This window comes from Silene latifolia, chromosome 7 (assembly GCF_048544455.1).
Source record: "Silene latifolia isolate original U9 population chromosome 7, ASM4854445v1, whole genome shotgun sequence".
Taxonomy (NCBI): domain Eukaryota; kingdom Viridiplantae; phylum Streptophyta; class Magnoliopsida; order Caryophyllales; family Caryophyllaceae; genus Silene; species Silene latifolia.
In genome coordinates, this window is record NC_133532.1 from 106,307,732 (window position 1) to 106,368,679 (window position 60,948).

General features: G+C 38.2%; 1 protein-coding gene across 1 annotated transcript; it reads left to right on the forward strand.

Moving 5' to 3' along the window:
- The first annotated feature begins 32,925 nt into the window (after positions 1-32,925).
- Positions 32,926-43,222, forward strand: LOC141592475 (lipoyl synthase, chloroplastic-like). Its single transcript, XM_074413160.1, has 7 exons — positions 32,926-33,448; positions 33,537-33,700; positions 40,541-40,631; positions 40,778-40,935; positions 41,561-41,732; positions 42,350-42,460; positions 42,977-43,222. The coding sequence occupies exons 1-7, from the start codon at positions 33,092-33,094 to the stop codon at positions 43,073-43,075; spliced, it is 1,152 nt and encodes a 383-aa protein (XP_074269261.1). The 5' UTR covers positions 32,926-33,091; the 3' UTR covers positions 43,076-43,222.
- Positions 43,223-60,948: the final 17,726 nt, after the last annotated feature.

A 60,948-nucleotide genomic window follows, 5' to 3' on the forward strand; every position in this document is an offset into this window, starting at 1 on the left:
TTCTTGAGCTTTTTGAAGATAGGTTCACAGATCATGGTGAGTTTCGATATAAATCGACTTATGTATTTCACTTTTCCCAGGAATCCTCTGACTTCTTTTTCCGTTTGAGGTTGTGGCATTTCGATCAAGGCTTTGATCTTGGAAGGGTCTATTTATATACCTCATTGGCTAACAACGTATCCCAGGAGTTTGCCAGATGTTACTCCGAATGCGCATTTCTGAGGATTGAGCCTCATGTTGTACTTTCGTAGCCTTAAGAAGAATTTGCGAAGGTTCGCAATATGCCCCTCTCTATCCTTGGACTTGACAATCATGTCATCTACGTATACCTCAACTTCTTTGTGCATCATGTCATGTAGGATTGTAGTTGCGGTGCGTTGATATGTAGCTCCGGCGTTGATTAACCCAAACGGCATGACCGTATAGCAATAGGTTCCCCATTGAGTGACAAAGGCGGTCTTATGCATGTCTTCCATGGCCATCTTGATTTGGTTGTAACCCGCGTACCCATCCATGAAGGATAGTAACGCGTGATCTGCGGTATTGTCCACCAATATGTCGATATGTGGTAGAGGAAAGTCATCTTTAGGACATGCTTTGTTTAAGTCTCTAAAATCAACACAAACACGGATTCTCCCATCCTTTTTGGGTACGGGTAGTATGTTGGCTACCCAGTCAGAGTACTCGGAAACTTTGATGAACCCGGCTTTGAATTGTTTATCAACTTCTTCCTTAATCTTGAGAGCCCATTCTGTCCTCATTCGACGAAGCTTCTGTTTGACGGGTTTGAAACCTGGCTTAATTGGAATTCTATGTTCGGCGATATCTCTGTCGATCCCTGGCATGTCTTTGTAGGACCAAGCGAAAACGTCTTTGAACTCGTTTAGGAGGTCTATGAAGTCGGCCCTTTCGGTGGGGCTCAGGGTTGTCCCTATCCTAAGTTCTTGAGGTTCCAGTTCGGTTCCTACATTGATGGGTTCGGTGTTCTCTATTACTGGTCCCCCTTCCCCCTCTTGTAGTATTTTCTTGGCTACGTATGAAGGTATCTCAATTGAGTCCGGATCTGGGTCATCCTCAGTATCATCGTAAACAGAATTGCATTTAAGATAATACAAAGAGTAAGATGAACCTGATTTATTCATATTAAAGCTTGAGAAAAGTTGAAACAAAGAAGCCATCTGATCTGTGGTCAGTGGCGGTAAAGGGACAGTTGTTGTGACATTTCCCGAACTACTGTTACTATTTGAGGCTAAGCTAGGAGAAACAAAGGGAATGGGGACGACGATAGGAGGAGACTCCCTAGTAACTTCTCTAGACTCTGACTCTGACTCTGACTCTGACTCTGACTCTGACTCTGACTCTGACTCGAATTCATCGTCTTCTGGTTCTCCTTTGAACATCTCTCCTTCTCCAGTGGTGAGCTTGAAGAGTCTTCCTTGATTGTTGGTCCACTTGATTAATTTTCTCCATCCTTTCTGCTGGTTCGCGTTTGTTTCTGTGATTAACGCGGTAGGGTTGAAGTGGTTGTCTTGAAGTATCATGGTAATGATCTCATCTTGCGCGGCTCTAACAAATCGATCTTCTCCAAATAGTAGGCTAACAGCTTGTTCGTCTAAGCAAGGTACTTGACGAGCTTTGACGGTAGGAACCGTTTCTAGAGGAATAAAGTAGCAATCGTGAAAGATCTCGATTCTGGCTAGCTTCCTTCCGAGGTAGTGCCAAGGTTCGGGAAATCCGTGAAAGAGTTCTTGATCTCCTTCCCTAACGAAGTATCCATTTAGGGTAGGGAGATATGGTCGCATTTGGACTCCTACGTGCTTACGGCTTTGAACTTGAGCGAGCATCTCGAGAACTTCCTCTTTAGTGGCTTTGTATCCTAGGCCAAGTGGTATTCTTTTTTAGTTGCCTTCCTTGTAGGGTGCGAAGGTGTTTCTTCGGACAGGGTTCAAAGGCATTCCTGGGAAATATCCCTGGGATTTAAGTATGTGGTTGACCACCAAGTTGGAGTAGGGATCGTAGTATAGGGGTGCCAACTCACTTTCTATGACACTTATGCTTTGAAAGCCCCCAAGTTCATATACTGGATCCGCAAGGATTTGATTATTTGACTTCTTTTCGATTATTGCTTTGATGGATGACGAAGTGATCGTCACTACTTTGCCATTTAGTGGAATTTTGATCTTTTGGTAGAGGGTGGGTATTACTGCTTTGGAAGCGTTAATCCAGGGTCTTCCCAGAAGTATGTTGAAGGAAGCTTCAATGTCCACTATTTGGAAGTTAACCTTTCGCTCAATTGGCCTTGTGGCTATGGTTAGGTTAATGAATCCTACTACCTTTCGTCGTGTACCATCATATGCGCGAACACCTTGATTGGTAGGGGTCCAATCCGACTCTTTCATGCCTAGTTTGTATGCCGTTTTCAAGGGTATGACATTGACCGCGGAGCCATCATCTACCAAGGTCATTGGCACATTCTTCTTTAAGCAAACGACAGTGATGTAGAGAGCCAAGTTGTGACTAGCGCCAAAGGGTGGCAGATCTTCATCTGAGAAAGTAATAGGATTACTTAGCTTCGATGATTCTTGGAAGACCAAGTTGACTACATCGTCGGGTGTGGAGTTATGCGCTACATTTAGTTTGGCCAAAGCTTGCAGTAAAGCTTGACGATGTGGGAATGAGCTTGCTACTAGTTGCCAGACTGAAAGATCAGCCTTTGTTTTCTGTAATTGCTTGAGCAAATGGTCAGTAGAGTCATCTTCGTTATCATTTGGTGTGATAACGTTGGTTGGACCATGTTGAGTAGTACTTTGATATGGACGCCCCGAACGAGTTAGGTGGTCCACATCTTGGTTTTCACCATTTTGGACTATTTCCTTGACTAGGGAGTGTTCAATGACATACTCGTCTTCATCATCATCTGCCCATACTCCATTGACTGTAGCTAGTTCCCTCATTCTCATGATCTCGTCCTCTAATTGTGTAATTTGGTCGATTAGTTTATCAACCATGGCGACTACTTCTTGCATAGTAGCATTTTAGGAAAAGATTAGTGGTGCATGTTCTTTAGGTGTTGCATTTGGGTCATGTAAAGTTGTCACTACATTTTCCAATTCCGAAACTTGCCTATCCACACTTCTTGCCCATGTGATGAAGTCGGTAATGGTAGGGGAAATGATAGAGTATAACCCTTCATTCTCGATCGCGTGGATCTCATCTTCGACTGGAGAAATGAGGTGTGAACAATCTAAGGTAGATTCTTCACTTGTGATCACTAGAATTCCAAGAGGATTCTGAGTATTGTTGGGCTTACCTCCCGGCGGTATTGGTAGTCGACCATCCTCAATCATGTCTTGAAGCACATTCTTCAATTTGTAGCATTTTTCTGTGTCGTGTCCCTTACCCCTATGATATTCGCAGTATGAGTTCTCGTCCAAGAACTTGGATTTCTTTTCAGGTTCGGGTGTAGGACCTATGGGTTGGAGTTTGCCTTGTTTCATTAACCTTTTTAGAGCATTGGAGTAAGTGTCCCCAAGATTTGTAAATTTCCTTGGTGGGGTGCTTTTCTTAGCTGGCTCGAGGAGGTTAACTTCATCGGTCTTGCTAGTGGAGCCGTAAGAATGACCTGTTGAGCCTTGATATCCTCGACCTACCGTTTTGGACAAGAGCCCTTTACGGATGTCATCTTCGATCCTTGTTCCTAGTATGGTTAAGTCTTTGAAAGTTTTGATGTTTTGGTATCTCAAATGATTTGCATAGATGGGTTTTAGGTTGTCCACGAATTTCTCCACAAGGGTGGCCTCATCCGGGCGTTCAACTAGTTAGGTACTAGTCTTCCTCCACCTACTTAGGAAGTCGGTGAAACCTTCTTTGTCATTTTGGGTAAGAACCTCTAAAGTGCGCATGTTGACTTGGATCTCAGCATTATCCGCATATTGCTTAGCAAACTCGATCGCGGCGTCTTCCCAAGTAGCGATTTTCTTGTGTTCTAGAGAGTAGAACCATTGCTTTGGGATGGTATCAAGTGATGAAGGAAAGATCCTTAAGAACATCTCGGGTTTGATGCCTTTGATAGACATGTAGTCCTTGAAAGCACGGATGTGGTTAAAAGGGTTTTCGTGCCCCTTGAACTTAGGGATATCCGTCATGTTGAAGTTGGTTGGAAACTTGGAACTCACGGCCTCATACTTGCGATTATTTTCCCTATAAATGTCATCCCCTTTAAGATACATCAATTGCTCCTCTAATTATTGGAGTCGTTTTTCAGCTGCAGACACACCCATGGGAGGGTTTTCTTCCCTGAAGTCATTCATGAAGTCATCAATGACTTCACTTTCTCGAGGAGGAATCCTTGTTTCATCGGTATAGATCTGGCCCTCGATGGTGTCAAGGTGATCATACACTTGGTCTTGAGTAACTTAGAGTTGAGCTAGCGCGGTTAGGATTCGATCATTACTATATTGGAGTTGATTGAAGTTCACGTTGCTTGTTTCAGGCATCTTGGAAACTGGATAAGAGATCGACGATGGATCAAAACACGATCGACCACTCTAGCACACTTACTAAGAAAGAAATGTTTTGACTCGTGAAGTGGGTGTGTGCCACTTGTGTCAGTGAGCTTTTGAAGAAATGACAAGATTTAAAAAATGTTGGTCCTAGTCAACTTTAGTGTAGTTGTAGGAGTGGACTCGAAGTGAGGTTTTGAAATGGGCTTGGGCCCAAATTTTGACTCGACAAATGGACAGAGTTTTGACTCGGTTTTGCGCTAATTGTTGGCCTTTTCGAAATTTACACTTTAAAAGGATTTTGATTTTACAAAAATCGTCATGGTTTCGTTTAGAAATGGTGATCACGTAAGATACAAACATTCATACAAGCATTATAACGGGATGCTGAGTGCATTTAAGAGGTTTTGGTTTAAAGGGTGGGTTGCCATACCGAACGATCAAACCCGAAGTCTGTGGAGAGGCTCGTACCAAACAAGAGTAAGGCCGATTCCTAGTCCATTTCCTCAAGTAGTAAAAGTCCTTGATACAAACAAGAGTAAGCATCATGGTATGGATGACGTCAATCGCTATCCATCCTTAAGCCCAAATAAGAATTAGGACCGTCTGGACGGGACGATTGGTCAAATGGGTTGGGTTGGGCCTAGGAAGGCCGAATGAAACGATCTAGGAAGACCGAGTTATGAAAACCGACAATTGTCTTGTACAAACTATTCCCTAACCTTGTTCAAATTTCACCCTTGGCTACACGTAAGTGTATTTTCCCCAGTGGAGTCGCCAAATTGTGGACAATGGGCCCACGGGGGCGCTTGGGAGGAGAACAAGCGTTTGCATTTGTGGAGTCGCCACCAATTTATTGTGGAAAATTAGAAACCGTTCGAATACCTCGTGTCATGTCAAGACACAAAGTAGTGACATGAACATTAAGCAATCGTTACCCTTAGCATTCTATGTCTATAATGACTCTCGTGGATGCCAATGAACACGGATGTTCACAAAGATCTGGAGTAAGAGGTGAGGGTACGTATTGGGAAGCTCTTTTGATCGAACACCTAATCCCGCCAGCCTCGATAGCGGCCTCTACTAATGATTAGGGAAGTTATTCGTACTTGATATATTGTCGATAATATGCATGTATTGCAACATCCATTAGATTAATCCTAGCATGTGAGAATTAATACTAAGTCGGTTAACACGTAATTTAGCATACAATTGATGTCGAAGTAGGAGTTAAAATTGATTGTATGTGAGAGCATGTAAATAAATCATACAAATGCGATAAATAATACAATAATAGAAAATTACAATAATTACATTGGATTAGGTCGATTTATGTCGAAAATACCTTTAAAACGGATAATTTGAGAAAGAATAAACAAACGAATTACGAACAGGAATTAAAGGTGATAATACGATTAGTAGTTAATGAAATACGTAAACTAATAAACTAAGTCAAGGCAACAACGGAAGTTCAGAGACAGACGTCAACCTGGAACAGGCGCAGCTCTGCTGCGCCCTTTGGAAGAGGCGCAGCAGTTGCTGCGTCTGTTCCAAGGGTGAGTTCTGGCTGTGAAGCCGGAACTGCAAATGGTTAATATTTGTTGGTGATTTTAATGATTTATTAATGATATTTACTCGGATGGAAGTGATTAATAGGTTATTTACATATGATTGGCGGTCATAAAAGCGATAAACATGGATGAAACTAACTAGAACGAATTAATACAAGATTAATGAGGATTAATTAGCAAATTGATGAACTAAACAAATTACTTAGGTTAAATAGATGAATTAATGATGAACCAATGATGAATATGATAATAAACAGGTGGAAATATACCAAAGATCGAATTCCAGAGACTCAATATGAATGAATCGAACCTCTACAATCCGGATTGACTTTAATGACGAAAACCTGCAAACATTGGTTACTTGGGATTTAAGTCGGGAATTAATGATGAATTACATGTATTAATGATGATGAACAATGTACATGTGAAATTATTATGCTATTATATCAAGAAATTGAAGAACAAACGAAAACAAACAAAAAACAATGAATTGACAGAGGACGAAGGAAGAAGAAAGGAAGCAGGAACTGTGGCAGCCTCACGAAGAGGCGCAGTAGGCACTGCGCTCCTTCGAAGAGGCGCAGCAGTTGCTGCGTCCTTTCTCGACGTCTGTCTTCTGATAATCCGTAAAAAAGAATTTAAACAAAGGGTTTTAGAAATCGGTTTTAAGAAGTACATTCGACATAAATCTTACATGATGATTACAAAAGGTAAATAACAATAATAAAAGAGAGATTTACACCCTCAGACTTACATGTTTGACAAAATGAGATGAACTAAGTTTATGTTTTAGTGATGCTCGACGCGAATGTAACGAAAGTGCCCTCGTAAGAGGAAAACGATTAAGATTAATTAAGTTGATTGTTATAGAGTTGGTCAAATTGGTCGGTCATGCAAACGAGGCTGGTACTCAGAAGGATCCGAGCTTACGTGGTCGAAAGTTCAAGCACGTAGACGCCAAAAAGTAAGAACGTGGTCTAGAATGCAAAGGGAGAAGAGAAGGGCGGACACTCGCGTGAGAAATATGAGGAGTGAAGGCTCCTATTTATACTAATCACACGGATGAATTAGGGTTTTCGGAGAACTTTGGAAGTGAATCTCGAAAAGATATGAAAAGATACGAAAAATACGCAAAAAAGGACCTGGGAAGAGGCGCAGCAGACACTGCGTCCCTTGGAAGAGGCGCAAAGACCGCTTTGCGTCTGTTCCCTGTGTGGTTTCCTCTGCGGAAGAAAGATTTCCGTGTTTGGTTTATGGAATAACGGATTAATCTTATTTTCCTTAATATTTTGTGTGAATATTACGGGAAATCCTTTACCAAAGATTAAAAGATTGTGAAATATGGAATAGAAATATCCGGAACATTCCAGAACATTCTGACTCGGGATTTAGCGGTTATCAGAAAATGGAGACGGTTTTAGGCCCGGACTCCAAATGTACTCTAATTAATGTCAAAACGACCGTATCGGCGCGTAGATGACAATTAAGAGGTAGACATAAATGTTTGAGCAATCACTAGACAATAAACTTACGAACTGTCACAAATTGTTCCGCGTACCAAACATGCGGCCCAATCATCACCGGGTGGTTTGCGGGAGGTGCAGAAATGAGGTGTCTACATGAAGAAGCTCAGTGTCCTACTATTGGTGAGGTCAGATTTCCTTCCTTGTTCTTGTTCTTATTGTGGTTGTAATGTTTGGCTAGTGTAGCCGCTTTGGTAAAGTTACGAGGGGTGTTACTCTTGATCTTGGTTAGTATTCTGTTAGCACCGTATTTGCCCCTATGACTCCCTTCAAGCCAAAAAAGAGCATTTGATTAGTGTAGTTGTCATTTAGCTTAGGGGGTACATTAAAAGGAGCGGTATTCTTGACCTAGGTTCGGAACCTGTTAACATCGAATTTGCCCTTATTGTTCTCTTTAAGCCAAAGAAAAGTACATTTGATTAGTGCAGTTCTCTTCTAGCTTAGCGGGTAAGTTAGAAGGGGTGGTACTCATGACATGGGTTTGAGTCCCGTCAGCATCATATTTCCCCCTACTATTCCGTTTACACCAAAAAGAAAAAAACATAAGAATGGTTTGTTTTTTTTATTTTAGAGAGTGTGATTTGCTAGAATTATGTATATGATTTTGTAATTAGTGGTAGAATTTGTCCCCTTTCGTCTGGACATGATTTCAGCTTGGTGAATTTTAGTACAAAAGAGTAGGGCCATTGAGATGGCAAATTTGCGGTAGTAATCATGCTAGCTTAATGTAATTGTATTATCATAGTACTTTCAAACAAATCCTTATCTAGTTAGAGGGTGTTGTTGCCTACATTTGGATCTCTTTCCACCTTGTAGTCAGATCTTTTTTTTTTTTTTTTTTTTTTTTAACTCCAATGACATAACCAGAATATGAAGTTGAGCCTAAAGTAGTAAAATATCCATTTTCGCATTGTCTAGGGGCGGCTACTCTTGTTAGTACCGCTCACTCTGCCACTGCTTTTTGATATTTTTGTGTGTGGAATATGCCTTTTTGGTTTGTCAATGAGAAATCGAGAATAAGCCTTTTTTTACTACTATTATCATTTTGTTTGCGTAGTTTATGTGTCTAACATCAAAATGAATATGGGTTATAGTAATGAAGCATACATTGGCATAATTTCAGTGTTGGAATGGAGGCGGGGATGTAATAGCAACTGCCACAATCATGGTGCTTGTTGATACTTGCACCCGTGGTTGCAGATTCTGTGCCGTTAAAACAAGTAGGAATCCTGGGCCGCCTGACCCAATGGAACCCGAAAACACTGCCAAAGCTGTTGTCAGTTGAGGGTGCGTATCACTAACCTTTCAACTCTTTCTTCCTCTTTCTTCTTATTTACTACCGACTACTACGTATTTCTTTCTCATTTACTAAAGTATATTGATTTTCATATGAAACGAGGGCATGTTTGGTGCCAAACTGGCAATGTTTTGCATTAAACCATGTCTATCTTCTCTAGAGTTAGATTATCATGTAGTTTTTAATGCCGTCTGTTTGCAGTATATACCTTCATCATAACTACATCTTTGGTCCTACCTAAACCTTGAGATATAATGCTAAGGGATGTGGTCATTGTACCAGAACACATCATATTATGATCTTCACGAATACCAATTACACCAAGAGAGCACTTCATATCACAATTGTTATAAATCTTTGATATTAAGGATGTTGGTTGTAAATAGAAAAAATAATTTCCATGAACATACAAAAAACAACATAGTTTGGTACCTGGGAGGCGAGAGATGTGATCAAATTAGGGGCAAGGAAGAGGATTGGAGACGGAATGGACACACGAGTATGGACTGACCCTTGGTTACCTAGTACGGTGTCGAAGCAAGTATTAACAGCTCGGGGAAATTCTAATATGGAGATAAGGGTTGCGAAACTCATAATGCCTGGTACTACTTGTTGGAATACTGCATTGGTTCGATCGACTTTTCTTTCATTTGAAGCTGATAATATTATGAATATTCGCTTGAGTGCAAGCCTCGCTAAGGATGTGTGGTGTTGGGAGTTGAAAAGAGATGGCAATTACTCGGTGAAGACGGCTTATGGGGCATTGTCGAAGGAGGGAGGTATGCAGGAGGAACAATCTGATTATTCAAATGAAAAATGGTTATGTAACAAATTATGGAAAATCCCGGTTTTACCCCGTATCAAAGTCTTCTTTTCGCAACTCTGTAACAAAGCTATTGCTACGAGAGTTAATATAGCTCGAAGAATTAATGGGGTTGGAGTTGATTGTCCCATCTGCGCGTGTAATGTGGAGACTAGTCTTTACATTGTACGGGATTGTAATTGGGTACGAGGGATATGGGATGGCATGGGGTTGGAGGTGATGTTGGGCATTGGTTTTGGTCGGGTGAGGGGTGAGGGAATGGGTTGAGGCCATGATGAGGGATTCGGGGATGAAGGAATGTGTGGAACTAATGACGGGTTGTTGGGCGATATGGGAAATGCGAAACAAGGTTATTTTTGAAGGGGGGCGGTAGAGTATGGAGGATGTATTGCGTAGGGTGAGGAAGCTTATTGATGAGATGAAAGGGTCGGTGGTAGGAGAGGATGTGGTACGTGAGGAGGAAACTCAAAGATGGCAAAAACCAAAGACAAGGTAGGTTAAGATCAATGTCGACGGGGGAAGAACGGAGGGTGTGGGGTTGGGATTGGGTGATGTATGCCGTGATGACGAAAGGAGAGTGATGTGGGGTGTCACGGTTCAGAAGGAGGAGGTTCGGGAACTGTCAATGCTCGAGGCTGAAGCAATTCTCATGGGTCTTCACGAGGCAAAGAATATGGAACTGATGAAAGTGGAGATCGAAAGCGATTGTTTAACCGTGATAGAAGATTTGCGCAAGCGAAAACATGGCCGAAGTGATTTGTGCCTTATTTACGATGATATTTATTCGTTGTGTTCTTATTTTAACACTGTTGAATTTCTCTATGTTAGGCGTGTTAGAAATCTATATCTCATTACTTGACATATTCATATATGTGTTGATTTAATTTAGTCATAAAATTAAATGTTGATCTTATGCATGCAAACAATAACAGAAATAAAGAAGAAATCATCATCTTACATTGAAGATTTCAGATTTTATGGGCACAAGTGAGTTCTCCTACTCACTTGTTCTTGAACTTCCTTAAGTGGATGAACAAGGATTCAAGTAGAGAATCTCTCCCAAGGATTAATACCCAAAGTAACAACTTAATAAAATTAATATTATTATTACTAGAACAATATTAATTTTGTATAAAATTGACCAAAATATTATTTTGCTCTCTCAATATTTCGGTTAAGAGAAAGGGAGAATAAAGAAGAATTTATCTCTCTAAAAACTCTTATTTTAGATGAATAGAATGAATAATACACTAAATGTTTTTGGTAGTGTATATTAGGTAAAAATTAAGGAGAAAAACCCATGGTTTTTGATGCCTGTCGTTGTGTGCACCAAAAATAATATTTATAAAACCTATTAAAACTAACAGAAGCTAGTGGTAACAGGGTCGATCCACAGGGAGGTAGGGAGATTATAGTTGCTTTTATTTCAGTCTAACTGTAACAGTGAGGGGGGTTTTGGTATGAATTATAACTAAGTCTAAAAACATAAAATAAATAAACAAATAAAAGTAAATAAAAACGGTAAACAATGATAAAAGAAATGCTAAGACGGTCGGTTCACTATAGCTACGATGGCACATAATCCTAGGTAAGTCTGAAATACAGTCGTGTAGGATGGGTAAAATAAGTCCTCTCGGTCCAAGTTAACTAGTAGCTCCTTTCGGCCTATGCTACTAGTCCCTAAGTCTCACTAATGCTAGCTCTCGCCCTGAAAAGTGATTCCTAAAGCCTAAATTACATTATCTCTCGATCTCAGCAATTTAGTCGTCTCAACTCGTTAATTAATGCCCTTCCCTATCTTTCGATCTATGGGTTGGTCAAAACTAAGCATCTAACAAGTCTCCTCTCGGTCTCATTGTTAAATATTGCACTTAACGAATTACACGGTGCTAATCAGACACGAAGTCAGTCGATCGACCAGCCGGCTCAGTCGGTCGACTAGTTAAGCCAGTCGATCGACCAAGCCCTAATGCGGGTTCACCTATTCTAATGCCATCTACGCCATAGATCCCCTACATCTTAGCACGGGGTGTTTAGCTAGACATATTGATGATAACAACAATAGTATTAACAACTAAAGCTATTGAATTCATAATTAAATTAACCAAGTAAATAACTAACATGAAATTATAATTCGGCTTTGGGATTCTATCTAGCAAGAACTGAAACTAGAGAAACGAATAAAACAATGCTGTAATTAAAGGACTAGAATTACCGAAATGAAGAGCAAGCGATGAATCCGGAAGCAAAGTACGAACTTTATTGAAGGAAATTATTCTAAGCTAATGAACCCTAAAATTTTATGATGAAAACTGAATGATTATATGAAAATATCAGGTTACGTTATATTCCAACACTTATTCCTAAACCTAATACACAATGGGCTTCTTAATCCTCGATCCTTTAATTTGCGCATCAGCTCGCGTGGTGGTCGATCGACCACTGAGGCCGGTCGATCGACCAAAGGTGCTGTACAGAATTGCATTCTGACGATTCCTGCAGCGCGCACCGATCTTAAAACAGCTGCCATTTCTTCGTTACTTGGTCAAATAAGGCGTTCTACGCGGCGTTGGAAAGATAAGAGTATAAGCTTTCACCTCCAATTGGAATAACTCGATTATCAGCTCTAGAACTTGAGATATGGCCATATGAAGCAGGCTGCAATATCATGAAGTGCTTCTTTGCTTGTTAAACTCGTACGCACCCATGCTTTTGCTATCTTTAGGCCTTGAAACGCGCACCAAACTCATTCCTCGAGTCAATACTTCATGTCAAATCCTATGCTAAACACTCCGGGGCAGATTTGGTCCATTTTCCGCCATATTCTTCACATTCCTACAAAATCACACGAAAAGGAAGAAATACACGAAACAAGGGAAATAGTAGCATAAACTACTTAATTGAGCTCTGAAATGCTTGTGAAATGAGGTGCAAAACATCATAAATTAGACACGCATCAGTTTTCTCCTCTTAAAACCGGGTGGAAGGGGGAGGTAGTGATGCCCAATGCATGATCAAAGTGCTCTTCACAATAACCACTAGGTATGCATGGCTAGGTATTAGGCAAATGATTATGTTTACCACTCACATAATTAACATAATATTTTCCTAATCCTCCCCATTATTTTGGTTATTATAGATAAAATGGACTCCATTTTATCTTTGCCAATTTGTCAATTTGTCACATGTCACATGTCATGTAAAATTGTTATGTATTTTTAACATATTAAAAATCAACGCATTAATAAAAATACGTCATATACAAAATCGACTTAGCAATTCATAATTACTTGTACCAAAATAATTTACCAATTATAGATAACAACATCTTGTATTTATAATAATTTATTCATTCAAATGTAATTGTTTCCTTAAACAATAATTTCATCTAAGCAATAAAACAATTCGATTACTTAGACCGTATCTTATTTAATCAAATTACAATGAGACACGTAAATATTACTTCCAAAATCGTCCGTCAATTTTAAGTAATTTAATTAACCCGTATCGTCATACGATCAATTAAATAATCAATTAAGAGTGTTACCCTTTAGGTATGACCTAAGGGGATCAACTGATCACCACCGTCTCACGACAGTAATGTCAAACTCTAGTCAGCCAATCATTACCGATATGTGTGGACCAGTTGACAGTAAAATATTACTTCCCAATTGTATTCTTTAAAATGAGACTTAAACATGTGATCATCATGATCAACAGTTGTGATCGCATTATTGTCGGAGGACACATATTCCAACAATCTACACTTGTCCTCGACAAGTGTGCGTCACCAATTCTCTTGTCCTATTACTATCTCTCACTCAATGCAAGGTGTCTTTCAGGTCGTACTTGCAAGTAATCACATCGAGAGTGGTTTCCTCGATCTGGAGAATAACTGATTGACCGGATTTGTCTACCATAGATATCATCCGAGCGTGGCCACGCATTTCCAGTTCATTACTCCTCGAGTGGCCCTGAGATATTGTTATAACCCTGACTAGGGGTGGACAATTCCTATCGCACTCATTCCCTTCGACTAGCCACAGCCATCATAACCCAAAATATGCCCATTTGACCCCATTTACGAAGGTCGTAGTAACACAAATCAAAGTTAATCTGAAACTGTGCCATCTTAGGTGAACAGTCTTTAGTCAAAAGAATCGACTCATTAGAATACTATAGTAGCTCTCGCCACGACCAGGCTATATAAATTTGCCAGAACTCTATAAGCGGTCATAAGGCCCGACAAGGTGTTCCTAACAGTCTGCCTATGTGATCGACTAGTCATTCTCATATGACTCCATGGCACTTGAACTTGCCATTAATCGCATCACATTCTAGTCACTTCGAGACGTCACCTCATATAAGTAACTATGGGCGAATACAATGCTAATCCGTGTTCACTTTAACGGGGTTCAATTGTCTCTACAACCCGTTTGGATGTAACAAAGTATAAGGTGAGTTAATAATAACTCAAACGAAAAATGTCGACATCACATTCGGGTAGTCAATGCCGTATTACAACCTTGTGATGCATATCGTAAGTGTGTAAACACTAGTTGATTGCAATAGAAGTTTAACATACCATGTGTCCATGTGTTCAAACTTCTTAATCGTATTTTCCTTTACATTCATGTTATCTCTCATAGCATGAACCTTACCGAGTACACATATAGGTTCCCAACCTCGGTTTGGGTTCTTTATCTTGAAAGAATCTTCCTTGTCAATTATCACATAACCAATGAATTTTGTGGTGAATGATATAACTTGCACTGATCAAGTACTCCACCCACACACAATGCACTAGGTAAATGTTTTGTAGAGTCTTGCAATAATTGTCAAGATGATTAGCCTAGCACTTCTCACAAGTCCTAGCATATTATAAAATATTAGTTTTGAGTAACTTCTTACTTCAACTAAGTACTTTTCCAAACTTATTATTTCTCCTTTTAGCTTGAAAAGCTTAGAATTTTCATAAATCCTTACATGTGTTCGAACTTTAATATGTGCAACCTCTTGACACATAACAGAGTATTTTGTTCAATCACTGAAATCGTTCATCGGATTCTCCTCGAGAATTCATGACGATTCTTCTATGGCTTGACAATTATTCATCATGCTCTTATGCATATGATTCATTATTGGACATGTGCATGATTATTCTAATGGCGGAAACATTAGTTACTAATAATCATGTGATCAACGATTCTTAGGTTCAATGAATGACCATGACTTCTAATGGCAATTCCATTTTCATTGACATGAACAACCTACGTTTCTCGTTGATTCAATGTGTATGTCTCAATACCTATTCAACATCTCATGATGTGATTGGATTCATCATAGTCCATTTTCATCCAGAATTGCAAACTCAAATACTTCTTTGCGAAAGTAAGTATTAGCTCGTCATTCTCAATGAGTAATGAGTTATAAACTTTTACAAGATGATTGCTCCCACTAAATTCCATGTCTTCACATGATAATTTCCAACTCCCACTTAATTCCACATGTTTCGTAATTGACTACTCAATTGAAACATTTCAAGAATTGAAATATATTTTGCTTTGCTAAGTTATTAAGATAAAACCATATATGTTCCCATCATATCCTTTCAAAATACCTATTTTGAAGAGGTCTCATCTTAACCTTATGGAAAGAGATTTTAATCTCTAACTCATTCATTTTATAATGATGCGTAGCAATGTCATTATTTAAATATGAATAATATCTAATACACGTCCTTCAAAATACCCTTTTCGGAAGGAGGTTTAACCATTTCATTTTCATAATGAGGTTAAGTAATGACATTAGCGTGGTTAATACTTAACTTAGTTATTGTGGATATCGGTATATCAATCCTTGCAACTTCTAGTCATAAATCTCATTTATTTTCTAGGATGTAACTTTGATTCATTTGGACTCTTAAGTAAATATCAATTATTTGAAACTATTGGTCAAATATTGTTCATAAACTAGTCAAAACTCTTGTTAAGACTTTATATTAGTCATTCTTATTCCAAAACTTTCTTTTGGTCTCCTTGTGTAGTTATCTTGAGAACATATTCTTTTGATTACTTCACTTGGTCTCTTTTCTCATGTAGATCTATTCGAGACCATAGATCTCATCTATTCGTGCATACTATATAAATAGATATACCTTTATTCAAATCATTCTTCCTTGCGTAGATCTCATTTACACAAGTACACAAATTTATCTTGGTGTTCTTTGTGTCTTCATTTTTCTCCCACTCTATCTTTAGAATGAATACACTAGAGATTCAAAGATAGCTTATGAGACACAAATAATGATTTTGAAGTATAAGGAGGACTATCTCATAGGTTGACTAATTGTTTTAAATTTAATACGTGTACTTGGTGATTGACATTCCTTTAGGAGAGTTCTTCAACTCAATCATCACTTTATAATTGATCATAAACAAGCCTTAAGCTTGTGGACATATAATGAATCTCATCATTATAGTTGTCAATTAGATCATTTTAAGTGAATGATCATATGTTTCTATGAGCAAGCGGATAAAGACGAATTTTAGAACAAGGATAAAATACGATAAAACGGGTGACTTGGGTTGCAAACCAAGCCACCATTATCCAAAATACAACCATTATCCAAAATACATTTCCATGTCGAACACGGAAATCAAAAGGTTCTAAAATCCGAAACATAAATTAAAATAAGACAATAAAAAGCTAAGCTTCATGGAAGCTACTCCTAGCTTCTCGATGGTTTCTCAAGCTTGCTTTTCTTTTCCCTTGTCCTTGCTTGGTGGAGGCCCTATTTACAATAAAAGGGGATACATTATCACAACTTTGTATCACAATACCATAGTTGAATTAGAAACATAAAAGAAAGGATAGTCATTTACCTACTGGAGTGATCTTTCCAGCCTTAATGTCACCAAGGTATTTGGAACAATTTCTTTTCCAATGTCCAACACCATTACAATAATGGAATTTATCAAGAGGACCCTTCTTGATCTTGGAGGTGCTAGCTTCATAAGTCTTAGCTTTGGTGAAAGTGGGAGCTTGCTTCTTACCCTTCTTTCCATTCTTCTTGAACTTCTCCTTGCTTTTGGTGCTTATGTTAAGCACATCCTTAGGTGGGTTAACATTTAACCCCATGTCTCTTTCGGCTTGCACAAGTAACTTGTGCAACTCTTCAAGAGACATGTCCTTGTATTGCATGTTAAAATTCACCCGGAATTGAACATACACTTTGACTTTGGATAAGAAGTGTAGAATCCTATCTACAATGAGTTCTTTGGGGATTTCAACCTTTTGAATCTTCAAGATCTCGACTAGCTTCATCAATTTGAGCACGTGAGGGCTAACCTTTTGGCCCTCTTTGAAGTCGAGATCAAAGAATGCCGCGGCCGCCTCATATTGGACGATCCGCGGAGTTTGTGAAAACATTGTCACAAGCTTGGAATAGATTTCATTAGCGGTGTCCATCTTAAAGGCTCTCCTTTGGAGATCCGCCTCCATCGCAAAGATCAACACATTTTTCATTAGGGCGGACTCCTTATGGTAAGCCTCATATGCTTCCCTAGTATCGGCGGTCGACCTAGTATTAGGTTCGGGTGGAGAAGCCTCGGTGAGGTAACGAAGCTTGTCATCACCTTGGGCGGCTAATTTGAGTTGGGCATCCCAATCGGAGAAATTTGACCCATTCTTTTCAAGTTTACATCGATCCATGAAGGATCGGTGCCATGAAGTATTAGTGAGAGGCGTGGCGTTGGTGTTTGGATTGGCCATTTGTTATGAGAAATAAAAGCGGTCTACAAAACAAAATAGAAGGAATAAAACATATGTCGTTTTCAAAATAATACTCGTAAAAATTAATTTAAACAAGTTTTATTACATTTATCTAGTGACCTCTACCCAACTTAGATAAATGATTCCAAGACCCAAATTCATATCAACTTAGGCACGGGATAGTCGATGAAACCCTTATTAATATAACTCGGTGGATTAACTTTTAATCGATTCTACTTTTAGAACTCTTGGTCGATAAAATTACTCTAATGTTTATCTATAGCCCGGAACACATGCGACTACGGTCACGAATACTTCCGTTGAGGTCAATCCAAATTTCGAATAAATGTGTCCATGATCCAAATTCACATTAACTTGGGCACGGGATGGCCGATGAAACCCTCATCAACACGAATTCGGTGGATAGACATTTATCACCCACTTCCCCTACGTAACAAGGTTTGTACCCCGGGATGGCCGAGTGCACTCCCTCGCGAAATAGGTTTTCATGGTTTCTACTTTTGGTAAGGCTATGTCTCAATTGTTTATTTTTAGTGAGAGGTCATGTCAATTTATTATCTATCACGTTTTAAGTGAACTAAAGCGGTGAACTACGATAATTCTAATTGACACGGTCGATAAACTCGATTAAAAGATGATGCATGTTTTAGTTATGGCGATTTAGCGATGCATGCGACATATAAATAAAATGCAAAGCATAAAATAAATCCTAGTATGGCCTTCTAAAATAGAAAATCTAATTAACTATTACATATTCGGAAACCAACTCCATTGGTCCCTTGAACTTCGGTTATGACACGCATCTCGAGGTAACACCGTCTTTATCTATCGCCTTCTTGAGTGACACTGTCTTCAAGGAACTCCGGAATAATAAATTACATAACAAATTACATAATTTCCTATTATACATTTGTAATTAAAATAAAATAAATCTATTAAATTACAAAACGGTGATACGAGATCACAATAAATTACAACCGAATCGATATTCCCATACATTTCGGGTAATACCAATTAAAAACTAAGGCCATACTAAGTAAAAATTACATAATTCAAAAATTACATAAAATAAAATTATGACAATCATAAATAAAATGCAGCATTATAATATGTATGAACATGCCCAAATTTATTCTAAATCGCTTTAAGGAGCCAATATCGTATATTAAACGGTTTTTACGGATTTGCGTGATTCAACGTTTTATAATCACAATAATTACATAAATTCATATTTATGCACAAGTTAATTACCCTAACCTCTTAGGACTCAAAATTAGTCTCCACTAACTATTTGACTATAATTAACTTATATTACTTAAAATTGTTCATTAATGGACTCAAAATTATAATAAAAGCTATAAACTTCAAATAAATCACAAAACTTTCAAATAAATTCAAAATTTGAAATTTAAACTCATGAACATTCTGGAAAATACCATGACACTCATAATATTCAAAATCTTAGGTTAAAATTTTGAAATATTTATCGGAAAAACTATGTTGCGGTTTATCGGATTTATCAATTATAATCATAAAAACATTAGAAAAATTATATTCATCAACTTTTCAATTTTAGATCTGAAAAAGATAATAAAATACAACATGTGACGTTTTTCCTTAGTCATGAAGTATGTTTTAGCAATTATTCACTAATTAAGTCACTATTTATGCTATTTTTCATCAAAAATTCATAAGTCATGCATGAAGACTTCATTATAGCCTATTATTTTACACACATCTTGTAAAATTGCATGTGATAACATACTAAATTTATATGACCAGATTCAAAATTTATCTCATATTAACCCATTTTTTATTTAAAATCGATTTTTATCATGAAAAATCCATATTTCAAGCATAAGAACTTCAAAAATTATGAAAATTTACAGGTCATCTAAAAATAATATATGTAAAAACATATCCAAAAACCACTGTAAAATTCAAAGTTTATCTAATTTAGTTCGAAAATGACATTTTAATCATAAAATCACATTTTTAATGCCATTATTATATAAGATGAACAATAAAAATCCATAAATTAACCAAAATATCCTAAATACATTTTAGGATCAGAAACTTTAACATGCATAAATTATTTCGTGATATATCATAATAACACAAATTTACAAGTTTTATATGTTAATCGCATAACTCGGAAAAACTATAAGCGATTTGCATGCAAACAACCAAGGCTCTTGATACCGCTTGTTAGAAATCTATATCTCATTACTTGACATATTCATATATGTGTTGATTTAATTTAGTCATAAAATTAAATGTTGATCTTATGCGTGCAAACAATAACAAAAATAAAGAAGAAATCATCATCTTACATTGAAGATTTCGGATTTTATGGGCACAAGTGAGTTCTCCTACTCACTTGTTCTTGAACTTCCTTAAGTGGATGAACAAGGATTCAAGTAGAGAATCCCTCCAAAGGATTAATACCCAAAGTAACAACTTAATAAAATTAATATTATTATTACTAGAACAATATTAATTTTGTATAAAATTGACCAAAATATTATTTTGCTCTCTCAATATTTCGGTTAAGAGAAAGGGGGAATAAGGAAGAATTTATCTCTCTAAAAACTCTTATTTTAGATGAATAGAATGAATAATACACTAAATGTTTTGGGTAGTGTATATTAGGTAAAAATTAAGGAGAAAAACCCATGGTTTTCTCCTCTTAAAACCGGGTGGAAGGGGGAGGTAGTGATGCCCAGTGCATGATCAAAGTGCTCTTCACAATAACCACTAGGTATGCATGGCTAGGTATTAGGCAAATGATTATGTTTACCACTCACATAATTAACATAATATTTTCATAATCCTCCCCATTATTTCGGTTATTATAGATAAAATGGACTCCATTTTATCTTTGTCAAATTGTCAATTTGTCACATGTCACATGTCATGTAAAATTGTTATGTATTTTTAACATATTAAAAATCAACGCATTAATAAAAATACATCATATACAAAATCGACTTAGTAATTCATAATTACTTGTACCAAAATAATTTACCAATTATAGATAACAACATCTTGTATTTATAATAATTTATTCATTCAAATGTAATTGTTTCCTTAAACAATAATTTCATCTAAGCAATAAAACAATTCGATTACTTAGACCGTATCTTATTTAATCAAATTACAATGAGACACGTAAATATTACTTCCAAAATCGTCCGTCAATTTTAAGTAATTTAATTAACCCGTATCGTCATACGATCAATTAAATAATCAATTAAGAGTGTTACCCTTTAGGTATGACCTAAGGGGATCAATTGATCACCACCGTCGCACGACAGTAATGTCAAACTCTAGTCAGCCAATCATTACCGATATGTGTGCACCAATTGACAGTAAAATATTACTTCCCAATTGTCTTCTTTAAAATGAGACTTAAACATGTGATCATCATGATCAACAGTTGTGATCGCATTATTGTCGGAGGACACATATTCCAACAAGGCGTTCTAATAATAGGGTGGCCCATGAACTTGCTCATGTATGACCTTGGTCGCTTGGTAGACGTTTCTGGGTCAATGTACTTCCGTTAAACATTGACGAGCTTGTCTCTTTTGATCGTGATAATGATATTTAATCCCTCTTGGGATTTCTTCAAAAAAAAACATAGTTTTGTTGCCAAATTATATGAGTTACAATTGCGTATTTACGACATTTCTCTTTGTTTATTAAACCAATTCTATAATACAAAGATCTCATGAAATAATATTAGTACTTTATGAAAGCACAGTTGGTAATTTGGTATTCATAAATTTTGACATAATTGTATAAATTTTTGTTTTCATGTATTCACTTTGTAATTAAGCACATCTTTCTTTTCCAACCATTACTATTCTCCACAAAGCAAATGAATCTATGAAATTAAGATTCTCCATTTTAAATGTTACAAAATTCAAAGGAAGCAACACTATATATGGCATTACAAACAACTTCTTAATTCTAACATATACGATAATTGGAACACGAGTAAAAACTTGAGAAAATAATTATTTTTTTGAGAAAAGAGGAATAAGACAACAAATATTTATTTTGAATATTCAATTCATGTATATGAAGTAACCATTCAAGCAGTAAACAGAAAAATGAAAAACAAGTCCGAGATGTACCACTCTTTCTCGACTTAAATATCATCTATATTCTTCCTAAGTAGCAACATCTCACCCTTATGAAATGGTAATCTCCGTTGGAATCCGTGCATTATGCACGGGTGTAAGAACTAGTTTATATTTATTTATGGGAGCTGCCTTTTATCACCCGACCCGATCCCGTAACTGGTGTACTAGAGTCTAGACCGGGCAAAGCCGATCTGACCCGAATGACCCTACCTGAAAAGCATGACCCGAGCCCCGAAAGTGAACCAAACTTGCTTGACTCGAAAGCGACCCGAGACTGGAATTGACCCAATCCGAATTGACCAAATGTTGACCCGACACGAGATAACCCCGATCCGAAAAGACCCGACCCATAATTTACTCGATCCAAAATGGCTTGACGTGACCCGAAACGACAAGTACTAAGCATATTAATGTTATATGCATCAATATAAAGTTTCATTAGTAACAATCGTCCCTAATAAATCGTTAAATTTGCAATATTGTATTTCTTAATTAAAATATTAGTAACTAAAGTGTTTTCGTCGTTAACCCGAAAGTGACCCGACCCAAAATGACCCATACCTGAAAGTGATCCGACCTGAAGTCCCGACAAAAGGTCACCCTAAATTGACCCGACCCGACCCGACCCGATCTGAAATATATGACAGACATGAAATTACCCGACCCAAACTTATTCGACCCATACCCGATCCGATTGACCCATTTGCCACCTGTCAAGTCCATTTACACAACCTGTGCTTACACGTGTATTTCGCACATTTTCGCCTGGGCAAGAACATACATCTGACCCGAATTCATATTTTTAGCATGTCGACATAAAAAAAAGACGTGAAAAATTTAAGATACTCGATTAATACATTATTTCCAACTTGTCCCTCTTCATTTTCCGTGTTACTCGTATTGTTATCATCGTAAGCAAATCCGCTTCCTTCGCCTTTATCATAACTATAATACTCATTGTAATGTCGATAATGTTGTTTGACATTCCAATCATTTTCGAATTGATTTCCGTCGTTATTGTACATTTGTACGAATTTTAATTAGTATACGGTTCACACATGTATCGGAAAAATGGGATATCGTCACCCATTTCCGATTAATCGATAAAAAAATGTTAGGAATATTTTTTAGAAAGAGAAGGGCAAAGTTGTCAAGTTGGAATGAAATTAGGTGAAATAAGTAAAATAGGGGCGGAATTTAGCAATTTTGTTTATTTATGAGAGCTGCTTTTTATGGCCCGACCCAATCCCGGTAACGGGTGTACTAGAGAGCTAAATAAAAACTAGTTTTATGCCCGTGCAGAAATTGCACGGTCTACATTGATAAAATTTGTTGAATATATATTTTATTTTGTCAGAAAATCCACGATTAGGTATTATATTATGACATTTAAATTTTTTTATTATCTCATATTTTTAATTTAAGAGAATGTAAAAATTGGTAAACGAAATGTGTCGCAGACTATTTTTAACCCGTATCCTAACTATTATTTGACCTCTATTCACTTTTACCTGTATTTATCCTAACATGGTTAATCTGTTTAACGTATTCTAAATTAACCCGACTTGCATAATCAAAATGCAACTATAATGAATTGATTAAGCTCGTTTACAGGCGACTTTATATGAATCAATATAAAAAAAATAATATCAGAAGTAACCATATAATAATACACGTGGAATCCAAATTGTTCGATCTAGCCCGAGTATCGCTGTTCTAAGGTCACTGGGTCAAGTAATAAGAATCAATCAAAGTAAAAGATTTAGATTTATCTTACTCCGTATATGCTAAAATGAGATGGGTACTTACCCGTTTTAATGTTAAAGCCGGATACTTTTATTTTAAGGGAGTCTAATTGGAGACAAACCTAACACCATACATAAAATACAAATTGCATGAATATGGTTCAAATAGTAATTGTATATTACCTAGAATAGATTAAAAGTAATGTTAATTAATACTCCCTCCTATTCATTCATTTTGTCCCTCTTTCCTTATCGAAGCTAGTCGGATTTTTGTCCCTTTTTCCTTTTTTGGTAACTTTTGTGTGGTCTAAATTTAATTACATGTGGGGTAAAGTGGAATAGAGTGTTTTGTGTGGTCCAAAATCATTTTCTTAATTCTTGTGCAAAATAGAAGGGGGGCAAAATGAATGAATAGGAGGGAGTACATGGCTTAGTCAACATTCTTAATATGGGTTAAACCTGCATTTTATTTATCCGAAAAAATTATAAACCCAATTATTTGACCCATAACCTCCCATATTCATAAGTCATGTAACTCATAACTCTCCAATCTCCATGTATCCGCATTCTTCGTAAATTTTGCTGCCTAAAAGTGTAAAACATATAACCCTACCACTGCCAAAATCCTGCCGCCTTATATTTCACGTGCTTCTCATTACACTTCCGTCTCACCTCAACACTATCGCCTCTTCAAGATTATTGGTGCGCCAGTTGAACTTTTAATCTCGCAGTTCTGCTCTCTCTCTCTCTCCTTCGTAAATTTTTTTGGCCATATTTTCCAGGTTCAATAATTTTTTTATTTTTTTATCAAAATAATTCTTATTTTTTTCTTATTTAACGAATTTTAACAATTAATTTTGTTCTTTCTAACCATTAATTTGAAATCTCAAAAATTTCCGAAAACTTACTTTATTTTCAAGTTTTTTTTTTCCAGTTTCAGTCATTTCAACGAATAAATATAATTTTCTAAACCTTTATTTCCTCATTTCTATATCATTTCATTCACATTATTTCACTAAAGTTTGAATACATATCGTATTTAATGTTATTTTATTATGTCTTACTAATTTGATTATAAAGAAAAATTATTATGTCTTACTAATTGATCAAGTTTGAATTATATATATTTTTTTAAAATATTTCTTACTATTTTGTGTTCTTTAATATATTTGTATTTAAGAGACTTGTATTTTTCCGATTTTTCGATTTTTTTCCTCAAAGTACGATGAACTCAGTTGTGCACTCTTGAAAAAGAGAAAAAGAGAAATGCAAAATAAAATGAAGTATAGGAGAGAGAGTAATTAAATAGTTACAATGATCATGGGGGGTCCTACCTAAAAAAAGTGTGTTCTATTTCATCAGCCAATGAGAAGCCAAGGAAAAACCTAGCTTTTATACTAGGTAGATAAGTTTTTGCCGAAATAAAACTATTTAAAAAACCCTTTTAATCAATACTATATATTAATTCCAGAAACCAAGGGACTTCAATGTAATTAAAGAAATCTATACAAATTAATTATACTATATAGTTTTAAATGCATAGCGCTGTGTGATGGACCCTATCAAAGGACTTCAATGTAAATATTATATAGTTTTGGTTTAAAGTATAATAATATAAAGATGCTTTGATACATATTTAAGGAAATTACATTGAAGTCATTAAAGTATATAATATAATATAAAATTAATTTACAACTCTTGGTAATTTTCCTAAATATTTAGAGAATACGAGAAGATGGTTAATTACCAAGGGACTTCAATGTAATTAAAGAAATCTATACAAATTAATTATACTATATAGTTTTAAATGCATAGCGCTGTGTGATGGACCCTATCAAAGGACTTCAATGTAAATATTATATAGTTTTGGTTTAAAGTATAATAATATAAAGATGCTTTGATACATATTTAAGGAAATTACATTGAAGTCATTAAAGTATATAATATAATATAAAATTAATTTACAACTCTTGGTAATTTTCCTAAATATTTAGAGAATACGAGAAGATGGTTAATTACCTTCAAATAAATTAGTACATCATCATAGAACCATATAAAACTACTATACGAAAATAAGGGACTTCTATATAATTAAATAAATTTCTACAAATTAATTATACTATATAATATAGTTTTTAATCGATAGCGATGTATGATGAACTTGAACAAGGGACTTCAATGTAAATATTACTCCCTCCAATTTCCTATTATCTTCCCTCTTTCCTTTTTCACACAAGTTTGTTTATCTTCCCTCTTTCCTTTTTTGGTAAGTTTCATTCATTTTTTTTATTAATTTCTCTCTCCTAAAAAATCAACAACTCTCATTACTTTATCTATTCTTTATTCATCATTCATTCTTTATTATTTTCTCTCACTTATAAATTTCACAACTTACAATACTTTATTCTACTTTATTCCTTCTTTCTTCCCCTTTCTTAATTTTTGTGCCCAAAAGAAAGGGGAAGATATAAGGAAATAGGAGGGAGTATATAGTTTTGGTTGAAGTAAAAATTTAGAGAATACGAATATGGTGAGTTTCCTTAAGATAAACAGGTTCCACTTATGGTATTAATTAGTATAAAATTTTTAATTATTTAACATACACAATTATAATATTTAAGTATTTTATATTTTGGAAACTATTTAAAGATAAATAAATCCATCTAAATTTCCAAAAGATACAATATTCCATAATCCATTAGAGTTGTAATTTAATTAGTAAATAATAATGATTGCTCTTAAATAATATTTTGATCTAATATTTCAAATTTATTTAAATATATAACTCTAATACAACTAGATAATCGACTAATATGATAGTAATCACCCATGTGAGTAATAAAAGCAACAAAAATAGCAGCGGGAGTAGTGAAAGTCATACTAGCAACAACGAGAATAGTGAAATTAACAATAATAAATGCGGGAGTAGTGAAAGAAAAAATAATGACGAGTGAGAAATGAAAGTAATAGTCGTCACAACACATGTAATGAAAGTAACATTAGAAACAACGGTGAGAGTATGAAAAATTAACTAACAATAAGTTTAGGAAAATATTAATTTTTATTTAAAAATATGAGTTTGACAAAACTAACGGGTTAACCGTAAAAATAGCACGAGTAGTTAAAGAAACAACAGTAACCGAAAAAGTAGTAAATGTAATATTATTAACATGAGATGTAGTGAAAATAACAATATTAACAACGAGCGTGGTAAATGTATCTCATAATTTGTTGATTATTTTACATCTTATCATTATTTCAAGATATAAATTTTAAATGTATGTATTATCCCAAATTTAGCGAATCATATTACGTAAAAAATAAAATTTTAATGATAAATAAAGGTAGCCCGGGCGTAGCCGGGCATCAAACCTAGTATTACTCTATAGAGTCCGTTTTTGAAATAATGCTCAAAAATAAAAGAATTGTCGTTTTGGGTCGGTTTTGAAAACAATTGTCGAAATGGTGTCCACGTAGGCTCGTTTTTGACGAGCCTGTAGGAGGCTTAAACACGCCATACGTATTGGCGTGTTTACTTCAATGAACACGCCATTACATATGGCGTGTTTAGGCAGTCCAAAATTCTAACCAAAGTCAGTAGCTGAACAACATAAGCAAAGGAAACACGCCATACATAATGGCGTGTCTTAAGACTAAAACACGCCATACGTAATGGCGGGTTTAAGCAGCTCAAATTTCTTACCTGAGTCCAGTAGCTGCAAAATAGAAGAAAATAGAACACGCCATACGTAATGGCGTGTCTTAAGAGCCAAACACGCCATACGTATTGGCGTGTTTATTATTTTTTTTTTTTTTTCATTGCTGCACAAATTCCCTTCGTCCGTATCTTTCCTTTGCCAAAACAGAAAACCAAACTCAACAATGCTCAACAATGCAAAGGACAACACAAACCATTGCCTATTATAAATAAAAACCGAGTTTACACAACACATATGTTTCGCACAAGGGGATTAAAATCTAAGTTTTACAACTAAAATGTCAAAGAAATAAACCATCTAAAATGTCAAACAAACCATTAATCTTCTAACTATTACATCATGTCCTCAAGTCTTCTTCTTGCTTTTTCGTCGAAGGCGATTCCAAAACCCTTTCTTAGGCTCCGGGGTACCTTCTTCATTGACGGCTTCTTCATTGACGGGTGACATTGAAGACATTGAAGGCATTGAAGACATGGCCGGCATTGAAGACATGGAAGGCATGGAAGACATAGAGTGTCTAGCCGGCATGGATGACTTAGAGCGTCTACCCCTCCTTGTGTATTGAACCAATGGTGCATCATCATCCACATTCATTGAGTTGAGGGACTCTTGAACCATTGTTGAACTTTCTTGCCTTGGTTCTACGGTTGGTTGAAGGAGATGGGAATAGCCTACATGTTCAAGCGATTGAGTGGAGTAGTCCCGTAGGTGTGAAACCATTGTCCGGAAATGTGGAGGCACCTCAAGAGGCATTTGTCGAAGCTCCGTATCACATGTATTATGGACATTGACGAAACCTTGCGCCTAAAACAAAATAAGTAGTATAAGCTAATGACATTTTATGATATATTGGTTAAGAATTTTAAGACAAGTATATTAAAGTGTACTTACAAGATATTCTGTGGCTCCAAAGGGTGCTTGATAAGTAGCTTGTGGGGGAAAAGGGTTCAAGCGAGGAATAGTGCGATCCCGGTACCAAACCATGTAGGGGTCGAAGTAGTTCATTTCAATATCATCCTCTTCACCACGAAACCGAAAATCACCCCTCCTAACCCAATTTGCTATGTAGGGTTGATGTTTTTCAATCCAATTCCGTGAAGAGGCACCCCTTTTGTCTACTTTGTGCAATTTTGGTTCTGATCGAGTTTAACGGGATAATTTGTTTCCACCCAAATTGACGAGCTACCCTATTTGGAAAATGCCACTCAACAATGTCGAAACAAATCATAGGGGCCATCACTGTCCAATCGTCGGAGTCATCATAACAAAACGGGGGCAAAAAAGACAAAACCTGTCGGGTGTAAGGTTGCCATGTAAACTGATCATGTCGCATTGAATCAAAAGCATCCCTATACCCAATTAGTGTGGTCACCCCTTCCGGCCTCTTACGAATCACACTTGCCCACCTACGACCCAATGAGTCAATCCTGATTTGATGTTGTGAACCTAATGGGTTTGGTCCATGATGGGTAGCATTAACGGGTCTCGTGAGTGTAGGTCGACCAATACTAATCCTCTCCCATGCCCACAATTGCAATAGAACAAGGGGACCTCCAATGTCTTTGGACTTTACGTTGCTTGCTCTACATAAATTGCGATACAAAGTAGCAAGTACGGCACTTCCCCAAGAGTAGTTATCTAAGTTACTCAAATCCCTCAACAAAGGCAAATAAATAACTTGTATGTCATTACCACTCTTATCCGGAAACATGATAGTTGCCATTAAGATAAGCAAATATGCCCTCACATATTGATGTAGAACATCTTCATTTGCATCTTCCGGAAGACCATTAAATTGTTCTAACAACCAACCAATCCTCAAAGAAGCCCCCTTAAGGTCTGCACTACCCGGTGTTTTGCCTAAGAGTTCGATTATTAACAAGGGCCAATTATAAGCGGTTGGTCCACTAATAATATCCCCTCTAATCCGTAGCCCTAACAACACTTGAACATCTTGCAAGGTCACGATAGCCTAGCCTCGCCAATAGTCAAGTGAAATGAATGGGTTTCCGGCCTCCATCGCTCAACCAAAGCACTTATTAATTCCACATTAAACTTCAAACCCACTAACCTATGAATAAAAAAAAACTGAGTGTCCCTAATGAAATCAACTACTTGATCACTTACCAAAAACCCCTTGTGCGAAACTAAGTGTGACCTACATCGAAGGGAACCAACGTCCCGCCCTTCCAATATTGCCTTGCTCCGGTGTACCTCTTGTTGTGTGAGAAGTTCCGGGTTCACCGGGCCTTGTTGTTGATGTTGTTCCATTATTCCTACACATTTAAAAAAAGATTATTAGATTAGCATGAAAATAAATGTTCAAATAATTAAAAAAATTATGGTAATAAAAAAAATTAAAGACAAGTGTAAGTAGTAGAATACCCTTGTGAATTGTTAACTCTCAAAGTACATGTTTTTTTTATTGTGGCCTAAACCACGACACAAACTACATGTGACCTTGTTCTTACTCTTCTCATCCATTTCATTAAGAAATCTTTTATTCTTCCGTCTTCCTTTTCCCCGTTTATTTTGCTCATCGCATACTATTTTAGGCCCATTGTAAGGACCCCAATAAGCCTCATCTTTCAAAGGGTGAAATTTAGAAGCATATGAAGCTAAGTGTTCTCCGGTAGAATAGGCGATGTCCACAAATTGAGTAGCATTTAAACCCTTCTTCTTACAAACGGCATACACATGTGAACATGGATACTTGTATGTTTGGAACTTGTTACAAGTACATGTCCTCTTGGATAAATCAACGGTGTGCAAATGGTTACCATGTGACATGGGTCGAGAACCTCTACGTGTTGTGACTTGGTACACCCCTCCGACATGGTCAAAAGCCACAACCTTATGGTATGCTCCTTTTTGGCAATTTTCCTCCAACAAGGTTGTAATCTTCGGACTATAATGAAGCCCCTTCATCAACCGTTTCCTTGCAAACTCACGTCGCTCAACAAAGTATGCATTGACTCTAAAAAATATACACTTTATGAGTGCCGTTACGGGTAGAAAACGTGCTCCTTTAAGAACATTATTAAATGCCTCCGCCAAATTAGTAGTCAATATTCCATATCTATGTCCACCATCATGGCAAATTGACCACTTCTCTATTCCAATTTCAACAACATATTGTTGTGCCTCTCTATTCAACTCACCTAGGCGACGAAATCCTATGTCAAACTTCTTGTTTTGTAATTGCATTGCCGTTGACCCAAACATTTCTTTAACTGCAGTATTTCTAAATCTTGTATTAACATTTGAAGCCAAATGACGAATGCAAACCCTATGATAGGCATACGGCTCCTCCCACCCACTACCAACTTCACTCATTGCTTTCATAATCCCTTTGTGTCTATCGGAAATGACACACAACCCACTTCTTTTGGTAACAAATACTCTTATGCATGACATAAACCAAGGCCAACTATCGGTATTTTCGGCTCCAACAATAGCAAAAGCAACCGGGAAAATTTGATTATTAGCATCAATTGACATATTTGTCAAAATTGTTCCCTTGAACTTTCCATATAAGTGGGTTCCATCAATGCTTAAAACTGGCCGACAATGTTCAAAGCCATCAATACATGGTTTAAATGCCCAAAAACACGCTGAAATTTTTGCACATTTGGGTTAGTTGTTGGTGTTGTATAAAATTGAACAATAGTGCCAGGATTAGATTCTTTTAAGCCTTGCATGAAACGAGGTAGCAACTCATATGATTTATCCCAATCTCCAAATATTTCCTCAATTGCTCTTTGTTTTGCATTCCAAGCTTTGGTGTATGAAATTGTGTAACCATACTTATCTAAAATATAAGTAACAACAGAGTTTACTTTATATCCCCAATCTCCCTCAACAAGGTTACGAATCTCATGACTTATGAATGCTCGTTTCAAATTCATGTGGTCTTGAGGTACCATGTCACAAACACAAGACTCATCATGAGGACCTTTGTATGTCACAATGGTAAAAACTTCAGAATGAAAGTCTTTTTGTGTAGCCCTTAACCGCCAATTACATGGTGTAGGAATCCGGCCACATTTGAAGGTAATAGTATTAGGCTTGGATTCGGCAACTTTGAAAAATTGATTTGCTTTAACACAATATGATGTCACCTCATCGCTAAGTGAAGCTTTGTTTGGGAACACTTGTCCAACCGCAAACTCTTTCCCATGTTCATATCTTACCATATTTTCCCAAGTTTTCCGCCTATTCAATTCATCCTCATCTAATTGATCAATCTTATTAAACTCAACGATGGGAGCACTAGCAAAGACAAGATCATCATCACCATCTTCTTCATTTGCCAACAAATTCTCATCAAGTATTGCCAATTCCTCATCAATCTCATCACCTTGTAAGTTACCATAAAATTCCCCTTCATTTACGTAATTAGTTTCAAGTGAAACAAATTGAGCAACATCATCTAGCCTAATACTTGGTGTAGGAATGACAATTTGACTAGTAGAAACTTCTACAAATATGTCCATTGAAGGAGCATGTGAATGACGAATACTTGCCCATAACGCTTTAAAGGCTCCCTCATTATTAAGAGGAACAATTTTGAAACACCCGGCACTCGGAAATTTCATCATTACCTTCAATTGAGTACCCAAACTTTGAACACCGATTCCCTTATAAATCTCTTCAACTAATTCAAGATATGTCATCTTTGTACTAGCTAGAATAAAACATTGATTCCCTCCTCTATAGGTTACACATCCATTTTGCTCCAACACTTCTCCATCCCAATAACAAATAAGAGGAAAATCACAAATTTCCATTCTATAAAAAAAATTTGAACAAATTTAGTATTAATCAACTACCAATAACCTAATTTTCCTAAAATACATACCTAAACAACAATTAAAAATCAGAAATCGTTCATCCTACCTAATTTAATTAGGGTTTCGAAAATTTGGGGCTTTTTTTAAACTACCTTAAATTAACACATATAAGTTGTAGATATAGGTACAAAACAACATAATTACTAACAATGAAGACAAAATAAGCAAAATCTACATTCAAAAGATGAAAATAAATAAGTTAAAAGAATTAAATTACCTTGCTAATTAGGTAGAATGTATAATTTGAATAGCAAAAACCCAATATAATGGGAGATACATGGGAGATTCGCCAGGAGATGAGTGTGAGGTGAAGAAATAAGAAGGGGAGTGAGGTTTTTGGTATCGCGTTTGGGGAGTTTGAGTAGCGGAGATGGTGAATGGTATGTGTTTTGTGGTAGAAAGTGACGGGAAAAACAAAGTTGTTAAAAAAAAAAAAGATTCTCTTTAAACACGCCATACGTATTGGCGGGTTTCTTTGAGAAGACACGCCATACGTAATGGCGGGTTCTCTTTCTTTCCAAAAACCCGACCATGGACTTGGGCTAGAAAATAAAGTCGCTTAAACCCGCCATTACGTATGGCGTGTTTTAATCTTAAGACACGCCATTATGTATGGCGTGTTTCCTTTGCTTATGTTGTTCGACATCGACTTTGGTTAGAATTTTTGATCGCCTAAACACGCCATATGTAATGGCGTTGTTCATTGAAATAAACACGCCAATACGTATGGCGTGTTTAAGCCTCCTACAGGCTCGTCAAAAACGAGCCTACGTGGACACCATTTCGACAATTGTTTTCAAAACCGACCCAAAACGACAATTCTTTTATTTTTGAGCATTATTTCAAAAACGGACTCTACTCTATATTATTATATGGATATATTTAATGCAAGTCTGGCTATATTTTTCTTTGTGATTGAATCATGCGTACTCTTAAAGAAAACAAGTCATTTACACAGTCGTGGGACGGAGATTTCGAAGCTCCATTTCAAAAACAAAACCAACTCACTCAACCACTTTCCAACACCATAACCTTTTGAATTGATCATCCAATTCATTCATTCATTCATTAGTTCATTGGTACAATTTCTACAACACAATCAATCAAACCACAATGATGAACCAATCAATCAATTTAAACCCAGCAATCTCAATGCAAATCCCAAAACGGGCACCCAATTCCAACAATCTCCCCCAACCCAAATTCACCATGGTTGTTGCATCACTAAGAAGCTCTAAGGAACCCACATTAATGGCGGCGGACGTTACAATGAAAAAGGAGGTGGGCCCACCATACCCAGGTGGCATGGGGATGGGTCAACATACAGGGAGAGACCCAAATGTGAAGAAACCTGAGTGGTTGAGACAGAGAGCTCCTCAGGGTAAAAGGTTTGATGAGGTTAAGGATTCTCTTTCAAGGTTAAATCTTCATACTGTTTGTGAAGAAGCTCAGTGTCCTAATATTGGTGAGGTCAGATTAGATTTCCTTCCTTCCTTATTGTTGTTGTTGTAATGTTTGATTAGTGTAAGTAATGAAGCATAGGTTGGCATAATTTCAGTGTTGGAATGGAGGTGGGGATGGAATAGCAACTGCCACAATCATGGTGCTTGGCGATACTTGCACCCGTGGTTGCAGATTTTGTGCCGTTAAAACAAGTAGGAATCCTGCGCCGCCTGACCCAATGGAACCCGAAAACACTGCCAAAGCTGTTGTCAGTTGGGGGTGCGTATCACTAACCCCTTTCAACTCTACCTCTTCTTCCTCTTTCTTCTTATTTACTACCGAGTACTACGTATTTCTTTCTCATTTACTAAAGTATAATGATTTTCATATGAACCGAGGGCATGTTTGGTGCCAAACTGCCAATGTTTTGCATTAAACCATGTCTATCTTCACTAGAGTTGGATTATCATGTAGTTTTTAATGCCGTCTGTTTGCAGTATATACCTTCATCATAACTGCATGATATCACTTAAATAATAGTGGAAAGAATAAATGAAGGAAACAGGAAAGATAGGGAAATAGCTGTTCAATTTATAGAGAAATTGATAGGCTATGGCATTAATGTTTCTGCAGTGAATTACATCACCTGGGAATACATCACCTTAACTCACTTTTTAGCAAAATTCATACCGTACCCTTCTACTTTATTGTACTCCTATAAATAGTACTACTGCATAAAATGTCAGTCCTATGACAGAGTGATAACGGTTACTATTAGGTAAATTCCAGCTGCCAGTGGGTCCCTCTGGATAGCACTTCAGGAGGTGGGTGGTGAATTATTTGTTGTTGTATCCAGAGTCTTGTCTGTATTAGGTGGCCTCTTCCCATTGATACAACCATCCTCCTTCCCATGAGCATGAATATGCATTGCTGGCTTCTCAAAACTGATATTCCTTCCCTCCCTTTGAACTGCCTGCGCGCCAATTTGATTATTGCTCACATCATCCTTCTCGTTTGACCCCATCAGTTGGCCTGCATCAATACCCCCTTCTTGAATGGATCCTTGTCCCCAAGGATCAAAATTAGGAAATTTTTTCTTCAGATCATATAAGTATTCCCATGTTGCATCCTCAAGGGTTGAATTAGCCCACTTAACCAGCACCTTGGTGACATTAATCCTTCCTCTTTTCACCAATTTTCTAGCCAAGACCAACTCTGGTTCCTCTGGTGCATCACTTGGCTCAATAACAGCTGTGGGAGCAGGTCCATAGTGGCTTTTAAGAAGGGACACATGAAAGGTGGGATGTATCTTGGAGCCTGGTGGGAGAGCCAATTTGTAAGCTACAGGCCCTATTTTCTGCAGAACCTGATATGGACCATAATATCTTTTGGCCAATTTTTGATTGCTTCTGTTAGCCACAGTAACCTGCCTATAGGGTTGGAGTTTGAGGTACACCCATTCCCCTGGTTCAAACACCCTGTCACTCCTCTTCTTGTCAGCCTGTTGTTTCATTCTGTTTTGGGCCCTTGCAAGGTTCAACTTGATGCTGTGCAAGGCCTCTTCTCTAGCTAACAATGTTCTATCAACTGCATCCACTTTGCTATCCCCAGGCATATATGGCAGGTGCAAAGGTGGGGGGTGCCCGTACAAAACCTCGTATGGTGTGGTTTTCAAAGCACTATGGTATGAGGTATTGTACCAATACTCTGCCGATGGCAGCCACTTGCACCAGTCTTTAGGAGCCTCGTTGCAAAAACATCTGAGATAGGTCTCCAAGCACCTGTTTAAGACCTCCGTCTGACCGTCAGATTGGGGGTGGTAGGCAGAGGTCAAGTGTAGGTTAACTCCATGGATAGAAAAAAGCTCCTGCCAGAATTTGCTGAGGAATAGGGAGTCTCTATCTGTTATGATTTCCTCGGGCATTCCATGTAATTTATACACGTTATCAAAGTAGGCTTGAGCTACCTCTGTAGCAGTATACGGGTGGTGTAGAGGTATAAAATGTGCAGACTTGCTTAGCCTATCCACCACTACCATGATGGAGTCCATGCCCATGGACTTTGGGAGCCCATCTATGAAATCCATGCTAATACCAGTCCATACAGTATTTGGAAGAGGAATAGGTTGTAGTTTACCAGGGCTAGCAGCATTATCATACTTGCACTGCTGGCATATGGAACACTGATGTATGTAGTTTTGAATGTCTTGCTTCATTCCCTTCCAATAAAATTTTGATTTGAGTCTTTGGTAAGTGTCCTCCATACCTGAGTGTCCCCCTTGTAGTGTATCGTGCATCATAGAAATCAACTTCTCCCGTAATTTATCAAAATTACCAACAACCAGCCTCCCATTCTTCTTTAACTGATCACCCTTCCAGTTATACTTTCCATGTGCAGCTGGATTTTTCTTGAGATTGCTAATAACAGTAGCCAGATAGTCATCCTTCTCCCATGAAGATTGTATAGACTGATAAATCAGTACTTAAAGAGCTGATGTATAGCTGAAAAATTTCTGAGCTATGGATTCTTGAGAGAGCATCTGCTGCTATATTCTCTTTGCCCTTCTTGTAAGTGATTTCATAGTCATAACCCATTAATTTGGTCAGCCATTTTTGCTGGATTGGTGTGGTTATCCTTTGCTCCAAAAGATATTTGAGGCTCTGGTGATCAGTTTTGATGGTAAATTGCCTTTCTGTGAGATACTGACTCCATTTGGTGATTGCGTGGATGATTGCCAACAGCTCCTTGTCATATATAGACATTGCTTGATGTTTTGGGGATAGGGCCTTGCTGATGTAGGCAATGGGATGGTGACTTTGCATCAAGACTGCCCCTATGCCATCCCCGGAGGCATCAGTCTCCACAACAAAGGGTTGGGAGAAGTCTGGTAGTGCTAGCACTGGAGCAGACACCATTGCTGATTTAAGCCCTTCAAAGGCAGCTTGTGCATTAAGGCCCCATTGAAATGCATCTTTCTTCAAAAGGTTAGTTAAGGGTTTACTGATTATCCCATAGCCCTTGATAAACCTTCTATAGTAACCAGTTAACCCTAGAAAGCCTCTCAATTGCTTAATTGTCCTTGGGGTAGGCCATTCTTTTACAGCTACTATTTTAGAGGAGTCAGTAGCCACTCCTTCTACTGATATTATATGGCCTAAGTACTCCAGACTTTTTGCTCCAAAGCAACACTTTGAGGGTTTGGCATACAATTTGTTTACTCCCATGATTTTAAGCACCTCATTAACATGGTATAAGTGTTGCTCCCAACTCTGACTGTATACAAGTATATCATCAAAGAATACTAAAACAAACTTTCTCAAATAATCTTCGAATACTCTGTTCATTAAGCTTTGAAAAGTTGATGGAGCATTAGTCAGGCCAAAGGGTATGACTAGGTATTCATAGTGCCCATGATGAGTTCTAAAAGCCGTCTTATATATATCTTCTGGCTGCATCCTTAGCTGATGAAATCCAGCTCTCAAATCAATTTTGGTGTAGTAATTAGACCCATGTAGTTCATCAAGAAGTTCTTCTACTAATGGAATAGGGAATTTGTTTTTGATGGTTTGTTTATTGAGCTCCCTATAATCCACACACATTCTCCAAGTACCATCCTTCTTCTTGACTAAGACCACGGGTGAGGCATACGGGCTTGTACTGTATCTAATGACCCCACTTTCCAGTAATTCTTGGACCATGGATTCAATTACATCCTTCTGTAACATTGGGTATTTATACGGTCTTATGTTGACAGGTTCAGCACCATGTTTCAGGGGTATTTTATGGTTGTGCTCCTCTCTCAATGGTGGTAGCCCTTTTGGCTCCTCAAATACATCAGGGTGCAAGTCCAGGATCTGCTGCATCTCTAATGGAACCTCAGATTCAGAGGATAGCTGGATTGCAAAGTACTCAGCTCCCTCAGGGGACTGTTGCATTATGGCTACCTGAGCACCCCCAACCATTGCCTTCTCCATATACTTCAGGGACGGGGTTTTCACCTTGGTTTTACTGGTTCCCTTCACCATAACCTTCCTCCCTTGATGTTGGAATTCCATGGTAAGGTTCAGAAAATCCCAAGTTATGGGTCCCAAAGTTGCTAACCATTGAACCCCTAATACAGCATCACACCCACCCAAAGGAATGGCGAAAAATTCTGCACAGAAACTAGTGTCCCTGATCTTCCATTGCAGCCCTTGGACCTTGTGAGAACAAGACAACTTTCCACCATTTGCCACAGATATGTTAAAAACTGGGATTGGTGTCAATGGTAACCCAAGCTTGTTAGCAACTCCCATGTCCACAAAATTGTGGGAACTCCCACTGTCAACCAGTACACTCAATATTTTCTTGTCAATTTGGGCAGGGATTCTCATGGTTTGACAGTGGTGGTGTCCTGCCAAAGTATATACAGAAATTTGAGCACATTCTCCATCATTTTCCTCCTGCTCGACTGTATTTTTCTCCTCTTCCTCAGTTTCTTCCACTTCTTCAGATTCCAACACATACACTTGTCTTTTGTTCTTACAAATGTGTTGGGGGGTATATTTCTCATCACATGAAAAACATAGGCCCTTGGCCTTCCTTTCCTCATATTCCTGATTGGCTGGTTTAAATTTGTTAGAGTAGGTTATAGCAGGTGTGGTTGGTTTTTTAAATGGGGTGTGCTGTTAGTTGGTTTTTTGAGTGATTGTTTTTGCAGCTTGGATTACAGGGGTGTTTGGTGTATAAGTGGTGTTCTTGTAGCTAGATGTAGATGGGTTATTTTTGAAGTTGTTCTTAGGATTCAATCCCAAGGCTTTTTCTTGTAATTTAGCCAATCCATAGGCCTCCTGAATGGTTTTGGGTTTAAGCATCCTTACCATCACAGCAATGTTATCAGTCAACCCAGTGATAAAACAACTCAGTGCATATGCAGGTTGTAGTTCTAATTTGCTTAATAAAACATCAAACTGGTCATGGTAAGATTGTACTGACCCAGATTGTTTGAGAACTAGCAGTTCAGACATGGGGTCTTCATGGGGGTTGCCAAACCTAGCCTCTATAGCTGTCTTATACTCCTCCCACCTCAGTGGAGTCCCAGGGGTTCTACTCTTAGTATAAGATTGGTGCCATGCTAAGGCCCTAGACTCAAGATGCATTGACACATAGGTTACCTTCATAGCATCGTCCACATCAGCCACCGAAAAAAATTGATTGCATTTAAACATCCATCCTTCTATATCATCACCATTAAAGATAGGGAATTTAATAGTAGGAGATCTGATTAAGTTGTTACCATTATTTCCTGGTTGGAGTGACAGATTTGCCAGGGTCTGGATTACTTGAGCTAGTTGAGCCTTTAGTTCTTCCACCTCTTCAGTTAGTGTTGGATCCACCATGATTTTAATAATACTTGGTCTTGGTTTTGATATTTTTGTGGTTTTTATATAACAGAAAAAAGAAGAATCAAATATTTTGGAGTTTTTCTTGGGATTTTTTCTTAAGTTTTCTCTAATTTTGAAAATGGAGTTTGCACAGGTCAAGAGGATTCTTGCTCTGATACCAAATGATATCACTTAAATAATAGTGGAAAGAATAAATGAAGGAAACAGGAAAGATAGGGAAATAGCTGTTCAATTTATAGAGAAATTGATAGGCTATGGCATTAATGTTTTGCGGTGAATTACATCACACGGGAATACATCACCTTAACTCACTTTTTAGCAAAATTCATACCGTACCCTTCTACTTTATTGTACTCCTATAAATAGTACTCTGCGCATAAAATGTCGGTCCTATGATGAGTGATAACGGTTACTATTAGGTAAATTCCAGTGCCGGTGGTCCTCTCGGATAGCACTTCGGGAGGTGGGTGGTGAATTATTTGTTGTTGTATCCGAGTCTTGTATCGTATTAGGTGGCCTCTTCCCATTGATACAACCATCCTCCTTCCCATGTGCATGAATATGCATTTTTGGCTTCTCAAAAGCGATATTCCTTCCCTCCTTTGAGCGCTGCTGCGCGCCAATTTGATTATTGCTCACATCATCCTTCTCGTTTGACCCCATCGGTTGGCCGCATCACGCATCTTTGGTCCTACCTAAACCTTGAGATATAATGCTAAGGGATGTGGTCATTGTACCAGAACACATCATATTATGATCTTCACGAATACCAATTACACCAAGAGAGCACTTCATATCACAATTTTGGGTTAAACGTGCTCCAGCGACCAGCGTCACTATTTTTACAGTAAAAAAACATGCTTCAGCTCAGAAGAACCGTCTTTCGTCAAATCTGTACATGTTGGAATGTTGGTCTAGCCGCTATTCAGAAAGAGTAGTTTCACTTCAATATAGAAAATACTATTCAATTGTGATGACATTTAGGGATATGCCTCTTTTTATTTCTGGCGTCGTCTCTAGTATTTTGAGACATGATCAGAAAGTTTCCGAAATAATATAGAGCACCTTGTAATTTCTTAGGTAAAACCAGGATTCGTGCAATATTGATGTTATAGTTTTGTAGATTGTTTCTGCTTCATAGTAACTTATTACACTTTGTGTACCACAATGTTGCATTGACATTGTGGGTTGTCTGTGGTTTTATCATTAAAACTGACATTTATCTGTCCTTGAAAGATTTGTCCATCAGGATATGTCATCTCCTTTTCACTGGAAACGCGATCTCTTGAGTCCACTCTAGTGTTGTCATAGCATTGAATATTTGCCAGAATTTCTGTTAATTGCATTAGGTCTGGTTGACATGGTTGAGGATTAATAAATATCTAGACTTCACAGGTTGTTCATTTAGGTTGTTCATTTGTCCTGATACTCATGTTGGAGACTTGACACTTGTGAGTTTGCTGTTAGCCTAATAGTTTGTTAGTAGAACCCTTCCATCTCTAGATGCCAAATGGCCGTGAAACTCTTAGCACATTCTATAAACGGGCTCTGTTAATAAGTCGAGCTTATCATTCAACGAGTCTGTGGTTGGTGCTAGTACTCTAACAACCCTGTCTTGGTGCCCCTACATCAGTAGGCTGTTATTGGCATAACTTGCTGGTGAAGAGACGATGTTTTATTTAAGTACCCCTATCTTTTATTCTGTTTTATGAGAGTATTATTGTGTATGTTGCAGGGTTGATTACATTGTATTAACAAGTGTTGATCGGGACGATTTGCCTGATGGTGGAAGTGATCATTTTGTCCAGACAGTCAAAGCCATGAAGGTACATCAAAGTGTTGACTGCGGTGCCTTAAATATTATTTGCTTTATGTGATGGCTTTCCAGGGCTTCGTTCTAGTTATCTTCTATTCTAGCCATGCTATGTTTGAAAACGTGTACCTTACAGGAAAAATAAATTTGACAATGCAGAGACTCAAGCCTGATATCATGGTCGAGTGTTTGACCTCTGATTTTAGGGGAGACTTGAAGGCAGTGGATGCTCTAGTTCACTCAGGTTTAGATGTTTTCGCTCACAATGTCGAGACAGTTAAGCGTCTACAGCGAATTGTTAGAGATCCTCGGGCAGGGTAAGTTCCATGTTTCATTTCTGATGTCAACCTGTTAGCCCATGTCTAAAGGGGCTGTTTTTCAGCCTGTATTATGCCATGTCAATGGTCATTTGAAGCCAAACTTGGCCTGATGACATAGCAGCACTACTTGCATATTAATCGCCGGACTTTCATTACGTGTACAATGGATCTGTAGGGACCATTATCCGAAATCTACAGATTGCCTACTCAAGTACTTGCAAGTTATTAGAACTAGAACTGTTTGAAACTTTAACTTCACAGGTAGTTGATTTTTTTGATTGTGCACTACTACTTGGCTACTAACCTCTCTTTAAAAAAGATGGAAATTTATAACCAGACACCATTCTACGTTTCAGAGTAATCATATTCTGATCCGTTTGCATGTATAATGGTGGTTATTTTCATGCCCTTGTCAGAACTGAGAAACAAGATTTGAATTTTCCATTGACATGCTAAAATCTTTTTTCTTGCCTTGTAATCCTACTATCCATCCAATGAGATTAGACATTTTATTCCGTCAAAACTGAGTCATGGTCCTAAATTGAGCCTCTCCAGAAAGAGGGTCTTTTTCACTTACGACATCACTTGACAATTCTTATTTACTGATTATAATGTAATGCAGGTATGAACAGAGTTTATCTGTGCTAAGGAATGCCAAAATCAGCAAGGAAGGAATGATAACAAAAACTTCTATAATGTTGGGACTCGGGGAAACCGACGATGAGTTAAAGGAAGCTATGGCTGATCTACGAGCAATCGATGTTGATATTCTAACACTCGGACAATATTTACAGGTGAGCAACCTTCAATCCTTCATGTTAACTATGACGGTTCCACCCTGGATGGTAATGCTAGTGAACATTATTTGTTATTGTCTTTTCCCCTTATTTGCTTTTTTATTTCTCTTCTATGTTTTAAGATTTATGTAAAATTTCACGTAAAATAAGGATGGGCCACACCTACAATGAGAAGATAAAGTCCACTTCGGAAGCCTAAAGGAGGTTTCATCCTAAAACCAATATAATTGGCAAGACTAATTCATTGATTTATAGTGATTTACTTTCTCCTGCTTTATCAATGTAGGACAAACATATTCAGTAGGAACTCTCAACATCATCCATCATGAGTTTTTTTTGTTTGTTTTTGCAAAGAATTGTTTGCTGTATGCCTGTACATTGGAACTATTTTGCAAAGAACTGAGGAGTGAAATTCTGTATTCTATCAGTGTTTTCGTATTTTGTTCTTCTACATTTTACATTTTTTTTATATCTTGGAACTATTTTGTGACTAAGGATGATTCATGTTAGCCGATCCCAAATCATTTTGGGACTAAGGCTTTGTTGTCGTGGTTGCGATAAATGGTGTATATACCTATTTATTGAGGATTTAATTTAGTTTTTTTCCCTTGCAGCCAACACCTCTACACCTCACAGTTAAAGAATATGTGACCCCTGAAAAATTTGCTTTCTGGAAGGAGTATGGAGAAGCTATAGGTTTCCGCTATGTTGCCAGTGGTCCTCTGGTAATTGATTTCCCCCTCATTTAAAATCTGCATGATATATGTCTGCTTTGACTGAAAATTTAGATAGATCTTAAGTTCGAGTGGCCTAGTGAAGCTGTAAAAGTGTAAATTACGGTTCTCAAGCTGGCCAGCTGCATGTTGCTACAAACCTAGAAGATTCATTTGATCTGTACTTCAATCCCTACTCGATCACGACCTGCAAAATTATGTGACTACAAAAAAAAATTGCATAGCTAGCAATCTAGCATTGTCAGATTTCTATCCTGATCTTGGAGTAAATTGTTGATGTCTAATAGCGGTAGTAATTTACAAGTGCAGCATGCAGACTCATCAAAATGTGTGTCACCCATTTGCTAACGTATTCCTTTTTGGTCCGTCTCAACTCTCAACCATATCTTAGTCATATTAACTGTTAAGGTGGTGATTGGTATAATTCCTATAGTTAATTCTAGTCACTGCCTGAATGAATGCCAGTGAGTATTACCAGCTCTTAGTAATTTATTCCGTGATCTGTAGGTACGGTCATCATACAGAGCTGGAGAGCTTTTTGTGCAAACAATGGTGAAAGAAAAAGCCAAGACTTCCTCCAACTCTACCCTTCAAGTTACTGTATAGATTAATATACATTTCTAGGCTATTATTAGGTATTGCCATACAAAAATTTACTCCCTATATTTTTTCATAGATTTACACCCTTACGTTCCAAAATATTGTATTGCTCGATGCTGATAGCCTAATGTTTCAATGGTACTATCTTGTTACGGACTTGGGAGTAGTTTTTAGTATCTCTGTTTTAGTATGTCTTTTCCTTTTCTTTTTTCACGGCAAGTTATATATTTTTTTTAGCTGTAGCCTGTAAGAACTTGTTTCATTATAGTATTCTTTTGCACTGGATGCTATACTTATTTTGAGCAAATAATTCTTTATTTTTTTTCAAAATTTCACTACTTTTGAGTTTTTTTTCCAAGGACAGTCTCTAGGATCTGGCCTTTACATGCCCCCATGACCAGGGCTTGTGCCTATGTGTCACGGTCCGCTACTTTTGCCGGACCGTGGCGCGCACCTTTGCCCCTTCTCTAGGCAAGATGCAAGCGACAAGGCTCTTCGTACTAGTGAGGGATCGCCCACTAGCACGATACTCGGGTCTCGGGGTGTGAGTCGGGATCCTAGTGTCGATCCCACAAACACGGCTTGTTAGTAAAGTGAAGGCTAAGAGTCGTTCACAACAAAGCAACAACAAGCAATACGAAGGCACAAGGTAGGAAGTAGATTTTCATTCACTAGTACTCCCTAAAGAGGGAAATTTGATATTTACATCCTGGTAGCAGGAAACATTGATTTTACAAGTTTAGTTCAGAATAGCGATATACCTATTTATGGAAACCTATTCTAAAACTACTAAGAAAATACTTACTACAAATGTACAAGGAAAATGAAATTACATAAGCATAAAATAAATCTAAGGGCTCAAGTGTGCGGATCGTCACACTCTCCCCCACCTAATCTGTTGCCGCCCTCGGCAACACAAAAATCTTGAACGGTGCTTGGTGAGACATCCTCGGTGAGCTCGATTTGTCCATGCGGTGTTGGGGATTGGCTTGTACAACTCGGCTTGAATGTGCGCTTCGTCCCAAAACAATGACTGGCCTCTTCGTCCCCTTGAGGATAGGTGGAGTTCCTTGACATAGAAGCGCCGAACATCATGTTCTCCAAGTCCACCACGTGCTCCTTGTCTCTCGGGAACGCCCACTTTGCCGCTACTTGAAAAGTGCTCTCTCGGGCTTTCTCCAATCATCGGCCCCAACGGACCTTCGTCTTGTCTCTCGTCACTTGACTGCATTCAAGGGAATGTGAGATCTCCGGGACGCCGAATCGGCATTTCGCGCGCCCCCCGATGGTACGAGGCCTTCTCTCTTGGGTCGACCGACCCGCAAACCAGGACGTCGATTCAGCACATCGACGCGGCCCCTGATGGTACGAGGCCTACTTCTTTGGGCATCTCGGCCCTCATTGTCTACTCCTCGGTGAGAGGGTAGACTCTTCTTTCGTCCCCGGCCACTTAGCATCGTAGTTAGCCTGGGTCTTGTTCGCCCTCGGCTCCACCGAACCTTTAGGCATTCTCCAAGGTCGCATCCCTTGTTTTGGCGTCGGTATCACCCTCATAGCCGAAATTCGATCTCGCCCCTTGTCTTCGTCGCCGTCTCACCGTATTCACTACGATAGACCCCATTAGTAGCATCGATCCGTCACTTGGTTTCAATACTACCAATGCTTTACGGAAGAAGCGCATCCCGAGTACTAACTTGAAGTCATCCAGCGGAACGGTGGTGAAGTCGACTCCCCGCCCACTCACCCACTTGAACCGCGACCTTCTTAGCCACTCCTTGGACGCGTCTCATTTTCCCATTGACCGGCGGCATTTGTTAGCATCCCGCGAACTAGCCCCAACCGATCCGCTTCCTCTTTCGTAACAAAGTTATGGGAGGCGCCCGAGTCGATCAAGGCTCGTGCTTGCTTCCCATTCACCATCAAGTCCACGTACATGAGCCCGTTGGATTTCTTGGCGGAGGAATCTTCGTATTTCCCCATCGCGCTGATCCGTTGGAGTGAGCCCATCCGTGGTTGGTCTTCACCATCACTCGAGTCTTCGTTACACTCTTGGTGATAGTCGGCCAACGCCCCATCAAGACGTTCTTGAGCCCCTTTCGGCATCTCCTTGAACATGGCATTGAACTCCGCTTTGCTCGGACAATCGGCCATCTTGTGAGGACCCTTGCACACAAAACACGCGAACGGTCTCTTCGTCGTGGAAGCAGTAGAGTTTCCTGTGGGGTAATATCCGTATAAGACCCTCTAAATTTAGGACTATAACGTAAATTTAGCATGCGAATATCGTCATAAAACATAAGAACAATAGAGAAACGATAAGAAACAAGAATTAACCTCGGGTCCTTTATAGTGCGGCGTAAAGAACAGAAATCAAACGAGATTCCCTCCTAATTGTTGCACCCAAGACTTGTCCGAGATATGCCCTTGTGCTAGATGGTGTTCTCTGATTGCCTTGCAATATTGAGAGAACTTGTTGTGAGGTTTTCGAGATGTGAGATCTAGGTTTCAGAGAGAAAACTGTCTCCAAAACCCTAGTTTTTTGTAAAATGAATTGTCTAGGTCACAAAAGGAGAGGAGCTCTCCTTTTGTGTGTTTCGGCCAAAACCGAGAGCCCTCATGGGGAAGTGGGCTTCCACTTCCTCTTCATTTTAACTCGTAGTCCGTGCCCAAAAGACTAAATGTATATGACGCGGTTTATTATAAATCGTCATCGGTTATCGGCTATTAAAACATCAACTAATAACACGGGTTAGTTGAAGTATTAAAACGTGTCCGACAAAGACGATATTGTATAATTAATTCAATATACATTAATTAAATATAAAACGCTTATATTTAATTTTACGAATTAACTGGTTAATTCGCCTTAGCCCATGATATTTAATCCGTATTAAATATAATATCTCAACATCACATTTTGACTAATTACCGGTCAAATAACTCGGACTAATGGTTAGTCAAATTGGCATCTACATGACAAGTATTTCCATCTTTGTCACGTCTCTCGAACGTATCCTATAGGTGTGACTTTTAGGGACCAGTTGATCACCGCCATCTGTATGACAATAACGTCAAACTTATCTAGCAAGCCAACCGTTATTGATAAACGTGGATCAACTGATAATAATACCAAAGTATGCCCTTTGATCCTTTTAGAGGTTTATGAGTCCTTGCACTAACTGTTAAGGACACCAACCCCAACAAGCTCCCACTTGTCCGTACAAGTGTATGTGCAATGACGTTATCCGCACTAAGTGGAGGACACAAGCTCCAACAAACTCCCACTTGTCCGTACAAGTGTATGTGCGATAACCGATTCTCATATTCATTTAAAATTTCTCCCACTCAATGTAAAACAATTTGCAGATCTGGATCCACAAAGGTCGTATTTTACAATCGATCTGTATCTAGAGTGGTTTCCCCGACTAGAGAGTAACTCAACTGATAAAACGAATCCGTATCCGAGCATGGCCATGCATTTCGATTCTGACTCCTCGAGTGGCCCCGAGAAATATCGAGTACCGATAACGGCTGAATATTTCCTTCAACTCGACTCCTTCCGATCTAAGCACGGCATGAAATGACCCAGAAAAAATCTACTTGGCCCCCTGTTACGGATGACCGTGAGAAAGAAACCAAAGTCACCCAAAATCTCCCGTAGTCTCAAGAGACAGTCGATAGTCAAAAGAATCGACTCTTAGGATCACCATGGAAGTCCTATCCACGACCAGGCAACGAATGTTATAAAACATTTAGGACTCCACGTCGATGTCACAAGTGTGTCCTACGAAATATCCGTATAAATCGCCTCTGTGATTGGTCGGTCAACCGGTTGACTTATGGCTCGTTGAACCCACCATCAACCAACGTCACAAAATAATTGCCAGAGTTATCGGCTCATGTGGGCAATTAAGGACTAACAAGATATGATGTTTGTTGTTCACTTTGTGGTGTTCAAAATTGTCGTACAATTCCACATGAAAAACAAAATATATATATAAAATATCAAAACGATGATGTCGTATAGAGTACAAGAGAGGATGAATCTGATCCATAAAAGAGTACTACAACTTAGGAACACGTTTAATTCCCATGGAATTGACATGCCCTTCATGCTTATCTTGTCGTAATGCTTTAGTGAGAGGATCTGCTATGTTATCATCTGTAGCAATCTTTTCTATCACTACTTCCTTTTGCTCCACGTAATCCCGGATTAGATGAGCTTTCCGTTGTACATGTCTAGACTTGTTGCTAGACTTTGGCTCCTTAGCTTGGAAGATGGCACCACTATTGTCGCAATAGATGGTGATCGGGTCATTCGAACTAGGCACTACAGAGAGCCCATGTAAGAATTGACGCATCCATATCGCTTCCTTTGTAGCTTCAGACGCGGCATAGTACTCGGACTCAGTCGTAGAATCTGCTGTAACAGTTTGTTTGAACTCTTCCAATGATCTAGCGCCATTAAGAGTAAAAACGAATCCAGACTGAGATTTCGAGTCATCTCGATCCGTTTGGAAGCTAGCATCTGCGTAACCGGTTGCGCATAGCTTTTGATCGCCTCCATAAGTCAATGCCCAATCTTTAGTCCTCCGTAGGTACTTAAGAATGTTCTTTGAATGACTAACAGTGTGATTCACCTGGATCTTTGTTGGAATCGACTTGTCATACTCAATGCATATGCCACGTCCGGGCGTGTGCATATCATGGCATACATGATTGATCCTATTGCCGAAGCATATGGAATCCGTGTCATGCGCTCTTTCTCTTCCGGTGTCTCGGTGCACGAGACTTGCTCAAATGCACCCCTGGAGCCATAGGAAGGAACCCCTTCTTGGAGTTAGTCATCTTTGAATCTCTCTAGGACTTTGTCTATGTAAGACTCTGGCGAGAGATAACATCCGTCGTGATCTATCTCGATAGATACGAATGCCTAGAATTCTTTGTGCCTCTCCCAGATCTTTCATCCGGAAATGGTTTTTCAACCATACTTTCACCGAAGTTAAGAGAGGTATGTCATTCCCAATCAGGAGTATGTCGTCAACATACAATATTAGGAAGACAATCTTGCTCCCACTCGACTTGATATATAGACATGGTTCCTCGACAGATCGAGTAAATCCATTTTCTTTAATCACTTGGTCGAAGCGATGATTCCAACTCCGAGATGCTTGCTTAAGTCCATAAATGGAACGCTTAAGTTTGCATACTTTCTTAGGATGTTGTGGATCGATGAAACCTTCGGGTTGTACCATGTACAACTCTTCCTCCAAAAAGCCGTTTAAGAAGGCGGTTTTCACGTCCATTTGCCAAATTTCATAGTCATGAAAAGCGGCAATCGCTAAGATAATCCGAATGGAACGCAGCATGACTACGGGTGCAAAGATTTCATCGTAGTGCAAACCTGGCACTTGGGTGAAACCTTTAGCAACTAGTCGTGCTTTATAGATGTCTTGTTGACCTTCCAGATAATGCTTTATCTTGTAAAGCCATTTGCATTGAAGGGGACGAACCTTAGCGGGTAAGTCAACAAGATCCCATACGTTGTTCTCATACATGGAGTCCATCTCGGATTGCATGGCCTCAAGCCATAGCTTTGAGTCGAAACTAGTCATGGCACCTTTATAGGTTGCGGGTTCACTACTCGTTAAGAGTAGAACGTCATCTATGTCATGTTCCTCGACCATACCAATGTATCTCGTCAGGAGGAATAGAGACTCTTCCCGACCTCCTAGGTTCCTCAGGAATATTCACGGCAGCGGGATTGAAGGAACGGGTTCCTCCAATGATTGCTCGGTGTTTGGTTCTGGAATCTCCGACAGTTCGAAGGTTCTATCACTCTTTGCATTCTCAAGAAATTCCTTCTCTAAGAATGTCGCACTAGCCGCAACAAAAACACGTTGTTCGGTTGGCGAATAGAAGTAATGACCAAGTGTTCCTTTAGGATAACCTATAAAGTATGTCTTGACCGATCGCGGGCCGAGCTTATCCTCGTGTCTCCACTTGACATAAGCCTCGCAGCCCCAAACCGTATAAAGGACAAGTTAGGGACCGTTCCCTTCCATAGTTCATATGGAGTCTTGTCAATGACTTTAGACGGACTTCGGTTAAGTATTAGAGCAGGTGACAGAAGAGCATAACCCCATAACGAGTCGAGGCAACACGGTGTGACTCATCATGGATCGAACCATATCAAGTAGTGGTCGATTTCTCCGTTCGGACACACCATTCAACCGAGGTGTTCGGTGGAGTTAAGCGTAGGGCAATCCCACGATCCTTTAGGTCTTGATCAAACTCGTGAGAAAGATACTCGCCACCACGATCCGAACGCAGTGTTTTAATCTTCCTACCTAATAGGTTCTGCCTACCCTATTCAGTATTCCTTGAATTTCTCAAAGGATTCACTTTTGTGCTTCATTAAGTAGACATAGCCATATCTACTTAAATCGTCCGTGAAAGTGATGAAATACCTATAGCCTTCTCGTGCGGTGATTGACATAGGACCACATACATCCGTGTGTATGAGCCCTAATAGGTCAGCAGCGCGCATTCCAACACCTTTGAAGGAAATCCGAGTCATCTTACCGATGAGACATGATTCACACGTGCCAAATGATTGAAAATCAAAGGCCGAGATAGCTCCATGTTTAATGAGCTGTTTTACGCGTTTCTCATTTATGTGTCCCATACGGCAGTGCCATAGATACGTTTGATCTTTGTCACCAACCTTTAACTTTTTATTCATTACGTGTAATATTTCCGTGGTCTGATCTAAAACATAAATTCCGTTCATGGAGCGCCTTGTAGTAAATCATATCGTGTAATGAGAAAATGCAAGCATTATTTTCTATTACAAATGAAAAACCAAGTTTATCAAGTGCAGAAACTGAAATAATGTTTTTCGAAAGACTGGGTACATAATAGCAATCATATAATGATAACTCAAATCCGCTAGGAAGCTGGATCACATATGTTCCCCTCGAGACGGCAGCCACTCTTGCTCCATTCCCGACACGCAGGTCAACCTCACCCTTTACGAGAGGCTTGAGATTTCGGAGGCCCTGCACATGATTACACAGATGAGAACCACAACCAGTATCAAGTACCCAAGTTCCGTAACTTGCGTGGTTAATCTCAATCATATGAATAAAAGTAGAAGGAGAAGACATACCAACAGGTTTAACGCGACCTGCTTTTATGTCCTCATGATAAACAGGACATGTACGCCTCCAATGCCCAGTCTTGTGGCAATGATGGCATTCCATGTTTTCGGTCTTGCTCTTTGTCGCGCCTGATGAGTTACTTGCCTCACCAGGCCCACTCTTACCTGATCCCGACTTCTTAAACTTCGGTTTGCCTACTGCTAGGCCTGGCTGAACTTTGCCCTTACCCTTGCCCTTGTTTGACACAACGAGAACATCCTGTTTCATGCTCCCACTGAACTTCATGTCCTTCTCGGTCTGTACGAGGAGGGAGTGCAGTTCATGGGGAGTTTTCTTCAAATCATTCATATAGTAATTCGCTCTAAATTGCGAATAACCATCGTGGAGTGAGTGAAGTATGCGGTCAATAACAATGTTCTCGCTGATCTTACAATCAAGGTCTCCGACTTCTCGACATTCTCAATCATCTTTGAGAATGTGTGGGCTAACTGGTTGGCCCTTTCTCGAGTCTCGCATCAAAGAAGCGAGTGGTAAGCTCATAGGTCACGATTCTCGGTGCTTTTGAGAATTCCCTAGTGAGTGTAGTGAAAATCTTGTTTGCACTTTGAGCTATGAAGCGTTTCTGCAAATTGGATTCCATTGCAAAAATAAGTACGTTCTTTACCGCACCCGCTTCCATGGCGAAATCGTTATACTTGTCGATTTCGTTAATTTCAGCCGTGGGGCCTGGCCGCCTGGGTTTGGTGGGATGGGCTCAATCAGATATTTGATCTTCCCATCAGCAATGGCAGCATTCCGTAATGCCGCTTCCCAGTCCGTGAAGTTTGATCCATCATTCTTGATCGAGTAGGCGATTCATCCGATCCATGAAGATCCGAAGCCAGGACTCACGGTCCAAAGTGACACTTGGCATTGGGTCGTCCTCACGGCCAGCCATTATGTTATTAGCAGTTTAAATGTTCGTGTTCTACACTGAAAAAGGAAGAAAAACAAAACGAAATAAGCAACTCATCGAGGTGATTTAAGTCTATTTAAAATTCATTTTAAACATGTAGACTCTCGCACTTGCATAATTGATCTCCCTCAAGAATGATACAAGTGATCCCAAGACTCAATTTCTATAAATTGATAAGCCAACTGTTTAGCTAATTCTTCCGGAAGAACTCTTGGTCGATAGATTTCCGTAAATCCTATCTATAGTCCACCAAAGTCACAGGATCGTACGAGTGACCATAGTGTTGAGATAAAATAGGTCAATCGGTTCCAACTTACCCGACGTAGAAGGGGTCATATTATGCCTACCGACGAAGAAGGGACTCATTGGAGTTTGACCTATAAAGACCGTTCTCAATTTTTGTTTATACGAGGAAGATCCCATCAACCTAATTATAATTCATTTTAAGTGAACGAATAACTAGCGTCTGCGTGAATGAATCAATTTGGGTGATGGCTTAAAAAACGTGTGACATGAGAATGTCAATGAAAACTAACTCGTGACCTCTATATGTGTCAGTTTTCATGCAATAATTAGGTGGTTTGGTTTTTAGGCGGAATATGATGCAATCTATCGTTACATGAAAATAAAATAAAAATTGAATGCAATACGTAAATAAAATTTCCTAGTGTGACCTATCCTAATAAAAAGAACAAAATACAACTTTGGAATCCACCGTTGGACCCAAGAAGCTTGTCTTGTTGTTCCATCTTGATCCAGTTAGCGGGAGTGAGCATCTGGTCTCCGTCTTTGGTCTTCTCAAAAATTACAATTAAAATTACAAAATATAAACCTAATTACATTCTAATTAAAAACTGTAATTACAAGTGAAAAATCCAAAACGGAGATACGAGATCTCAAAATACAACCAAGACCGTGTTCCATCATTACGGTAACACGTTCTACTAAGGCCACACTAAGTTACAACCGTTTGCAAAATAAATAAATACGTAATAAAAGGCATTCAACAAAACGATAAATAAAAATGCATCAACTAAAAACAAATTCATTCGTGACATAATTCCGTAATTATGTTAAATTTATCCAAACCACCTTTTAATGATTAAAATTCATGTGATAAAACCGCTTCTATCATTTAATTTTAATCCAATACAGTCCGTTACTTTAAATACGCTTTAAAATAACTTAATGGTACGTGTGTGAACCGTTTCACAATCATAGCGAGTGTACAATATCCGTATAAAGTACATATTAAGGCCAAAAGAAAATTTAAATCAAAGGAAACAAATTTTCAAAGCTGTCAAAACGGAAATCCCTCGATCCAGGGACATAAGTGCTCGATCGAGGAACTAAAGAGCTCGATCGACTGAACTGCAAGTCGATCGAGAAGGTTGCTAAACAGAAAGTGCTCGATCGACTAAACTGGTGGTCGATCGAGTACCTTTATCAGCAAAACTACTCGATCGAGTACGAGGACAACTCGATCGAGCAGTAGGGTTAAGAAAGGGGTCGATCGAGTACAACAGGGACTCGATCGAGTAAAAAACTAGACATAAAACTACTCGATCGATTAAAAACGTGGTCGATCGAGTGCAAAAGTCTCTGAAAACTTAAAACCCTCGTGAAAACAGTTTTGATGAATAAAGCATTCGCAAAATTGATCAAAAACACATCAAAACAATTTTATGATTTGCCAAGACATGACATATTGTTATAATTTCCGTATAAAACAACAATATGTAAAAACAAATCGAAAACAAAAGATCAGCCGTGTGTAAACATGACACGGTTTACAAAAAAAACAGAAAACAACTGAAATAAAATTCCAGCCGCACGGTTTTCTAGACAAAACATGATCGTCTCAAAACGTTTTATGAAAAACACATAGAAAATTTACGTGGCCTCGCTCTGATACCACTTGTGGGGTAATATCCGTATAAGACCCTCTAAATTTAGGACTATAACGTAAATTTAGCATGCGAATATCGTCATAAAACATAAGAACAATAGAGAAACGATAAGAAACAAGAATTAACCTCGGGTCCTTTATAGTGCGGCGTAAAGAACAGAAATCAAACGAGATTCCCTCCTAATTGTTGCACCCAAGACTTGTCCGAGATATGCCCTTGTGCTAGATGGTGTTCTCTGATTGCCTTGCAATATTGAGAGAACTTGTTGTGAGGTTTTCGAGATGTGAGATCTAGGTTTCAGAGAGAAAACTGTCTCCAAAACCCTAGTTTTTTGTAAAATGAATTGTCTAGGTCACAAAAGGAGAGGAGCTCTCCTTTTGTGTGTTTCGGCCAAAACCGAGAGCCCTCATGGGGAAGTGGGCTTCCACTTCCTCTTCATTTTAACTCGTAGTCCGTGCCCAAAAGACTAAATGTATATGACGCGGTTTATTATAAATCGTCATCGGTTATCGGCTATTAAAACATCAACTAATAACACGGGTTAGTTGAAGTATTAAAACGTGTCCGACAAAGACGATATTGTATAATTAATTCAATATACATTAATTAAATATAAAACGCTTATATTTAATTTTACGAATTAACTGGTTAATTCGCCTTAGCCCATGATATTTAATCCGTATTAAATATAATATCTCAACATCACATTTTGACTAATTACTGGTCAAATAACTCGGACTAACTGGTTAGTCAAATTGGCATCTACATGACAGTATTTCCATACTGTCACGTCTCTCGAACGTATCCTATAGGTGTGACTTTTAGGGACCAGTTGATCACCGCCATCTGTATGACAATAACGTCAAACTTATCTAGCAAGCCAACCGTTATTGATAAACGTGGATCAACTGATAATAATACCAAAGTATGCCCTTTGATCCTTTTAGAGGTTTATGAGTCCTTGCACTAACTGTTAAGGACACCAACCCCAACATTTCCCGCCTTAGAAGACAAGCTTGAGGGCGAGTTTGTAGTGCTCGCCGATTGGGCTTGACTTCCTTGCGAGCGGAACCGACTGTTCCCAACTGAAATGGCGCTGTTTTGTGGCCTTTATCCATTGTACCCACTTTGTGATGCACCCATATTCCCCGTTGGTGCCACAACTCTTGGTGCCTCTCGCTCTCCGTGAAAGTCGAGTAGGCGCTCCGCAGCCGAAATGGCCGAAGACAGAGTTTTGGGATTCTGCCTCATGACCTCTTGTTGTGCCCACCTCTTCAACCCGTCAATGAACTCGAATGTCCTATCCGTCTCGGACATTTCGCTAATCTCGAGCATGCACGCTGAGAATTCCCTCACATATTCCCGGATTGATTTGGTGTGCTTGATTTCCTTCAACTTCTTCCGAGCAACAAACTCCGTGTTCTCGGGGTAGAAGTGATCCTTCAAGATCCTCTTGAAGTCGGCCCACGATGTCACCGTAATCGTGCCCGCATCGATTTCCTTGTACCTAGCCCTCCACCACATCTTGGCATCGTCGACTAGATACATGCTTGCCGTGACAACTTCCGCGTCTTCGTCGAGCCCACTTACTCGGAAGTATTGCTCCATATCGAAGATAAAGTTATCGACCGCTTTCGAATCCCTCGCCCCATCGTAGGCACGAGGTGGAGGGGCCTTCACCTTATGGCTCCCCACAGATTTTCCGTCATTGGCCACCGCTTTCACGAGCGTGGCGCAAGTGTTCTCTAACATCTCGACCTTTCGATGCAGATGATTGATCTCTTCCTCCCGATCGTCGGGGATCGCACCACTGATCGCTTGGATGCGGGTGTCCATCCCGTCCACCTTCGTCTCAAGGTCACAAACCGTCTTTTGCAACTCCTCGAGGCTCGCAGCCATCCGCATAACGATGCTCTCGAGTTTCGGAAGCTTGACATCGATTGTGTCCATTAAGGCATCCACACGGTCCTCGATTGTTTCGCCCATTTTCTCGATCTCGATGAACAAATGCGGCTTGCAGAAACCCGTCCGAAGACCGGGCTCTGATACCAAATGTCACGGTCCGCTACTTTTGCCGGACCGTGGCGCGCACCTTGCCCCTTCTCTAGGCAAGATGCAAGCGACAAGGCTCTTCGTACTAGTGAGGCCAGGGATCGCCCACTAGCACGATACTCGGGTCTCGGGGTGTGAGTCGGGATCCTAGTGTCGATCCCACAAACACGGCTTGTTAGTAAAGTGAAGGCTAAGAGTCGTTCACAACAAAGCAACAACAAGCAATACGAAGGCACAAGGTAAGAAGTAGATTTTCATTCACTAGTACTCCCTAAAGAGGGAAATTTGATATTTACATCCTGGTAGCAGGAAACATTGATTTTACAAGTTTAGTTCAGAATAGCGATATACCTATTTATGGAAACCTATTCTAAAACTACTAAGAAAATACTTACTACAAATGTACAAGGAAAATGAAATTACATAAGCATAAAATAAATCTAAGGGCTCAAGTGTGCGGATCGTCACACTATGTCACGCAATCCCTAATGGCTCATCACGTTCCTCTTTTAGGCGCACACGGCAAAGCCTTTCACGATGCTTCATCACATGCATTTCGTGTTTGCCCATACTCACTCATGATCAGCTTCAGTAACGAGTCATGTTTCGGCTTTAAGCTCCCCTATGGCGTACAACAACTCCCTTGATGCGGTTCATGGTTTCTCCCTTACGTTTGCATCAGCCAAAGCATCATGCTGTTGATATTTGCTATCCACATTGAGCGTGTGGTTGGCTCGGCCATTGTCCTTGTAGCTTCCCAATGTCTTAGTCTTTGATCCATCGACCCTGAGGATTAATTAAGGGTGGTGCTCATACATTGACGGGTTTTACTCTTTCATGGACGGAAATGACTATTATAACCCTTTATTTTAATGACTTCATTTTCTCTTATTCCAATTCAATTATTTGTTTAAATTTTCTCACTCTAACTACCCCCACTCGCCAGTCACCATCCACCACTATCACTGCCGCCTCCCCTATGCCACCAGCAGCTCTTGACGAGCTCCTCATACCGGCCATTACACGAAGTCACAGATTCACCTCCATTGATGAGATGCTTATCAGAAGGGTGAAACGACAACAATTTAATTGAAAAGAATGGAAACGATCAATACACACATTGATGAAGATGCTTGCTTATGAGATGGATTCAATTGTTGTGCCAAGCGAACAATGTCCATGCCTTAATTATCCAACTATAGAAACTAATGGCAGAAACCAACAAATCCTATGGCCTTGGGAAACAAAGTATGTTCTTTCCTTTACTAAGGCGCGTATCAATGGAATCTTTATTCCAATAGTCAGTTATTTCCTTTACTAAGGCGCATATCAATGGAATCCATATTCCAATTCAAGATGGGTTTCCTACTACAGTATTTTTCAATGGGGAAAAATGCTCTTATTGCAGTTCTGGTACTGGAGTAGTTGATACTTGATACAAATAAAGTTGTTGGTGCACGTTTCTTACTACAAAAACGAGATCTCAATTATCTAGTGTTATTTTATTATGCAATTAATTGTTATTTCCTTTCTTAATTTATGTTATCTTATTTAGCAAATAATATTTTTAGAAGATATTTATGTGACCTGAAAGACTGCCTTTTTCGAGTCCTATAAAGACCGAATAGCTGACAATGTATTAGTCAGATCATTGAATTGAATATTGAATAAGAAAAGAAACAGAATTGTTGTTGCAATTATGCTATTCGGATCGACGCGTTTCGTTCCAACCTAGTTCTTGTTTGACGCGTTTTCAAACATTAACTCGATCAACTAGCAATAGGTCTTGCGAAATTGATCACCATTGAACGATCTATAGGTCTAGATCGGTCAAATATCCCTTTTGCATGTAAGTATGAGAGTGTAATTAATCCCCTTCTTCCATGTTTTTTTATCTGTTTTATGACTTTAACATGCTAAAACATGCATAACATGGTCCAAAATACGGATCGAATGAGCCAAAACCGAATTTTGACCTGAAATAGAAGCCCCTAGTCACAACTAGGTGCATCGTAGTGAACATCAAACTCAACACCTTCTTCTGCTAGAGTCGACATAGGAGCAGTAGTCAACCTCTTCTTCGTTCAACTCCTGAAAAATAGCTTCACAAGCCTCGGTGCAACGAACTTGGATTCCTTCTTCATTAGTTGAGTCATCGGCCTTACGATCTTAGAGAAATCATACACAAACCGACGATAGTACCCAACAAGACCAAGAAAACTCTGAATCTTGTACGTACTTTATAAACCTAGCTAACTTAGTTCAATTTATATAATTTGGGATAGAATAACAAACAAGTACGTAGTGCGTAAATCAACTGCTCTCTATGTCTCGATTATTTATTTGTCGTTGGTTTTGACACAAAGACTAAGGAAATAAGAGAGGAACAATTATAAGATAATAAGTAGATTAAATTGAGTGTGAAAGGATCTAATTGACTATTAAAGATATTTATAAAATAAAAAGGCAAATAATTGACTAAAACACTCTGAAAAGGAATAAATAAATAAATAACCGGGAGGAGGGAGTAGTAAAAAAAAAGGGTCATATACTCAAATGGATGGAGTTTGGAGATGCCCGAAGACGACAATGCATGTGGCTGGTCTTGACCCCACACGCTCGTTAATCTAAGGACTCAACAGGGTGAACGTTAGTAACCAATGAACCAGCTATAGGGCATATTTTTGTTAAATCTATACGTACGGAGTATATTAAAAGCGACTACTTTTTATTAAAAAAAATAAAAAATTTACCTTTGGTGGTGCTTTATTTCTTATTTGATTTTATTTTATTGTAAGGTTCTTACGCTAGAAAAATGCAAAATGTAATTAGCTAGATTGTCATATTTTTGGAGGTAACTAGACTTTGGCAAACTGTCAATCTGGTTGGTAAAATTTAGTTACCACGTCAACTGAATTTAATATTCATCTTGGATCAGTTCAATGGTTGTAAACGGGTCAATTTAGAGTATCGCTTAATCTTGTATAAGATGCTTTTATAAAAAGATAGCAACATTTTTATATTAGAGCAAACTCCAATGGCAAACTACAAGACCTTGTAGCTTGCTTTTTCACATCATATTTCTAAGCAACATACCTTCTAAGCTACATCGTTCTCCAATGATGAACTATAACATATTGTAGTTTGCAATACCCCACATAATAATAAATCATACTCCCTCCAATTTCCTATTATCTTCCCTCTTTCCTTTTTCACACAAGTTTGATTATCTTCCCTCTTTCCTTTTTTGGTAAGTTTCATTCATTTTTTATTAATTTCTCTCTCCTAAAAAATCAACAACTCTCATTACTTTATCTATTCTTTATTCATCATCCATTCTTTATTATTTTCTCTCACCTATAAATTTCACAACTTACAATACTTTATTCTACTTTATTCCTTCTTTCTTAATTTTTGTGCCCAAAAGAAAGGGGAAGATATAAGGAAATAGGAGGGAGTATATTTTAAATTATTTTTTGATTTTTTAATTACTTTTTTTACCATTTAAAAGTTAAGCTACAAGTTAAGTATGTAGCTTGGTAGAACTACACTTGCTTATAAGCATGAGCATATTTTTTGTGTCCAATGGTCAGCATACCGCTTGAATACTTTTGATAATTGCAAGCAAGTCCTTAAATACAACTAAAAGTTTCAATCTTTATAGTCACTTACATGTCTAACAATTGACCGTAATTTACGGAAGCTATTGAGACACTGGGCGTAACAATTGTTATTGTTGTTGTAGTGAGTAAAGTAGTTCATGTAGTAAGTGGTTTGAGGTTGGTGAGTGTTGAAAATCTTGACCGTTCTAGATAAACCCAACAAATACGGGAGTATTAATTAATTGATTAATTAATTAATTAGTAATCATCATTTTTTAAGATTAAATATTCCATTTACTGTTAATTGTTTAAATTGACTGATGCAACACTATCCTGTTAAAAAGTGTGCAGCATCATATTTTCTGTTGTCACTGATCTTACAGGATTAGGTAAACAGACCACTATTGGAGTTGCTCTTACAGGATTAGGTAAACAGGCCAAATCCGTATTTCCAAATGAAATGGCCTTTGCCAAACAGGCCACTATTGGAGTTGCTCTTAGTGGATAATAAAAGTAACTAACTAGTAGAAGAATCTATTTTATACTCATAATAAATTTGTATAAGACCCTAAGTACAATATATTTGTGAACCAAATAATAGTAGCTGCAGAATATGTTATGTAAGAATATGTTGTGTACATGCAACAGCCTAAAAGGAAAAGTACGTACACACATTTTCCATCCTCCATAAATATTCAATTTGAAGAAATCATGAATGACCCAAAACAACTATTTTGCCAAACAGCAAACGGAATCATGGACTCTAGCGAATCAACAACAATCAATAAACCCGATTGGACCAAAGATAATAAAAATTACAATAATCTTAATTAAGCAGACATAATCAATTAATCATGGTGCGGATTACATACTATATATAATGGAGTACATTATTAAACAAACTTATCTCTTAAGTGTAAAGCAACATCCAACTATGATAATGTCATCAGGATTTGTCCACTCAGCCTCGTCTGATCGATTCACAACAAAACCCGATCGAGTTTCGACAATGAATTTTTCAAAATTTACCAAAGTTTATTACTAATCACGCGTAACTAATGAGAAACTACCTTTTTCATTCTATTTAAATTAGCAGCAAATTTTAGTACGAGTATTGTTTATTCATTGCACAAACTCACCTTCAACCCAACTCAGATTTTATACATTATCAACTGATCCCTTAACTCTACCTTTTCACATCACTTTTCTTTAAAGTTCTTTAAAATATATAATTTATTTTCACTTATGTGTGAAATATTTAATCCATCACAAATCCTATTTATTAAAAAAACAACCACAGTGCTGATGTGTCAGCCTGTGGTTGAAAGTACATAATTTTATTTTTTCTAAGTAGGTGGCCTACCATGTTCTCCAAACTCTTTTATTTCCCTCTAGAACAATCAATTGACAAATTAGACTCATGTGAATTGTTTAGCAAATAACTTGAATAAAATAATTATTAATAATTTTTATCATTAAATTAATTATGATATAAATATTACTCTAATAAATTTACAAAATAAAAAATACAATTGACAAATTAAATACAATAAAAATTAAAAGCGTTTATAAAAAATAAAATAAAAGCCGGAAAACTATTCAACGGTCTTTTAAAAACTCATATAACTATCGGGAAAAATACAGAAAAATAACGCCAAAAAAATTAGATACGTAAGTATTATCATGAAAAATATTCACATATGACATTAAAATTAAACAAGTCACTAGATCTACAGTGTTCAAGCGCTCATGAGTAAACATTCACATATAAAATGTACTCCGTATGAATAAAAATCAATTGATAAATTGAATTAAATCAAAAAAATAAGAAATATTTTGTTAAAAGTAAATTTTATATAGAAACCCAAAAATATGGACTAAAAATACTTACATATATACATAAATTTATTTATAGAAATCGGATGCAAAATTACTTTGTATGAATGATCCCAACTAGAGAAAGGGATCGGGACATTGAGAGTTTAAATGGTGTTCGGATGATGTTGAAATGACAAGTGTAGCGGAGTAGGTGAGACGGAAATCAAATGAGTAGGGGAGATGGAAAGGTACGGAGTTGTATGTTGTGGAAAGGTAGGTAGGGTTTATGGCAATTTTATACAAGCAAGGGAAGGATTTTAAGATGTTATGGGCATGATAACTTGGGTTCCTAATTCTTTAGTCTTTCGGATATATAGAG

Excerpts from the sequence above, each read along its gene's own strand:
- LOC141592475 (XM_074413160.1), top strand. The coding sequence starts at position 33,092 with ATGATGAACCAATCAATCAATTTAAACCCAGCAATCTCAATGCAAATC. Across the intron at positions 33,449-33,536 it reads AGTGTCCTAATATTGGTGAG|TGTTGGAATGGAGGTGGGGA; the intron begins GTCAGATTAGAT and ends GCATAATTTCAG. Across the intron at positions 33,701-40,540 it reads AAAGCTGTTGTCAGTTGGGG|GGTTGATTACATTGTATTAA; the intron begins GTGCGTATCACT and ends TGTATGTTGCAG.